Consider the following 61,671-nt stretch of genomic DNA (forward strand, 5'->3'; position numbering starts at 1 on the left):
ATAAACAATTACACAAACTCAAATGACTAAAATACAAAATAAAAAGCATACAATGTATAAACTTACTTGCAGCAAAAAACAAAACAAAAAAAAAACATCGGTGTCATAAATGTCTTATGTACAAATACACAATCTCTCTCGCGAATCACTACACCGATCTGTCATCCTCAGACCCCGTCAGGATTTTACACACGTTGGCGGCCGTTGATTCCGCAGCGCAGTCCAGAGGTTCATCTAGCCGCGTGTAGAACCGGCTCAGAATTTCGGACGGATCTCTGCTCAGGTACTCGGACAGCAGGTTATATTCACCCAATTTTTCCTGCGTCAGCGTGTAAATTCTACGCAAAATGTTTATTAAAAAACCATCATGAGGTTCTTTTAATTCAAAGTGTTGCTTTAGAGACTCTTTGATCTCCAATTCACAAGTGGGTATGAGATTCAGCCACTTTTGCTTTAACTCGTTGTCCAGAAATCTTACAGGACGCCTTCCACGCAACTGTGTTGTTTTTGTGAAGGGTGTTGAATTTGACACCCACCGCAATCTCTCGTGACCCATTCACGCACAGGCAGGACGATCGCTCTTGCCCAAATAACTTCCACAATTTTCGTGGCTTGGTCCTTCAGCCCGGGGTCCGAAGGCTTCTCGCTCTGACCTGGCGCCAGCGTCAAGAGGTTCCTCGCATTGACCTTGTGACCCCGTTCCTGAGAAACGCTGCTCGATGTCAGCCGGTGAAGAAGGTCGGCTTTGTAAGCCGTCCTCATCCACCACGATAAATTCATCGCTGTCCAGATCGGTCACGCCGGACGCTTCATCTTCCTCTTCTTCTACCTTGCTCGCGCTGGTCGAATCTGAAATGTCATTTTCGGCCGCTTTTTTACGTTCCACGAGGTCTAGATCAGAACTCTCTTCATCGTGCTTTGGGTGGTGAGTGGGGGAACTCCCTCAATCTCTCCCGCTGGGCATGTCCTCGCACATGCGCATCGCTGTTTTGTCATCTTGGTATTTAGACATCAGATTTGTCGGGTGTGGAATATGACAGCTGTCGCAACCGCATATTACGCTGGCTGGTGATAGAGAGAGAAAATCGTTAAAAGGTTTAACGGGCTCGTACATGCTTACTCTTCGGCCACACGCTGCAACTTGAAACGGTATAACCCTTTTCACGGCTTATATTCACAAACTACGGTACCTCAAATGGTCAAAATAAATTCTTAAGAAAAAAAGCGTTTTTTCTTACCTGTCAGAACATGTTTGACCGCGTGATAAATATCCAGTAGTTCGCTCTCCCGCAAAGTTATTTCAATCAGCTGGACGTGCTCTTCTTTTTCAGTAGGGGCAAAATAAAAAATCCACTGGTCGTCATCGCTGGAGCACACGTTTTCATGCCTTATCACAGGTGACGTGCACACTTCCAGTCGAACTCTGTAGGTAAACTCAGGGGTCTTGAGCCCTGTGATGGTCAGGGTGATTTGATGCAAATAATGCGCTGATCTGACCTTCAGTGTGATTGTGGCAGACCTGGACAGTTCGGTCTTGTGTTTTGTGTCGTGAACCATACATGACCTGTTTCTGGCCTGTAAGATCATAGCATGCAATTCCCCCACTTCATTCGTTTTCGGGACGGTCTGGTTTAACAGGTACAACTCCTTTTCGGAAATGTATACTTCGGCTGGTTTATTACCGTGACACAGCCTGCTCTGACGGAAAACGATGTAGTGATTGTTCAGCCGGGCTTCTTTCGGCAAAATTGTCAAATACGTCATCGAAAGACATCTCCTCTTTGTGCTCGGTTTAAACAGGTCCGCTCTGAATCTGTCGATTTCCTGCTTTTTCTTCTGTGAAGGTTTAACGTCATTTTCTTCTCGAATCGAACGGGGCCAGCAGTGACTAGGTATGTCATTGCGAGCGAAGGCCTTCCTCGCGCTCAAAATTTGACTGGTCCTCAGGGGGCTGCTCCTTCAGTTTCAGTCGTTTTAGACTGTTCGGCCACACGGAATAAGGTATTCCACGCTTTTGTAAGTTGTCCCGAATGGATGTGCGATAGCGCCATTTGCTCAAGGAATTTAACATCGGAGATCCAGCTTGAGCCTTAGACGGTCTGTCTGGAGAATCCATGATGATGGTTTTGCAGAAAAGTCACTCTCCGCACCGATCTGTCTCTTTTACGGCCAGTTTTTATAGTATTGTGAGGAGAAAAACACCACGACACCTGTTCAATTATTAGTCACGCTTAGCAGAACAGAGGCCCCCCACTTGCTGCTGTCCCTCAAAAACACAAAAACAAGGACATCATGGATCTTTTTCCAAAACACATCCTGGGAATCTTTTTTTCCAAAACACATCCTGGGAATCTTTTTTTTCCAAAACACATCCTGGGAATCTTTTGAAAATTCTTCCCACGTACCATACCGGACAAACCTTGGGAAGTTATCAAAAAGCATTCACACACATACACACACCCACACACACACACACACACACACACTCAAACACACACCCACACACACACACCATACCCTGACCCAACCACCCCACCCACCGACAGTAAGTCCTTGCATTTTTTTTTTTCATCCTTACGCTTTTAACGCCCACCCGTTTTAATTTTTCAGCCCCCTTTAAACTTTTACACAAAATTCACATATTTTTTTTTTCATTAACACTTCTCAAGGGGAAAATTTGCTCACGCTTTCCACTCCAACATGCACCCTGGGGAAAATTGAACATTTTCTCACCGGAAAAAAAATTCTTTACATCCTACAATAGTTGTTCACATTTTTACACACATTACCTCCTGGGAAAATTAGTTGCAATTTTCACATGTGACATCATACAACTGATGTTTACATTTTTAGACACATCAACACTCTGGGAAAATACTTTACATATTTCACACGTGACGTCACGCATAACTCATAAATCATGTTGACTTTTACCGGGGTTAATAACTACTAGCAGAGTCTCCATCAGGTCTGGATCTGACAGAGAAAACTAATTACCAAAGGCTTGACTATACAAGTAAGTTTTTAGCCTAGACTTAAACACTGAGGCTGTGTCTGAGTCCCGAACATTAACAGGAAGACTATTCCAAAGCCGGGGGGCTTTGTATGAGAAGGCTGTCCCCCTGATGTAACTTTATTAATTCTAGGTACTAATAGTAAAGCAGAACCTTGTGATCTAAGTAGGCGTGATGGTTCATAATGGGAGAGAAGTTCACTCAGGTACTGAGAGGCGAGTCCGTTTAGAGCTTTATAGGTCAGTAAGAGAATTTTATAATCAATATGAAATTTAACTGGTAACCAGTGTAGGGTTGATAAAACTGGGCTGATATGGTCAAACTTTCTGGTTCTAATAAGAACTCTGGCTGCAGCGTCCTGGACTAACTGAAGCTTATTAAGGCTTTTGCTCGGACATCCAGACAGCAGGGCATTACAGTAATCTAGCCTTGAAGTAATAAATGCATGAACTAACTTTTCTGCATCCTGTAGAGATAACGCATTTCTCAATTTAGCAATATTGCGGAGATGCAGGAAGGCTGTTCTAGTAATAACAGTTATATGTGTGTCAAAGGACAGGTCAGGGTCTATCATGACACCAAGATTTTTACTAGTGCTGTCTCTGTACTATGATGTGGCCTAAAACCAGACTGAAAATTTTCATGTATACGATTCCTATACAAATAGGAGCTTCATTGTTTTGCTACCGCTTTTTCAAGGATCTTAGATATAAAGGGGAGATTCGAGATTAGCTTTCTTAATCAGCGGTCTAATTACTGCTAGTTATTGGGATGTATCCAAGGCTAAGAGAGGAGTTTATAATTGACAGAGTAGGCTTGTTTATTTCCTTGAGTAAACCTGTAGGAATCCGATCTAACATACAAGTAGAAGATTTTGCGGAAATGTTCCCCTCCACCATGAATAGATTAAAATATTATATTTAAGCAAAATACCTTCTCAAAACTATTGTAAAACAATGTCTAAGGCATCAGGCTGTCCGGCACCAGGATACTGTTTCATGTAATAACTTTCAAACAACTAAACTTAAAATACAGTGTTCGAAAAGATCATTTCATTTACTAATGAATCGAACATCAGCTGGCCCTGTGTGAAAAAGTGATTGCCCCCTTAGTTACTCAATCAGGCAATTACCCAAATGTAGTTGATAACTGGGATCAGTTCAGCCAGACACAACCAGGCTTGATTACTGTCAGTCCTGCTCAATCTGAATATCACTTAAATAGAACTGCTCCAGCAAAGTAGGAAGTAGGCCAGATGTCCTGTAAAATGGATGTACAGTAAGGTTAAGGCACGTGTCAGTAGGCGTAGCTGAGGGACTGACAGAAAAAGAAAGTGTAATTGACATTGATCTGTTTAACAACAGGAAAGAGAGTCGCTCTTTACTGTGATCCAGTGTGAGGGTACCTATTCTAGGTGGACAAAATGGGACAATAGTAAGTGTACAGACTTTTTATTCAAAGTATTTATAGGTTATCCATTATTAAAACAGTTTAATTGCAATTATTACATAATTATAATCAACATAATATATACCTTTACACGTTTAGATAATCAATGCCAATGAAAATGTGAAGATTAATTTCTCTCATTTTTCAACATTCCTGCGTGATTCAGTGGTTGAGATGTAAAGTCATTCAGAGTGGTTTGGTGTGAAATGGTTGATTTTAGAGACTCTAGATTTTAGAGAGATGTCTTTACAGTGGTGGTGATAGGAACCAGGGGTCATCATGACTACATACACAAATATAGACATTTTATTTACCATCCAAAACCACCAGTGAACCTACACGAGTCTTTTGAGTTTTTATATAACATGTTGGTGATGGTAAAACAGTGAAAGATACATTTTCTTTGGGGATTATTTTGCTTTACAGTGCATTTATATAGCGCTTTTTACAGCAGGTGTTGTCACAAGCTTTACAGAAAAACCAGTATTACAGAAATAAAAGAAAAAAGAAAGAAAATCCCAGTCCGAGCCCCCATGAGCGTCGCCAGTGACGACAGTGGCAAGGAAAAACTCCCTAAGAGCAAGAGGAAGAAACCTAGAGTGAAATCAAGACTCAAAAGGGGAAGCCATCCTCCTCTGGTCAACACCAGATAGCAAACATTGTTAGTAGAGGTATTATAGTACAAAGCGGAAAAAACAGGTGGGGCAATGGTTAATTTGATTAGTTTGTGATTATGCAGCGGCAGCAGCAGCATCTGAGGGTGAGGTTTGCACAGTGTTGTACAGTATGAAGCTCAATGGTGGTCAAGCCGCCCCAGAAGGCCGGCGAGCAGTGGACACCCGATCAAGGCAGAACAGGCAAAAACATCAGACGCACAAGATGGGCAGCTGTTCAACTCAGCAAAGAAAGAAAAAACACACGAGAGTCAGTTCTGTAATGGGTGACTGATCACAGATTACAGTGTTAGCAGAGCAGCAGAGTCTCCATTAGGTCTGGATCTGACAGGGAAAACTAATTACCAAAGGCTTGACTATACAAGTAAGTTTTTAGCCTAGACTTAAACACTGAGGCTGTGTCTGAGTCCCGAACATTAACAGGAAGATTATTGCAAAGCTGGGGGGCTTTGTATGAGAAGGCTCTCCCCCCTGACGTAACTTTATTAATTCTAGGTACTAATAGTAAAGCAGCACCTTGTGATCTAAGTAGGCGTGATGGTTCATAGTGGGAGAGAAGTTCACTTAGTTATATGTGCATCAAAGGACAGATCAGGGTCTATAATGACACCAAGATTTTTTACAGATGAGCTTGATGAACAGAGAGATTGTTAAGTGTAAGTGTAAAGTTAGACAGTGTGTTTCTAGCTGATTTTGGACCAAGAAGCAGAACCTCTGTTTTATCCGAGTTTAGTAGAAGAAAGTTACTTGACATCCAGTCTTTTATGCCTTTTACACTGTCCTCAATCTTGCTAAGTTCAATTTTATCATCCGGTTTGCTTGATATATATATATATATATATATATATATATATATATATATGTATATGTATGTATGTGTCTTCGGCATGGCAATGGAAATTTATGCCGTGTTTACTGATAATGGTGCCCAGTGGTAGCATATATAATGTGAATAATATAGGTCCTAAAACAGAGCCTTGTGGAACACCATACTTTACTTGTGCGAGGGCAGATGATTCACCATTTATATTAACAAACTGATAGCGATCATTGAGGTAGGACCTGAACCAGGAAAGAGCTATTCCTGTTACCCCTACAAGGTTTTCTAGTCTATCTAGTAAGATAGCGTGGTCTATTGTGTCAAATGCCGCACTAAGATCGAGGAGGACTAGAAAAGACACATTTCCTTGGTCAGAGAATAATAATAGATCATTTACAATTTTTACTAGTGCTGTCTCTGTACTATGATGTGGCCTAAAACCAGACGGAATTTTTCATGTATATGATTCCTATACAAACAGGAGCTTAATTGTTTTGCTACCACTTTTTCAAGGATCTTAGATATAAAGGGAAGATTCAAGATAGGTCTGTAATTTGATAGTTCGTAGGGATCGAGGTTAGCTTTTTTAATCAGCGGTCTAATTACTGCTAGATTAAGAGTTTTTGGGATGTATCCAAGGCTAAGAGAGGAGTTTATTATTGACAGAGTAGGCTTGTTTGTTTCTGGCAAAATTTCCTTGAGTAAACCTGTAGGAATCGGATCTAACATATAAGTAGAAGATTTTGCGGAAGAAACAACAGTGCCCTGCATGTACCCCTCCACCATGAATAGATTAAAATATTATATTTAAGCAAAATACATTCTCGAAACTATTGTAAAACAATGTCTAAGGCATCAGGCTGTCCGGCACCAGGATACTGTTTCATGTAATAACATTTTATGAAGGGAACTTTCAGATGACCCATAAAATTTCTCTAGAATGGAGCATTTCACTCCCACCACTCTCAACGACTTTCTTTACATTGCAATGACTTAATTATACACACATTTTGAAAAATTGATGGAATTCCCTTTTAAAATACTGCTAATGTATTGCTGACTGTATTTACCAAAAATCCTGGGAGCTTACCTTGTGGGCAGTGGGTGATTTTTTTTTTTTCTTTTGTTTTGTTTTGTTAGGGTGAAACAAGTTAAACCCCATTTAATTAACTGTTGTATTTTTTTCCAGCATTGCTATGTTCTTCAGTCTGTTCAGAGGAACTCAAAAAGATACCAGAACCAGGCAAGTAGTTAATTGTAATACACTGAAGCCCAGACTCTGTGTATGGCTGTATTCTAGCCTTCATTGGAATAGTTTAACTTACACACCTGATACACATCACAGATTATTGAAATGTGACATCAACATCAGCAAGTAATCCAACTGGTCCCACTTTATATTAAGTGTCTCTAATAACTGTGTAGTTACATGTGAACAACATATGCAACAACAATGTAACTACTGATGATTTAGTCACTGTTACAGATGTTACAGAAGTTCACCTTATGTAATCACACATACATGTAAAGTGTATCTTAATAGTTGTAACAGATTGTTCTCATGTAATTACACAAGGCTAATAACAAATGTAATTACATTCATAATCACAGTGGAACAGCATTTTTTTTTAAACCATTCTGTAATGTGACAATACAGCAGACGTCCCTTTATCTTAAAATGTAACTTATGACATTAATTAAATGTGTTGAATTACCCACAAAGCAGTGTCTACATTACTACTCCATTATTACACAGTACCTACATACAACTACACAGAAACTGTCCACTTATTTTAAAGTGTAACTTTAACACTGCACAACAGGGAAGTTCCTGTGTAGTTATGTAGGTACAGTGTAATTACAGAATGGTATTAATTAATATGATGTGATTAGGTCACCTTGTTACAACAGAGTTATTCCACAGAAATTATCTAAAACATAAATGTAATATTATGTAAAACATACTTCCTTTAACTGCTGGAAAAGACTTCTGATCTGTACCATATGAAAAAGATATATTTGTGTAATTACATGAGGCAAAACTGAAGTTGATACACATGTGTTATTACATAGGCTGTACTTCTGTAATCCATCTGTAACATTGACTAAATCATAAGTAGTTAGTGTTGTTACATATGTTATTCATGTGTAACTACACAGTTATGAGACACAATATAAAGTGGCACCATCCAACTCGAAAATGACAAAAATCCTGCTATCCTGATGTGTTTGGTCTGTTTTGATCTTCCCTAACATCACATACTGTGTGTGCTTTGGTCCAGCACTCCCTCCTGATGTCTCTGTAGCGTGTAGTGATCAGAGCAGTGTGATTCTCAGGGCATTTAGAAAAACTAAGAGATCCTCTGTCTACACCTTATTTAGTTTGACTGGAGTTAAAACTGCTGAGGATCAATGGAGAGACTGAAGCCTATGCAAAGCACTTGGTGGTGGTTGTTATGTAGGGGAAGTCATTCTTGCTTTTATTGACATCCTCTGATATTGATATCAGAGGTGTGGACTCAAGTCATATGACTGGGATTCAAGTACAACTCAAGTCATGAATCTGCTGACTTGAGACTCGACTCGGCAAAATCAAGAAAGACTTGCAACTCGACACTGACTTGAACACCAGTGACTCAGACTTTGACTTGGACTTCAGCCATATGACTTGGAGAGACTCAAAACCAAAAGTGAAAGAAACGTGGAGAGACGTCTGACTGCAGATGGAATACTACACAGCAGGCTAGTCTTCATGTAAATGGATTAGTTTCCTGCCATAAATCTAATATACAGCAACACCCTCAAATATTTGTCAATAAGCTTACGCTTGGCGTATTTTATTTCGGTCCAGTGAAGCATTAGAGCTAAATTTTCCCCCATAAGCTAGAAACAAGAGAAGCATCAATAAGCCCTCACTCAGCCCTTAAACTCAATTCTTATTGGAGAAAATACCAGCTGAAATGAGCATTTTCCTCATGGTAGCAAAACAGAAGGAACACAGCTCTCTCTGTTTGACCACTTTTAACAGTGTCTGCAGTTAAATCAAGCCCAGCATTCACCGTGAGGCTTCAATTGACTTTTTATTCACAAGCTTCTTGTTCAAATTTGCTGTTCCAGGAAGTAACTGCTGCCAACCATTTAAGGTGGAATGGGAATATTCAAATAAGAAACAGGCAAAAAAAGTCAATTTCAGCTTCATACATTTACCGTCATTTTGCTTTGTCTTTTCTGTGAACTTTGTTCAGCTCGGTCGTTTTGGTTTCTGTTGTCATCTAAATTGAATTAAAACTAGCAGCTGTTTCTAGTTTGCTGAGCTAGTTTTCATTTTAGTCCTACGCCCAGTTTTTGTTCAGTTTTTACATGTAACATATAACTTTACTTGTAAATCATCATTCACATAATTTTAATGCATAAATTGTACATTTATTTGTAAAATCCATCCAATTGAAATATACTATTAAAAGCTAAAATTACCTGTGACATCACTATGAAAGCCCAGCCAATAGAAATGGGTCATTAGACAGTTTAGTGTCTTAGTAACTTGTGCTAAGGCTGTATGCAGCAATTAAAGGGTTTTCAAATTGTATGGCATCAATTTTGCAATTTTTGATTGAAGACATCAAGAATACTGACAAGTACAAGCATGCTGCTAGATATACTTGTCAAACAAAGAAACTGCTGGTGTTCTCAGAACAACAGACTGAGTCCAGACCTCAACATCACTGAAGGTGTTTGTGATTATTTGAATGATGAGAAGCAGAAAATGCAAAACCAACTTTTAAAACTAAACTTTGGACTTTGGAGGTGTGGAAAAACATCCAAGCATATTTCTTTGAAATGCCAAAAGTGAGTCTCCTGAAAAGAATGGAAGCTGTAAAAAAGGACACATTAAATGTTGATATATTATATATATATATATATATATATATATATATATATATATATATATATATATATATATATATATATATATATATTAGTTGTTGTTTGCTGACAGTGAAAAATGTATAACTTAATTGCTGTTTGAAAAGAAGATTTCATAAATTACTAAGTGTATTTTAAAACATTATATTTTGTCTAAAATGTATAAAAAATAAAGGGAAAGTAAGAAGTTAATGTGTTCTATATAGTAAAGGCTCCTTTCTGGTAGCTTAAATCAAATGTTAACTTTTGTCCATGGGCCACACTTTGGGCAGACACACATTCTGTCCATTCGAACAGCCGAGGCAAAACCTTGAGGAATTACTGTGTGGAAGTTACATACTAAAATGGATTTAAGCTTTGACATTGAAGTTCCAATCTAAGTTGCCTTCACTAAATGAAACAATATTTAAGGGCTTATATGGCTATTTCAAAATTGCCCTTATTGACCACTTTTTTTCTTAGACAACAACAGGAACAACTGGAGAAGTACATCTCTGAGACACTCACCTATATCAACACAGTGAAGGATTTCTGTGATACTCAACCAAAATGGACCCTTCAGAGGGAGTCAGAGATAAAAAGGATGAAAGAGATCAAAAGCAGAGCAAAGGAATTCTTCAGCAGTTTCAAAGGGCATAAGCCGGAGAAGAAGCTGAAGGAAGTTCTGAAGAACACTCTGGAGGGGCTGGAGAAACTTAGTCACTTCCTGGATGCAGTGGAGAAGCTAGCAGTCACCTCGCCGGCTGTGTTCAACACCTCAGACATAAGCTTCATGCCGAAGGGGATGAGCCCTCAGTCAGTACAGTCATATATTCTCACTGCCAGAAGTGTCTCTCCGCTTCTCATCAATTTCAAGAGGGATGATGAAGCTTTCTTCCTGCCTAAACTTCACAACCTGGACGTTCTGGATTTCCAGCTGCACAAATACATCTGCATCACTGAAAGCATCTGTAGTGAAATTAAGTAAGTGATTGACTCACACACAGTCATTACATTGTAGCTGTTTTAAAATTCAGAATTTAACTCTAAAAAAGTGTAATAACTAGTAAACTACATACTAAATTATCAATGTTTGAATTTAGTTAAATATTAAAAATTGTTGATGATGCATAAATCAATACAGTTACAGGAAATAAAGTGGAACAGCAGCCAATTTTGTTGGTACAACCCAAACAAAAACTTTGTACAGTATCATGTTTGCCATCTTCAGATTTCTCCTACTTTTGCATGTTTATTACATTAAATGGTTTGAGATCCTCGTACAAAATGTAGCATAAGACAAGAACATGAAAAACACATGATTATTTCATTTCTTGAAGAAAAAAGTTTTGTAGATTCTATCACTCGTGTGAACAATTAATTGTCTTTTAAACTTCAAAACTGGTTGTGTAACTACAACCAAACACTTTATATAACTGGAAATTAGTCCCATCACTGTGGAGGAATTGTTTACCCATTTTTACCCACCACTGCTTTACTTTGAGCTGCCCATTTAAGGTCATTCCACGGCATCTCAAAGTGAGTGATTATCTGCTCATGAACCTTCATTTTATTTTTTCATTTTTTATTTTAACACTCAGAAGTGGCCTTTTGCTTGAGCTCTTGTGCCTCAAATTGTTGTCTTGCTGCATAACCCACTTGCACTTGAACTTTAGATCAAGGACTGTTGACCTGACATTCCTGCAAGATTTTCTGGTGGAGAGCAGAATTAATAGTTCAGTCATTTTATGACAATTCATTCAGACCAGAGGTCTGCTCTCCTGCGGGACCCATAATTTTCAGTGTTGTTGTGGAAAAAAGCAACCTGTAAGCGGGAGCTGGCCAAAGCACGCGTGAAGAGAAATCCCGCAGATTAATGAATAGCCTAAATAAAGTAGAATCATCACTAAATCATACATAAACAATATAGAAGGAAAACAGTACAACAATTAAAATGAATGAAGCCATTCTAAAGAGTTGTGAAGCAGGTCGATCATGTGAACAACACTCAAATTCTTCCTCCCAGAGAAAACCAGCTCAAAACATTAAGAACAAATGGACATTAACACCACCCAGTAAACAAAGAGCTAACAGTGATGGTGACAACAACAGTATCAGAACAGTCTTCAGAGCAGTATAGTTAAGAGCTTGTCAGCGTTTACCAATAAACATAGCAGCATAACCACTGCCAGCCAAACAAGTGAACTGAGAGGCTGCTGCGCAAAATCCTGCCTCTCCTGGTCCGCTCGGGCTCTCTGATTGGTCAAAAGGAGGCAGTGAGTCACTTCGGTCCACCTATCAGGTGAAAGATAGGTAAAACTGAGCGGAAAAGAAAGAGAGAGAAAAAAGGCACAGCGCTCACACGTAACACTGTGGTTTAATTCCTGCTTTGTGTTTACTGGGAATAAACAGCATTTAGCGAAGTTACTTCACAGTGAGTCTGATGACCACGACTGCCATGTTATTTCAGCAGAGAATAATGTATTTGTGAATGGACCATGTCAAATATTGGATTTCAGTTCGCCTTGACACTGCGCAAGCGGGAGAAAACGTTTCATTGTGGGTGGGTGGGAGTGGGATGAAATCTTGCAGGAGCAGACAAGTGCGGTACTGAAAAAACAATCCTACACAGGCTTCTAATTCAGACCATTAAGCAGCAAAGCATCCACACAACACCACACTATCACCACCATGTTTCACTATTGGTATGAGTTTCCTTATTTTGGATTGCTCTGTTAGCTTTACACCAAATATTCAGGACCCCTGTCTTCCAAAAAGTTCCACTTTCAACTCATTAGTCCACACACCATTATTCCTTGAGGGTCATCAAAATGTTGTTTGGCAAATGTGAGATGAGCCTTTATGTTCCTCTTGGTTAGCAATGGTTTCTTTCTAATGATGGAATCATCAATTCTGATCCCTTCTGGAATTATTCTAATTTTTCTCCATTTGGAGATAACACCTTTCACTGTGACTCACAGGAGTCCTTGAGAAATAGCTTTGTGTCCCATTGCAGACTGACTTAGTTCCATAACTTTTGCATAAGTTCTGGAATTTCTTTTGACTGCAGCACAGTGTACTGCTTGTTGAGACCTTGTAGCCTACTTCACATTGCTGGACCAGTTCTATTTAAGTGATATTTAGATTCCAATGGGGATGAAAGTGATCAAGTCTTGGTGTGTCTAATCGAATTAATTCCCACTATCAACTGAATTTGGTTAATTGGTTCAATGAATAACTAAGGGGGCAAATACCTTTTCACACAGGGCCAGTTGGTGTTGGATAACTTTCTTTCCTTCAATAAATCATTTAAAACTGTTTGAGAACAGTATTTTGTGCTTTATGTTGTTTTCTTTCCCTCTTTTTTTAAATTTTATTTGAAGATCTGAAACAAATGTGACAAATTTGCAAAAATAAAAAAAATCTGGAGGGGGGTAATATTTTTTCATGGCACTGGAAAGGTATGAAATGAAGTGGAATCTTGCATCAACTGCCACATGATTCTTACAAAATGTATGATTTATAGATGTACATTTTGATTTTCAGTCAAAGATCAGTGTGTTTCACTGAAAAAGAAGAATGCCAGAACCTTTTACCAAAAGAATTACTGTAAAAGTGATACTTTTACAAGCTTCAAAAAACACATGGAACGTCTTTTAGAAGCTTCAGATGTCTGTACTTAATCTAGAATGGCCAAAAAAAAAAAATGTTCATATGAATTACCAGTAGCTTGACATAATACTAGAATCCCATAGGGGCCCTAACAGAAATTAGCATTATTGTAGAGGCTTTGAGGTGTATAGCCCAAACTGAAGGCCTTGCTTTAATAGTCACATTTAACACCATTAGATCAACTGGTTTCATGGGAATAAATTCCAGAAATATGGTTATCCAGATCAAATAAAATTAGCCACAGAACAGCCATTAAGTAAAGATCATGCTAGATTTGGTCACATATTTTGGCCAGAAGAGGAATTAATTTCCATTTTACCCAAATCATCAGTACAAAAGTAACGTTCTTTAAAAAAAAAATAACTTATATTGTATTTCTGATTTATTTCATGTGGTATAACAGGAATCCTTCACTGAAGCTCAGTTTGAATATGAAGGGGTCATCACAAAATGTGATTGATCACTTGAGCCAACTGAGCAAAATCAGGTAAGATCATTTTTACATTTAAAGGATCTTTGAAGTGTTGGTTAGTTTTGCTTTATATAACAATAATTCAGAATTTAACCCCTTTCTTTCAGAATGGATGAGTCATTCAGGATGACATTCGTATTTAATGGGAAAGCTCAGCGCTTCATTGACACATACAGGGAACGTCGCTCCAGGATGATCCAGTTCCTGTCAGATCTAGAGAGGCCTGCAGACCTGCTGGATAAAATGAAGAAGAGGTCCAGCATCTCCACTGTGGCGGGCAGTTTAGTGAGTGCTGTAGGAGGTGTCTTGTCCATCATAGGCGTGATTTACTCCCCCATCACTGCAGGAGTATCTCTGGCCCTCACACTCACCGGGACTGGGATGGGGGTCACCAGCGGGGTCATGAGCTTAGTCACAGGCGTCACTGAATTTGTAGTCAACAAACGTGAAGTGGGAAAAGCCAACAAAATCTTTGAGAATTTTATGGAGGATGTGCAGAGGGTTCTTGATTGTCTAGAGCAGGCAGCTAGCAGTAAGCGTCCTGTACCCCATGTGGATGAGGGTAATATGAACGTTGTTGCAAAGAAAATTATGAAAACTATTAAAAATATAGTCAGAAGTGCTGATGTCATCACTGATGTAGTTACAGCTATGAAGACTCTCAAGACTGAGAAAGTAGCAAGGACTGCAGTCAATATGGGTCTTCAGGAAGCTAATGGAGCTCGTAGCATCCCCAGCCTTGCTGCAGACCTGCCTGACATCGGGCAGCTGGCTAAGGGCACTCCTCTGGCAATGTCAAAAACAGCTAGAGTTAGGGTTATCGCAGCAAATGGTCTATTCATTGGTATGGATATTGCATTCATCATCATAGAAGGCTGGAGTCTGGCTAAAGGTAAGAAAAGTGAAGCATCTCAGCTCATTCGCTGCAGATCAGCTCTGTGGTGCTCAGAGATAGATGCATGGGATAAGATCTATGACTGTCTGTGTAAAGGAAAAGAAACATTCCAGACAAAACTGGAAATTCTACAACATATTTAACAGTAGAGTAGTCTGGTTAAAAATGCTAAAGTGGCTGACAGAGTTTGAAAAACAGAATGAGTAATTGGGCAAGAACAGCAGATCTGGATTGGCTGGACTACCAAATTTAAAAAGTTTAAAATGTAAAGCACACTAATAAAATACATAAGACTTGCAATCTGTTTAACAAAATTATTGAAAAAGGTGAAATGCAGTGTTTCCCTTTATAGATTGTTCTCTGGCAGTTTTGCCAAGGTAGATGGACACCCACCCAAATATATCAGTAATTTAAAACAAAATTCACAATTTTATTTACCCATTTCAAATTAACAACACTTTGATGCTGATCACTATGTGAACTCATCAAGGGAGGGGGTTAATAAGAGCAAGCGGGAGTGAAGGAGACAGCAGGAGAGAGAGCAGCAAGGGTCAATGGCACTTGTATAAAGTTAGCGAGCTACTGCACATACTTAGTAATGTTGAATTTGCTTTCTCTTCTCTACGCTACACTATAAAGGTGTTGTTTTAACTTTAAAAAGTTAGTGTTTAGGCTGCCTTAAAATTGTAACTAAATGTTGAATAGTAAGTTACAGTGTAGCTGCACAGGGGAGAAAATACATCATTCAAAAAAATAAATCATACTGTAAAGCAGTGGTCAGAGACCCTGGTCCTGGAGATCTACCTTCCCGTACACTCTAGTTCTAATCACAATCTGCCCCACCTGCTCTAGATGAGTCCATGGCTGCAGCCAAAACAGCATCTTATAATACTAAATAGTATGTAAAAAATAAATAGCACATTACTGGTAGCGTAGTTTAATGTAGTAGAATGCACTTTTGAACATAGCCCTTGTTTGGCTGTATCAGATGCATTAGTGTTAGGTGAGGGAACATTTGAGGTTTGGTGACCGCTGCTCTAAAGACATAAATGAAGCCTGGGAATGAAGTCTTAGTGTGATTAATATTTGTATGTAATTGATTTACATCATCTTAAATGAAAAACTGTGCATTTGTAAAGCCGAGAGCAATTAGTTAAAAAGTTATTATGATGAAATATTATTTTGATGTCTTTTTATGTGCCACCACAGCACAAAAGCACATTTCTAAATCTGTGGGAACACTGTAATGTAACAGAGTACATATATCTATGTTATATATTTCTTCACAAACCTTGCTAATATCAAATTTACTTACTTTTTTCTCTTATCATTATACTCATTATACCTTGAGTTGAGCATTTTGGAGAATAACTTATATTTACTTTTATAGCTCTCAATTAGCAGATAAAATGAGAATTCTGAAAACCAGTATAGAGTAACTATACTTAAACACTGTGCCTATACACTTAGACCTTTACCTGCAGACAGGCTAAGGTCACCCTGACTTAATTTTTAGGTCATGTATTTTATTTTACTCCTTGTACTTTGATTTGATTTGATCAGCATTTTGGAGGATGACTTTCCATCAACAGATCTTTAACTTACAGAAAAAAAAAAAGAATTTCTTTTGCATTGGGAATCTTAGCAGTATAATAGTATACAGTATAATAACAGTACAAGTAATACTTTGGATTTTGTCAAATATAAGTACTACTGAAATTGAATACTTGTCCTATATATCTTTTAATATTCACTGTGTTACTCATCTATTCTTTCTTGGTTACACTTATCTATTGATTTGCTGTGATCACTGTTACTACTTAAGTTTAGATTGTTTTAGTAATTGCATGTGACTTGTAGACTAGCATGTACCGTATATGATGACAGGAATGTGTTATGCATGTTAAAACCAGATTTCTACCTCCACCTGGTGTATTTATTATTTGTTTGTTTAAATCCTATTTGAATCCAACATGGCAGCTCATTGATCCAGGATTCCTCTCTCTGTCTGTGACCCAATGGCAGTCTCGGTCATAAATATCAGGTCACGCTGTGTCCAGAAGGTAATCAGTTGTACTGAAGAACAGTTGTCTGAATATTATCAGGCATATTAACAAATCTGTCCAGTTTATGCACTCAGGCTTAAATAAACACTTCAAGGTGATTGGGCAAAAGCTCTTGAATGATCTAAAGGAGACAAACTTAAAAAGGATTAATCAGAGCGTTTAGTCAGTTAAACCAGTCTGCTTTTTCGAGAGTGGCTGGAGTCGCTGTGAGGTCAAACAGTAGCAGACTGTTATCTGTGTAATGAGAACAGAGAGAGACGGCCGAATGCTGGAGAGAGCCATGTTTCAGTCTTTGATTTATTTTACATTCATGTATTCCTTACTTTTAAATATTCAATCAATGATGTTTTGCATGATCATTTTTTCAGCATCATAAAACTTGTGTTTGTCTGACGAATTCTTTGAATAAATCTGGCAAAGACACTGCTGACTCTGTTGTGACTTCATTATTGACTTACTTTAAACTCCTTACATTTTCATTTAGACCCTCAAAGCACTCGTTACAGGTATCAAAGGTCAGGAGTTCCCACATTTTCTTTTTTTCTCTCAAAACATTAATTCAAATCCATATCAATGTAAATAATGACATTCACAATTTTCTGAATTTGTCTTTGCGCAAGAAACATTTCTGCCTATTTAGTCACCACAGACACTGCTGAGCCACATGTGGAGCAGGAGTGCAGTGAGTGTTTACACACTTATATACACATGTATGATTGGAATCAGTCACAATCAGAATCAGGAGATTTTTCAGACATGCTATCAGCAATAAGGACATTTATTATTTAGATTTTGGTCAATCAGTGCAGATTTATGAGATAAATAAAGTGAAGCACTGGATTTGAAAAGCTGCTGCTACACTAGAACCACAATGTTGTAGCATCACTGTACATGACTGTTAAATATCCAGTCACCTCTTACTTTACATTTAGCTCTTTTTTTGATTCATGTTATTGAAGTAGGAAACTGACGTATTAATTAAGAATATAAAATGCCAGCTTAGCCTGTTGAAGAGCAAATAATGGTGTCTATATTGTAACATTAGCTAACGGAAAGTATTGGAAATACGCTAGTGTGTTTCCTGTGATCATTTAGACCACAAAAAAATAAGACTACACCAGCCTAGTTTCACTGGATTAATGTACTGCATGGCATTAGTCACGTAAGTGTCTATGATACAGGATATGAAATAGGACACATAACTGAATATATTTTGTTGTGTCAATCACTAATTTTACAATTATCACCTTGTTAAATTACATTTATAATTACATTTATTAGCTAGCTTGACTTCAGCATTACATCACTGTATATGATAACAGCAATAATAATAGCATGTACATTGTTCAGTAATTGAGTAAGTCTCAAAAAGTTACCATATTTAAAATGAACAATAATATGATTAATAATATTAGTACAATATTATGATAGCAGTGGTGGCCGAAGCACTCGTCTATGCACGTTACTATCATAGTAACACATCTGTTAGACTCAAAGATGATTTCTACTCACACATACACTCAGTGTCTACAGTTATTCACAGTCATGTGTAAAAAAAATAATGTAGAATGTAAAAATAAGAGCAAAAAAACTCCACTGTAGCTGCGAGGGTGCATTCTAATAGCTTTAGCATTCAACATGACTGCCTCAGAGCTAGCTGATGCTGACTTGAACTGTTTACAGAGTGATAATTCACACAAATGCCAAGTTACAGTTACTCAATCATTTATAGAGGTAAGCAAGGTGTATATTTTCTCTTGAGTGTAAAATTAGACCAGTAACAACTCATTATCAAGCTGCTAGCATACACGTTAATAGCGTTAACATTCAATCCCTGATAGCAAGAGGATACTGGACCCCTGTTGGCCTACTGATGGCAAAGCTGGTGGTCCACTGGCGTTTTGCTCAGTGTTCTCTGGGCGGCCCACCGGTGTTTAAGCAGAGAATTGGACAAAATTCCACTCATCATCGCTCATCATCGTATGTTTTGATGGTGGCAACAATTGTACTGCTCTGTAATCTCTAACTGTGGAACTTTGTATTTTAGACCAAAACAATCCCAAAAAAAGAAGAACAGAGCTGCACAATCTTCAGTTCCTATGCTGATAAATGCTAGATGTACTAAGAAGTTCCACTGCAGTACTGAATACTTACGTAGATATTCGGCCCGTATCTTTTGTATTGCTCCTTAAGTTGTTCTGGGGAAGGTACTTGTTCTTGTGTAATGATTTTATGCAAGTATCAACACTTTAGCACTGATTTAGGCTCCTCTCCCCACCTCTGAATCTGATCATGAACTGCTTCAGTAAGTGCAGCCTCAGACAGCAGCATTGATTTTGTGATATTTAATATTTTCCTTTGGTTTGGACTGTGCACTGCAAGGGCTGAAGTGGACTAAATTACACACATGGGTTTTTGTTTATTGATCAGACGTTTTGCAGAGATGGAAGCGCTCTGTTACTCTCATATTCACCACTATTAAAACCATAAAACAGAAAATGGAGACGCTTACCAAATTAAGTTGTGCTCCACAATCCATAATCAAAAGCATGTCATTTTATTGCTTATTTACAGCAGCCCGCAGTGCTGGAACGAGCGCTTTGCATCCCTGCAAAACATCTGATCAATAAACAGTCACGCGTGTGAGCGTCTGTAAAGGGTAGTGGCGCCTCTACATTAGGGGCCGGAGGGGCCTGGCCCCACCAGATGTCGCTGTGGAGCAGTGAAAGACATGATCAATAATTCAGTATAACAACTACTATATGTACATATTTTTGTAATTAAAATTGTGGCACATTTCTTACATATGACAGTGGTCAGGCTGTCCGACACATTCCAAATATCTTCCTGTACCTGTTGTGTAAATGCCAGTTGCCGACCTACTCCTCCTAGCAGTTTTCGTTTGGTGAGCGTGGGGCCCGTCAGTGCTTGTCTAATCAAGTGAGCAGTTAAAAAACACACTGCGCATGTTCAACACGCTTTCAATAACCAGCTGTGGGGTACGTTCACGTTGGCCCCATGCTGAGAGCAGCCAATAAAAATAATTATTTTGCATACATCCAGACGTTTAGTAAGCGTGTGGTTTACGGTGTGGCTGTTGCGACACAGCTAGCCACTGTTCCTCATCAGTTGTGGTAGCCGCTACTAGTAGCAAAACAATATAATGACTCAAGTCGAAAATTGAATAAAAATTAAATTTGGCACCCTGCCATTACAGTAGAAATTAGAGATTAAACGTTTGGGACCCACCAGCCAGAGGATTTCAACATCATTCAGTTTGGAAATGTTACAATGGCAACACAGATCAAACGCTCACAGATAAAAGGACAAGGTTGAAGTTTGAGGTTTTCGTAATGGTACAGAGGGCGTAGTCAGAACAGGCTAGGGTCAGAACCAGAGACTGAGAGAACCAAAACAAACGGGACATCCAGAGAGTAGCCAAAAACGTCCAAGTTCAAAAACGAAAGTCTCAGACAGTATGCAGCAAACAAACCAAAGGGGCAGGTCAGAAACATGGAAAACAGGTCATACACAAAAGAACTTACACAAACAAAGACCACTCAGTGCACAACGGAAGGTGTTGGCAATACTTCACAAATTACTAAGCTGAAGCCCAGCTTTGTATACTAACTGACCCTTGGGGTGTAATGACAAACAGGTGTGATGGCTTAGAATTCTGGTGAGGAGAAATGCTGAAATGAATGTTCATTGGTTGATGGCGATGGGATGAGAGTTCTGTGATCTCCCACTGATTCATGGGAGTTGGAGTCCTCTAGACCGTTCATGGACTTAAGTGATCTTGTGAGGAAAAAGGAACAGGTGGAGGAGGCGTCCTCGGCCGGAGGCGTGACAGGAAAGGACAAACTGCTCCTTCAATCAAGAGAGGTTCAACAGAAAAACATGGCTAACTGTGAGTGTAGCTAAAAACACTCTTCTGCTTCCTTGCCTGCTTTTTCTATGCTATCAGATGAATTCTTTCATGGATTGGTTGACTTTGAGAGAAAAGTTTGACAGATGAAAGATCATCATGCATCTTTTCCTTTTGAGCAGTGAACATCACTGGTGAGTCATTCTGCATTATTACAAAGCATGTTATTCCTAAAGCCCGGAAAGCGATGTGTTTCCCTGCTCTGATAATTGATTTGGATCCAATCAAGGCGGGTCTGAAAGCGCCTCCAGCTGAAATGGAGATTCCTAAAAAACATTGTGTAAACTCTCTCTCTCCTACCATTTATCCACTTTTTACCATTTAGATAAACTAAATGGAGCCCTTAAAGTATCAAGGTAGAAAAACATCATTTAGAGGTTTAAAAAGTTCCTACAATTAATAAACTGTTCCCTCAGTTTATAACGATTAAGTCCTAAATATTGTACACCTGCCACACAGACACACATACCTGGTTATCCATGTTGTGACCGCAATCAAGGATAATTCTCATTTGAATACTTCTCTAATGATTAGGCTTATTTAGTTTTTTTTAACACTACTGTATGTTTCATTAGTTATTTCTATATTCACTGTTCTAATAACTCTTTGCTTTTGTTTTATTGTTCTGCTATTCAGTGTCGACCAGAGGAGCATGTGTTCCCCTTTTGAGCGATGATTCCTGTCAAGGTTTCTTCCTCTTGCTCTTAGGGAGTTTCTCCTTGCCGCTGTTGCTCTTGGTTTGCTTACTAGGGGCTTGGACCTACTGAAACTGAAACTGAACTGAAAGTTTAACAATCCATTCCCTTAATTAAATAAATCTTCCCTCAATTTAATAAATCGACCACTTTACATCATCCAACAGAGCCACTTTTCTTTTCTGCTATTGAAGAAAAGAGACCCCTAGTGGCCAATAGTTATAGAAATTGTCCTCTTTGCTTTTAAAACTAGCTACTACATTGTCAATAAATCTGTATAATCACACCCAAAGTGGTTGATATAATTTAAGTATAAGTCAAATTCGGCACATTTTAAGATGTCCGGTAGGTAGTCCGTGCAGCACACATCACTTCTGAGTCAATCATACCAGGTTTTTAAGTAATTAAAGTGAAATTCCTCACAGTAGCTGATAAATATTGATCGTAAGTCTAATTCAACACGTTATAAATATACATATCCCAATTAGCAGCCCATGCAGCCAACAGATATCAGTTCTGAAGAAAGATATGAAATGACTTTACTGTAAGTAATTGGTAGTCAAAGTTCTCATACTGGTCAATAAAAAAGTCAAGTTTAAGACACTGAATATTGGGATTTCCAATGGGTAGCCCCCCAAAAGAGATAGAGAACTATTCTTAGCCTATCATACTAAACACATCACTAACTAAAGGACTATAAAAATTACTGTAGCATTTTCAAGTATTAGACACAGCACTGAGACAATTAGATAGATGATTAGCTAGCATTTAGTGCACATTTTATATGGTCGGGAACACTTTAGTGACATTGAGGGAACGATTTATTAAATTGACTATTTTTCCACTTTGATTCTTTAGGGGCTCGGTATAAACTGAAGAATTCATTAGTTCATTTAAATGTTAAGTAGCTAGGTTAGGTAGCTAGCTAGCTAGATAACAGCACATAGTGCAGTACCAGAGTCGGTTAATGAGGGGCCTGGCCTCTTCCTATTTCCCTTGTTATTTCAAATGGCTAAAACAAAAAAGTTTAAATAGTTTCTAGAACTTTCCTTTACTTTTACAGAGTAGAAGCATATTTCATTTAACTACACCTATTTCCTTTTTTCTATCACGAACGGGTTTTGGGCAGCAGAACACTGGCATTACTGCTACTGAGTGCTGATTGGTTGGCGAGCAGAGCGGCTCATTGGCTGGTCGCACTCACAGACGTCATGGACGTACATGAGGCAGCGTTTCAAACTCCTACAACTCAAGTTCAGATGCGCTCAACAATATAGCAGCGGTGTTGCAATGCTTTATGCTATTCTATGTTTAGTGAATGAATGAATTCTTTTACATAAAAAATCTTTAAGCATTTATAAACTATGATTTTGCTCAAATGCTCCATCTTAACCCATTCATTTTGGAAGTGCCCCTCTAGTGTTAGAGAAACCTGGAAGACATTGCAGAGTGGTAGTTCTCTTCTCTACAAGTTCTCTGGCAGTACTTTTCATGGGGACCATGTTGTGGCTGGGTATGTGTTTGTGTCTGCTAAATTTATATTTACACATTATCACACTTACATCATCATGGTAGACAAGATAGCTAATTGACATAGGTTAAGCAAATCTTTTAGCTATCTAATCTTTGCCTTGTAACTTATATGCTATTGCTAGCCAGCTAACTTAGCTAACTGGCATATTTCAGCAAGCTAGCTAGCTAAAACAAAGCTGAAGTCAGATTTTCGAATTTTCCCATTCCACCTTAAATGGTGCAGCGCGTTATCAGGCGCCAGAATGTAACTGCTGTACCATTTAAGGCGGAACAGGTAAATTCGAACAAGAAGCTGGTGAATAAGAAGTCAACTTCAGCCTCGTCTACTTTAGCTGAAAATGGGCACTCAAACATGATTAATTGGTCACATCTGTTAAGTAATCAATGAAAGGTAGGACAGCCTACCTTACTTGTATGATGGCGTTTTAGCGCCACTGTTAATAAAAATAGTAGACTTCGAGAATAAAGTCGTAATACTTCGAGAAAAAAGTTGTACAGTATGATCGAGAATAAAGTTGTACTATTTCGAGAAAAATAGTTGTTAATTAATGTCAATTATGACATTAAAGTGGCAGTAATACCAGGAAAGGTCGCAATATTGTGGCCAAAGGCTTTGCAAAGCGAAGGCAACACCTCCTCGTGTTAAAATGAAGGGTGGTGAGTTGGTGGAGTTACACTTTCATATCGATTCACCCATAAAGAAACACTCAGTCTCCCTGTCTCTCCTGCACATCAGCACCAGCCTGTTATTAGTATAAGAACCGGCTGAAACGGCTGAGCAGGAAACTGTGTTTATCTAGAATAAAGAGCCAGACGGACTCGGAGGAAACTGTCTGTCTGTGTCGTTGAAGGAGAATCTCAGGCAGGGTCGTCTACACAGCTATCGGGGCTTCATCTCCACACCGTTCAAAGAGGGCATGAAGTTTCACAGACAGTGAGAATGATAATCAAAATGATCCACAGAGAGACAGGAGAGAGTGGAGCTCCGGCGCCAGTACAGCAACCGAGACCCCAACGCGTTATGGCAGCCCCCTACAGTCAGCCCACTTTATCCTCCAAATATTACCACTTTTTTCCTCTAAACATTAAGACTTTATTCTCTAAACAGTACAACTTTTTTCTTGAAGTCTACTGTTTTTATTTTTTATTAACAGTAGCCCAAAAATGCATCATACTTGTGATCCCTTTAGTTTGAAATGCAAAATAAAAGCGTAACACTTGAGTAGGTTCTGTTTTCCAGTTCACAAGAAATCACCTTCTGAACAGCCTGCATAAACTTTTTGGCGCTCTTAAATTTGCCATTTTGGAGAGGTAATCTTCACTAATTCCCTTGTAGATTGTTTCTTTAAGATGGTCAGACTAGCCAGTGCTTGTGGTTTGCCAATCCTACAGTACCCACTCAGAAAAGATGGTTCTTTGTAGAACCATTTTAATTTCTGTCTTCTATTTATATCGTTGTCTCTGGGTAGATTGTTTGAGGATGAAGCCCTAGCCAATTGCAGCGCAGCTTGACAATGTGGACGGAAAGAGGTGGAGAGGTGACGTAACAGGAAAGCGAAACTTGATGAGATTAATACTTTACAGCTGTTGACTAAAGTGAAGCAGTCTGCTGCAGAGATATTCATTCTGGTTAGCCTGAGGAGCAACGTTGGACTGATCAGCCAGTAAGTGTGCAATCTTTTATTTTAAACGTAGTTTTCTATTTTACTGCTAGTAAAACCTCTGGCATCTGTAGCAGATGTTACACTGCTTTAATGACCATCTATGAAAAATTCTATAGACTTTGAAAGAAGTTATTGAAGTGAATTGCAGTTAAACTGCATTGAAGTCATGGTCAGTCAAGACCAACTGAAAGTGATGTGGCCACTTTATTACCCTCAGTTCCACGTGAGAAACTGTGTTTGGTCTGAAGAACCTCTTTTCTGCTCCAGAGAGAAGTACGCTTGTCTACATCTCAAGACAAACATCTGAAGAAGAACTGAACTAAGAACTTACCAGAGTGTCCTACAGCTTTGAATGCCCATCCAGTGGATTCCACAACCAGGTTAGTAGTTAAAAAGCTGGTTCTTCAACAGTTCTTTAGCAAAGAGAATTGTAGGTTCTATTTAGCTTGACATTGCAACAACCCAGGCAGTGAGCATATATCGGTCCGGTGGCTTGATAAGGTCGGCACCCCACTGACTGTTTGCCACTTCTCTGCTCTACCTAGTTTTTAATCTCTTCAAACAGATTTTAAATGCACAGAGAATTTTATTTCAGAAAATACATTAAGACAAATATTACAAACAACTACGAGAAAAAAAAATGACTAGTACTAGTGTAAAGTGATTTTATAGAAAATGTTGCTGACGCTGAGCTGGATTAAAATGATTTACTAAACTAATTTACAAAGCATAATTAAAGAAAAGAAGGAATCAAAAATAAAGAAATTTGACTGAGTGAAAAAACGAGCGATGATAAGTGGAATTTTGTCTAATACTCTGCTTAAACACCAGTGGGCCACCCAGAAAACGCTGAGCAAACACCAGTGGACCGCCAGTTTTGCCAACAGTGGCCCACTGTCCTCTTGCTATCAGGAAATAGCAGAACCCTTTCTGGTGCCATAGAGAACCATGTATAACATTCATATCAATCTGTAGTACCATTTCATCATGCAAAGAAACATTTAAGCATGAAACAGTTCTTCAGATTGATGGAGAATGTGTTGTATATGGTTGTAAGCCTCAGAACTATTTTTGGTGCCAGAAAGAACCATTTTTAATAAGGTTCTATGTAGAAATCATACACAACACATTCTCCACCAATCTGAAGAACCATTTTCACCATACAAAAAATATTTAAGCATGAAATGGTTCTGTGTAGAACTCACGCTTCTGAATAGCACCATTCCCTTTACTAAAGAACCCTTGAGGAACCATCTTTTTAGGAGTGTAGGATTGTATAATAAACCCAGATTAGATTGTATCTAACCAGGATTAAGAGTCTCCATGACTGTGTACTCATGGTATCAAATAGATGCCAAAAACAGGTACTTTGACTACAGGTGGTTTATAGAACAGCACTTAGATTTATTTCTGTTTGTTTCCTTCCAGCCAAACAACTTACTTAAAACAAGTAAGAATGTACAGAAACAGGTGGAATAATCTTATAATATTCTTACAACAGTCTCATAATGAGAAATATTAGATTTATTAATACATTTAAGAAGTTTTCACATGTTAAGACATTATTTTTTTGTAGTGTAAATGTGCAATAGACTTACATGAGCTAATAAAACCTGACTCCGAGACTAGGGGTGGTGAACACTGGAGGCCTTTGCGAAATATTATCAGAAAACTGAGCCAAGATATGATTCTCTTGCAGTTTTAGACACTTGTGAAAGTGTTGCGACGTGGCGTATTATGAAATGCACTTCTCAGCTTATTATTTTTGACTGCCTCCAAATAAAATGTTTAGTCTAATAAAGTAAACACTTTCATTTTGGTCTTCTTGAAGGAAAGTGAAATTGTAAAGTAAACAAAGCAGCTTTCAGACAATGTTGTGGACATCAGTGCTTGAGTGTCAAGTTTTTTCATCCAAAATGTCTTAGCACTATGTTGTGCCAATTGTTTCTCCCATATGTTTGATGAACATGGGCTGGGAATTCCCATTGGTGTACTTTTAAACTGTTATTTGAAAGAAGCTCTGTGTATAAAATACAGATCACAAGATCTGCTCTTATTTTCTGTTATCACCATGGACACATCCTGTTTGTGGAGAACAGGATTAGGTGGAGCTTTGTGCATTAGAGATTTGTAGTTTCGGCAAAATAAAGCTGTTATTTTAGGACTGATAATAAAACTGTTATTAGTTTCTCTGATGTAAATAAAACAGCACTTTATTAACACAAATCAGTGCATAAATGACTACGGCCTCAGTAATATATCAGCAGTCATACATTGTAAGACTTTTTTTGTGACTTGCCTCAAGCATAACACATCCAGTGTTGCTAATGCTGCAGTATACTTACATGATAGTAATACTGGCTGGAACTTAAGAATGAATTTTACAGAGGTATTGATAGAAGATCAAAGATAACAATAATCCTGTGTCTGCTTCAGAATTAAGGACCGTCTGCAAGTTCCTGGAAGAAAAAATTGCAGTTATTAATCTCTGCAAGTACATCTGCTGATGCTTCACTGATGATGTGTCCAGATGAACATAGACAAATTACTACTACTACTACTACTACTACTACTACTACTACTACTACTACTACTACCACCACCACCACCAACAGAAACTGTTTGTCTTCCAGTGAATTTAAGATGGCCCCTAAATCTGAAGCCAAAACAGTGAATGAGTGTGAGTTGAAGCTTAATCTTTGTCAAATAAAAGAACATAAACATACAGTTCAGTAAAGTGGTGGCTGTAGTATACTGCAGCTGCAAACGTGTAATTTTGAATGTCACATGAACTTTCCCACCGAGTAACGTGGTCTCTGTAGCCGCTTAGCTTAGTCTGATTGTACAAGAGCTGAGACATGAGTGTTTTCACAAAAGGTTCTTTAAAACCTGACTTAAAACACTTTTTACCGTCACCAGGCACAGACCTTTGAGCCACATTGGCATGTGACCCTTGAAAACTATGAAACTATCACACCCATATAAACTTCCCATTTCACTCATGGTAAAACAGACAGACACACTCTCACCCACACTACTGAGCCATGTTGAAATAGCTGCAGCTTGAAATTGGCTTGGGGCTGCACATCAGTCAGATTTTACCTGCCCAGTGTGGCTGAGACACCTCTATTACTTTAAATCACCTGAGATATTAACTTCCAGTCAACACAACCATAAAATACAACTTTTTCATTATACTAACTAATTAAAAGCTACAGAGAAAATGGGACTCCTAACAACGGCCTACAAGACCTGGTAGACCACCAAAACTGTCCCCATCAGATAAACAAAACTAATCTTTGAGAGAGAGAAGAAAATCTAGCTCTATATCAGATCTGATGCAAAAGTGGAGCTTGATTTTTTTTTTCCTCTCTCTCAAAGATAAAAAGCTTTAAGCACTGTTTATCTGTGGTCTGACCCAGATAACAGCACACTCTAAATGGGATGATTTGGAGAAAGAGCCGGGGGCAGTTCTAAAGAACACTCCAGAGGGGCTGGAGAAACTTCAGCATTTCCTGAATGCAGAGGAAAGACTAGCAGTCACCTCACTGTTTGTGTTCATGGGTAAGAGCTCCCTGCCAAAAGGGGGCATCTCATCCAGCATACATACACATCCATCTCAAAGCCACTGCACCAAAAACTGAAGCAGAACATCCAAGATCTAAGTCTCTGTGTTCTGGGATATACACTTCTATGACTGGTCTGAGTGTCAATGTTCAGTCTCTGTTCCTTTAAATGCTAGTCCACATGATTATCAACGCAAATACTGACTTTGGTCCAGGTCTGTTTTCAAAGAAGTTATTTATTGGATTACTTACTTCTGTGTCTCCTGACTTACTACAACAGAGATAATCATTAACATCTGCACTGTATAAACCCTCTTGTCAGAATTGTTATTTAGGCAAGGCTGGGCTTCAGTGCACTACAATAACACCATGTTCCAGTCTCCTGTGCCCTCCTGATTCTCTCCTTTTAGAAAAGATAAAGATTTACAGCAGTTTGGCGTAGTCGGCAGGAAGATGGGTTTCCCTCTCTGACTGCAATGACCTCCAGAAAAATAACTTAAGTGCCAAAAAGGAAGTCCATTTTTGTTTGTTTATCTCGTGTCTGTGTAGGATTTTCCTTAGAATGTAGTCTAGGATGTGGGCGAATGGTCTTTTCCGACCCAAGCAGGGTGAGGCAACATCCTTGGCTTTTCGGGATTTTGGTCCCAATGGTCCCCCGATGGATTCAAAGGACACAGAGGGGTTCCTGTCAGATATAAAATCTACAGATGTGTCCGTCATATGCTCACAGACATATATTTAAGGGAGATTTAAAGTTGATGTTAGATAAATTTGTTATGGGACGGGAGGGAGGCGGACCCAAGTGCAGAGAGGAAAACCTGTGAGAAAGGGTCTTAAATTAATTTATCACAGAGATTGAGTGATTGTGCACATTGGGGTTGAGGTGGCTCAGAGTCAGCCTCGAACTGCCAATGTACCAATTGGCGGTCTGCTAGGCCTGGACATGGAGTTACTGCTGCACCACCGGGAAGCACAGGTGAACAAGGGAAAAAACACCTCAACAAATGGGAAATTAGAAACAGCAGATAAATGGCAAACAAAGGGGATGCTGAAAGCAGCTCAAACAAAGGCTGAGACAGAAAAAGTGAAATAAAAGATCATCAGAAAACAAAAAACACTGGCTCTGTGATTATGAGAGGAAGGTCAGCTTTGTGGAGCAAACACTTTTGTATAGCTTGGAACCGTATCTTATTCTTCTATCCTTCTTTTTGGGGCAATTTCTCTCTTTTGTTTTTCCAGCCCTCTTATCTTTTTTCCCTTTCCTTTTCTTTTTGTTTAAATACCCACCTGGGCTACGTACCATACCAGTCACCCCTTTACAAAGGTGTGACAAAGGGCTGCTGTTTGCCCCAGCCTTAAGTAGAGGAGTCCTCAGGTGTGCCAGGTTGGGCCTAATCAGTCCGAGGACTTCTGGGAATTGGAGTTCCCTGAACTTGTGGCACCTCGCCGTCGCCCTCTGCTGGCGACCGGCAGCGCAGGCTGGGCCCTTACAAAATTGTGTTCAAAATACAAAGTATGCTCAAAAGAAAAGTTATTGTGTAAGAAGTATGGGATTCTAGAGGAGTCCGAATGGAGTCAAGAGCATTTTTTTTGGTTCTGAGCAAATGTTTATAGAAAAAAGACCTTGAGGGGTGTGTTCAGGTGTTTGGACAGTGGCACTCTTTTGTAATGATAGAAAAACAGCAGACCATAGGCCGATTAATGGAGCAATGACCAAACTACAGATGTGCTGCAGAACATGTGAATGCACTCAACACTGTATCAATATCCTCCAAGCTAAAGTTGAATTGTTTGAGAAGGAGAGAAATTAGTTGCTGAACCATCCATTGGTTCAGCCTCCATTCCAGAGTTCAAGAGTGGAACAGAGGAGTCAAGTCAAAGTTCATTTATATAATGCTTTTTACAACAGGCATTGTAACAAAGCAGCTTTACAGAAAAATCCAGGTCCGAACCCCCCATGAGCAACCTAATGGTGACAGTGGCAAGGAAAACTCTGGTGCACTATTCCAAAAGGACTGCGCTCATCTGCATACTGCTGCTGTCTCAAGAGCTGCCTTGAAGACATAGATACTGTGCCATGGCCAGCCGCATCGCCAGACCATCCCTGATTAAAAAATGGTGGGATCCTATTGGACACCCTATAAAACACTCCACCCAACACTCCACCTCTACTGCAAAATCTGCAGGAACTGTGTAAGAATATTCAAGCTGCATGGGATGGATTATCACAGGACACCATTAGGAACCTCCACCAATCATCTGGCATGTTGCATTAACATTAACATCTTGAAAAGGCCCTTTTATGCATTCAGTTACAGTGCAGGCATATTCATGTTTCCTGTGTGGTTTTCCAGTGTTGATTACAATCATATCTTGTCAGCACTACTTCAGCAGAGGTTGCAAAACAACGTAACAGAGAGGAATAAAAATAGACTTATTTGGCAACTCAGCCAGTGTTTTGTATTCTGCAGTCAGGATTCATTTTCATTAGCCTCAGTACTCTTCAGCAACACTGGACTCTAGTTAGTGCACATCTTATCATTACAATCTCATCATTTCAATATGTTGTGTTATTGTACTTCCTATCTTTTCACAAGTGAAAACATAAGAAGAAAATTCCTGGCATTTTTCAGATACATATTTGTGACTGTGTCTGTTGTTATTATCTGTTATTAAAAGTGCTTGAAAGCATTAAAAGTATAAGGAATTGAAACAGAATTGAATAAATATCATCAGGAATCTACTTGGTTGTCCCCAAGAGTTATGCAGCCATTTTAATTCCACTATTAGCAATTGTTCCTCAGTCTGTGGAAACTTCTTTTCTGCTCCAGAGAGAAGCTCAGCACCTCAAGATATACACCTGACGAAGTGAGAAGAACTTCCCAGGGTGTCCTACAGTGGAAGGTCCATCCAATGGATACAACAACCAGGTTGGTAGTTTAACCCACAGGGTTACAGAGCATGAGGGTGTGTTGGGTTATAGAAGGTGATTTGCTTGTCCACATCATCATCATCATCATCATCATCATCATCATCATCAGGGCAGTTTGCTCTTTACTCTCTTTACAGTGGTTTCTTTACCTAAATTGACATGATTCAGATGTGCACATTGGCACAACATGAAGCATATTTTTGGCCAAGCATCAGCGACCTGATCAGTTAAATTTAAATTGGTATCCACAAAGATGGTAAGTCTCTATTTTCTGTTTCTCTGTTTTCTCGGCGGTGAATATGAGAATTACAGAGCACTTGCATCCCTGCAAAACTTCTGATCAATAAATAAACACCCACGTATGTAATTTGGTTTACGTTAGCCTTTGCAGTCCACAATCCGAACCAAATGAAAGAGATATCAAAAAGCAAACAAACAAACAAACAAACAGGGGTGGGTCTTTAGTAAATGAAATGGGGTTTGAAAGCAGCCTGATGTTCTTTAGAGATGTTAGCTAACGAATATTACTGAGGCTGTACCAACTGAAGCAGCATCAAAACAAACACTGACACTGTTCTTGATCAACACTCAGCTAAAAGTTTCGATACTTGCATAAAATCATTACACAAGTAAAAGTACCTTCCTCAAAACAACTTGAGTAGAAATACAAAAGAAGCAGGTCGAAAATCTACTTAAGTCCTGAGTACTGCAGTGGAACTTCTTAGCATCCAGCATTTATCAGGACAGGATGATTGTGTGGCTCTGTGCTTCTCTTTTTGGGATTTTTTTGTCAGAGATGTAACCAAACACAAAGTAGTACAAATATTAACACTATCAAAATTTATTGAAATTATACACACAAAAAAAATTGAATTAGTAACTAAGTATGAAAGACTAAAACATAAAAAGATTATTTTACTCACTTAGAAGTAGAAGTAATATCATTTGAAAATACTCAGGACAGTAAATCCATCAATATTCTACTGAAGTAGTAAATGTAACTAGTTACTACCCACCTCAGAATAGGTATGTAAAGACATGTCATTAGCATGACATGAAAGGCAGTTTTAGTCAGTGGAGTGAATTTCATCACTCAGCCAGACACTGGAAACAGTATGTTTTGCCCAACCACTTTTGTAAGTATCACCCCTGGATCCAAGATCCAAGATTCACTAGAATTCTTCGAAAGAATAAAAGTTTTTGCCTCCAACCAGCTCAGCCACAATCTGGGCACAAGAGACACAAAATAACAGATAACGTTGGTGCCCTAAATCTCTGCCCTAAAAGGAGGAACGGTGATGCGCTGGATGAGTCTTCCAAAACTGAGCAGCAAAATTGTACTTCTCAATTATATCCTTTTTTCAGTCGGATTCTGAGAGCCATGCAGAGAGAGCTGTAAAGTAGATTTAAGCATTGAATGCCTGCTTAATGCGCTCATTAGCTAGAGTACTAGCTTCCTTAACTCATGATCACAGCTACTTTCCAACTGAATGTAGCCAAATGAGCCACTGACATGAGGCATTACATTTCAAAACGTCCAAACACTTTCATAATAATAATAACATTTATTTATATAGCACCTTTCATACATTAAAAATGCAGCTCAAAGTGCTTCACAGTACAAAGTAAAAACAACAGAGGAAGAAAAGAAAATCAAGAATAAAAACGAAATATAAGAAACAAACAATAAATAGCAGAAAATGGATATATTAATGAATGCAATTAAAAAGCACAGGATAAAAGTGTAAATAAAAAAAAGAAAGACAATAAAAAAATGCAACAAGAACATAAAAGTAATAGTAATATTCCAGTAAAAACAAAGGAAACAATAAAAAACTAGTTAAATGCTAAAGTAAAGAAATAAGTTTTTAACTGTTTTTTTTTTTTTTAATTTACAGAAGGAACCTGACGGATGTTTATCTCTTACACCATTAAGAGATTCAAAAACTAGTAGTAAAATTTTATAGTCGATTCTAAAAAAGAGACCGCCAGTGCAGTGATGCTAAAACTGGTCTAATATGATCCTGTTTTCTAGCCCGCATTAATATTCTTGCTGCTGCATTTTGCACAGGTTGTAATTTGTTGGATGTACTTGCAGGAAGTCCTATGACCAAAGCATTACACAAAAAATGTACAAAAAAGACATATTTTATACGAAGTTTTCTATATGAAGCCAAATGGCTGGTGCATGTTCATGATTATATACAAAAAATATAAACAGTCGATGAACGTACTGGAACATCCCATACTTTTTTCTAAAACAGGTTATGTGAGGTTGTGGATAGAGGTCATAACCACAAGCAAAAAAGCACCATGAGTGCAGAAAAAAAGAAAGAAATTTCAGGCATTTGTCATTTGGAAGTGAGTAGCCATAATTTACCCCTCTTTGAACCCTGAACCTGATTTGTGAACTTTATTATATAAAATGAAATTTCACAGTTAATGAATATGCAGTAGAAGATAGAATGTGATTCCAAAAAGTTGGTTAATGTAGTGTAAAATGAAATTTTATCATCCAAACCATTTTCATCTATAACTCGATAATGATGCAAAGAAAAACAGAATTACCACAAAAAGTAGTAAAATGACAGTGTTTACATCAGAAATGTTCTGCAGCCCTACTGGTCATACATACGTACTGGTTTATAACTACTGGTCTGAGATTTTGCATTTAGGCATTTTTGTATATATTTTTTTTTAAAGTTAAAGTCCATTTTACATATCCAGTGTTGTCAAGGTTGTAGTTTGATCCATGTAAATGGTCAATGTACCCTCAGAGAGTATGTTTAACCTGATGGCTAAAAACCTCCAGCAACATGTTATCACAGTATTTGTTTTCTCTGTTTTTGTCAAAAAACGTGACTATAACACATACCTGGACACATCAGAGCTGACACTCCGAAGCACACCACTACTGGTACTTGGGTCATTCTACAGATACATCCATTTTTGTGTCCCTAGCGTTTACAGATATATTACACTTAAAAAAAAAAAAAACATGTTAGGGTTACAAATTTTTATATTTTAAAATAAAACAACAAGTTATTTTAACAATTATATCTTCTTGAGCCTCAATTTAGCAATATTTGTTTATAAATCAATCATATAGAATTCCAAGCACCACAGAAGAGCTCGTCCTCACAGTCATGTGTGAATGTTTTTCTGCAGTTTTAACTACAGTATTTTATCCATGACTGTGAAATATATGATTTCAATGACATAAAGACAACAAATGGCAAATAAATATTATAAAATATATAATGAAAGTTGTTGTCCCCAGGAGTCGTGTCACTGGTGTTACTGCATAACAAAATTTTATTTTGAAATAAAAGTCACACTGATGACATCACTTGACCTCCTTTTACTTATTTTCTGAGGATCTATGAAGAAAAGCACATGGCGAGTCCACTGAGTCTTTCAGTTATCAGAGATTTTCTCATTTAGCTCATGATTTCATATGAAGCTTTTAGCTGAAGTCACTGGTGTGACCGACTTTATTCTGAGGTAATTGTGAAAAAATAGAAAACAAATGGATTAAATTACATATTTTGGTGGATATTCCATGATTGACAACATGTGGTTTGATGCTCTGTAGCAGACATTTAGTAAAATGCATTGTTCATTAAAAATATCACTGATGTTACCTTTATTATGTGTAACACCAATGAGGATCAGTAACACCAGTGACTCCTAGGAGAGATAGAAAAGTGGACATTTCTGTAGAATGACCCACTTCTGCATCTGCTTACTCATCTGTAGGCTCTCTTGTTGTCCACTTCATGTGGTCTTAGGCTGATGTAATATGCACAGCAGTGTTTCCCGCTGGCAGGTTTGGGAGGCCATGCACTGGAAATGTTTGTGTTTTCCATGTTTCAGTCATTTTTAGGGATAATATAACTAAAGATACAACCACAAAGGGTTGCAGAAAAGCTTGGCTAAGCATTTTAAATGAGTTGTATATGAATTATTTTTTTAAAAAGCACATGCACACCTTTACGCTTTAAGCTAAGTTTCCACCCTCAGTGAGTAGATATTTGAAGATCTCAGGATGGTCAGTTTATAGCAGTGCTCCCCTCACTAACCACTCTTTTTGGCACAGAGAGGAACGACAGAAACATCTGTACATCTTGGACACACTCACCTACATCAAAACAGTGAAGGACTTTTGTGACAGAGAACCAAAATGGACCCGTCGAGGAAATCGGAGATCGAGAAGATGAGAAACGTTAAAAGACGCACAGGGAAAATCTTAACAAAATATCTTGGATTTGGAAGACAGAAATTGAAGAAGGAGCTGGGGGCAGTTTTGAAGAAGACTCTGGAGGGGCTGGAGAAACTTCATCACTTCCTGGATGCAGTGGAGAAGCTAGCGGTCACCTCGCTGTTTGTGTTCACAGATGAGATCTTCCTGCCGAGGGGGGTGAGCCCTGCAACTGCACGATCGGTGATCTTAACAGCCAGAACCGTGTGCCCGCTCCTCATTCACTTCAAGAGAGATGATGGAGCTTTCTTTTTACCCAGCCTCCACAACGTGGATGTCCTGGCCTTCCAGCTGGACAAATACATCCGCATCACACAACAGCTCTGCGAAAGCATGAAGTGAGTGATTATCACACAGTTATATCATACACAGTTAATATTTTGTTGCTATTTTGCAAAGTCATAGTATGATTGTACAATTATAAAGTATTAGTGGATCATACTTTGTGGGACGACTTCCCTCCTTTTACCCTAATCTTTGATATAAATGACACTTTATTAGAAAAAGGTGATTCTCTTATTCCCTAAAATATGCGTAAGCTAAGCTTTCTGATTTATTACATGTGGGAAAACAGAAATCCTTCACTGAGGTTCAGCTGGAATATGAGTGGGTCCATGGAAAATATGACTGACCATTTCAACCAACTGAGCAAAATCAGGTAAGATTCATCTGTTTAACAACTGTTGTTATTTGAAAGATGTGTGAAGTCTCTGTCCTGTTGGATGGTTTTGCATTTACACTCTGTCCTACTCAACAGTTCAGGCAGTGCAGATCTTAGTCTTTTGAGGGTGCTAAGTAGGATTTGTCTGGGCTCCCCCCCCATCTTGTAAACTGAACTACTGTGAAAAGGTCAGATTATAACAGTGACTATCGATAGCTGTCTAGCTGTTAGAACTGGCTAGTTGTGTATTGCTGATGACTGGATGATGAGCTGGGGTTCTAGTAAGTTTGACTGACTGATAACCTTCACAGTAGGACTAACAGAGAAAGTTGTTTACCGCTGTTGTAAATGAATGAACTATGGCTGTGTTTCTTGGGATTTCTGAAGCTGAAACATTGTAAGAAAGTATGTCTAAGGCTACGTTCACATTACCAGGTTAAAGTGGCACAAATCTGATATTTTTCCCTAATGTGACTCAGATCTGATGTTTTCAGAGCTGTGTGGACACACAAATCTGATCTTTTCAAATCTGACCTGAGCTACTTTCATATGTGGTCCTAGATCGGATACGTATCCGATTCGTGGCCATGAGACCTTAATGTGACGCTCAGATCGGAATTCATGTGCTTTTTTCCACTGCGCGTGACCATCATTAAGCGTTACCATGGCAGCAGCGCCGAACAGAAGTTAAAGCCTGTAAACAGTGGAAAAGCAGCTCATCTCACCTTTTTCACCTTCGTCTCGCTCTAATAATGAAGCTGAGAGCTGATCAGAGTTAATTATCTTCTCAGCGAAGCTCGTTCTGCTCGTTAGTTTGTGCTGATGATGCACGTGATTCATTCACGTGACGTTACTGAGTAGGATGTGTTCATGCGGGTCATTTCAGGACGCCGGTTCGTTCACATTAATGACAGATTTGAATCACTGACCTAAACGAGCGTGAACCATCAAGTCAGAGAGATCGGATTTGAGCAACAAATCGGATTTGAGAAATGAGGCTTGTAATGTGAATGTAGCTTAAGTTGAACCTGCTTTGTTAGACAGACCTCTCATCCACTTTTTCTTGTTGTCCAAATACAAGCCAAAACAAATCATAGAATGTTATCACCATAAAAAACATACCTTTATCATTTTGCTTTTTCTCCTCGTCTTTTCTTTTTTTTAGCTCCAGATATGTATTTTTTTTGATACATTAATAAACGTGTTTCTTCCCTTCATTTGAGCCAACTAACTAATATAATACAGTAATTGACTATAAGTTAGGTGGTCCTCTGGTGGCCCTAAGCAGCTGCATATATCATTTATTAGATTGAAACCAGCACTGAGTTCAGTACTTATTTCCTTTCTTTCAGAATGGATGAGTCATTCAGGCTGACATACTTATTTGGTGAGAATACAGAGCACTTCTTTGAGACATACAGTGGATGTCGCTCCAGCATGTTCCAGTTCCTGTCAGATCTAGAGGGGACTGCAGTAGAGCTGGATAAAATGAAGAAGGGCTCCAGCATCTCCACTGTGGCGGGCAGTTCAGTGAGTGCTGTAGGAGGTGTCTTGTCCATCGTAGGCCTGGCTCTTGCCCCTGTCACTGCAGGGGTGTCCTTGGGCCTCACAATCAGTGGGATTGGGTTGGGGGTCACCAGCGGAGCCAACAGTTTAGTGACAGGTTTTACTGAATTGGGAGTCAACTCATATCACAGGAATAAAGCCAACAACATCTTTAAAAAAATGATGGAGGATGTGCAGAAGGTTCTAGATTGTCTAGAGAATGCAGCTAGTAGTGAGCATCCTAGAACACATCTGGGTCTGGATTACATTAATATACAGCTTGAAAATATGAAAATACTATGCCGTACTAGAAGTCTAGTTGAAAAAATTTGTAATGCCATTGATGGAGCCTCAGCTGTGAAAACTCTCAGAAGTGAGAAAGTGATTAGGAGGGTAGTTGGTGTGGGTCTTCAGGAAGCCAGTGAAACTCGCAGCATCCCCAGCCTTGCTGCAGACCTGCCTGACATTGGTCAGCTGGCTAAGGGCACTCCTCTGGCAATGTCAAAAGCAGCCAGGGCCGGGTTTATCACTCTAAATGTCTTCTTCATTGGTATGGATATTGGGTTCATTTACAAAGAAAGCAAGAGTCTGGCAAACAAAGAAACAAGCGAAGACTCTCAGTTCATCCGTACCAGATCAGCTCTGTTGCGCTCAGAGATAGAGGCATGGGACAAGATCTATGACACTCTGAAAAAAGGGAAAATTACATTCCAAGAGAAGCTGGAAATTCTAAAGCAACCCTTTCCAATAATGTAATATTTGGCCCATCCAAAAAAAGGTAAAGTGGTTAAAGCGGCTGACAAAGTATGAAAGGTATTAGATCATCTAGAGCCGGTATAAAAACTAGGGACCACCAATTATATATATATATATATATATATATATATATATATATATATATATATATATTTCCTGCTACTTCCTGCTGAAAGTCTTTACATGTTTTCTATATATTGTAAATTAGGAGTGTAACGATATGTTTCACTATTTGATACATATTGTCATTTTTCAGAGATGGACATTAAAATTAGAAAAGAAATGCTAACGACATAATTTGGTAACACTTTCTATGAATGTCATGTTTGTAAGCATCTATAAATACATTTCTAACATGTTATAATGCATTAATAAGGCATTATAAACATGGTTAAAAATATTTATAAAAATGAACTACACTGAATTACACTTAACAGCCATGTTTATTATACATTATGAATTCTTAATATAATGCATTACAAGTAGTGTTAGTAACATGTTATACTGTCAGTGCCAAAGAAGTCCCAGCTTGGAGAGTTTAAAGACAAACACAAAGTTTATTTACACCCTGGGATTTCCAGTATTTTGTTTCTCACTGCAGGTGCTGTTAAGGCTGCATCTTCGGGGCTTCAGTCCTGAATATTCAGATGCTCCAAACAGGCTGTCCAGCCTAGAATTACTTCTATAATGTGCTTTTCTTAACCAGCATCTCACTGTAAATGTTACATTACATCACAGCAAACCATGTACAAAAACATTACTGATGGCAGCACTAGTTTAAACTCTGACATTTGAAGTCTGTAACATCTGTACAGTACGCTTCACTTTACTTACAGCGGACAATTACAACTTATGAGCTCTTATAATTTGTTATGAACAGTACTTATAATGCATTATGTTAACAATTCATAATGCATAATAAGCATGGCTATAACGTGTAATGCATTTTTATAAATATTTATAGCCATGTTTATAATGCCTTATGAATGCATTATAACATGTTATGAATGTGTTTATAGATGCTTACAGATGTGACATTCATAGAAAGTGTTACCCATAATTCATGCCATTTCACATGAGTGTCACTTTTATGCCTCTCTGTCGGTGCATCTCTATCTATGTATCTACTGTTTACTTATCTGTACTCTAATAATTGCCATGGAAATGAAGTTACATTGAGTGATTTTGATTTTCTGCACACAGGTTACTAATCATGTAATAATTTGATGCTATTGGTGATTAAAATTGCTTATAAAAGCCAAAACACAACATGTATGTTTACTTTCTTTTAAGTGAAATGATTCATGGCTAACTGCATACCAAAACATGTTGGGAGGCATCGAGTTAAGTTAGCAAAACAGAAGTAACTAGGAAACAATACAACATTTATCCAATATTCTGAGAGTCTTTGCTCTATACAGTGTTTGATTGGTCAGTGGTAGGCAAATGCTACTTACACAATAATGATAGTCAAGCTAATGCAGAAGAAATTGAGAGTAATATTCTCAATTCAATATTTACTTAATTGTAACATGTAACTTCCTCATTAGCAAAATAACTCATTACATTCATAAAATCTTTGAAATCTTTATAAATAAATTGGCAAATTTTGGGTAAAAATAACTTTCCCAAGAACTTAATTCACATAAGCCAAGTAAACACTAAATTTGTTGGTATAAATTGTGTATGTGAGTAAATACCAACTGTCCCAAAATTGGGCAGGTGCGCACGCCTCTCAACAAATAGCACATCATCATCATATTCTATGCCCTTGAGTTACAAATAATCACCAAATAACGAAGCCATTACACTCAGCAGCAGATCTGGTAAACCTTCAAAATATATGCACAAATGAAGTTATACAATGTATATTATTCTTGATGATGGTGACACTGACATGCTGCCCCTGCACCTGGACAAATCCCCCAAATAATCAGACGGTAAGTGCTTTAAGTAAACTGTGCTGGTTAACATAATTAATCAATATATGCTAATAAAGTGGGACAAGGCTTTTTGGTGATTTCATGCCTCCCCTGAAGCCAAAGCAGAGGTTAAGCTGCACTAGAAGAAATGAGACACTTAACAGTGTCAGGAATAAGTTTAGCACAACGGTTCTTTCTGTTTTTCTGCAATTTCTGAAGAGTTAATAATATAAAAAGTTTGGATAACTCTTGCTGTTGTTCAAAGCCATCTCAGTTGAGTAAACAAAACATTTCGGGGTACATTTGCTTTCACTGGGCTGGTATTCTCAGGGGTATGTATACAGTACCTTTAGTTATGGAATGTAATTGTACATTATTCAATTGAAGTTATTTTTCTCTTTTAAAAGTTTAACTCATGAAAGTGACTGTACCTTTAAAATATACCAAGAAAGTACCTTTTTTCTGACAATGTAGGGGCATGACTGAAGTCTCCAAGTATCAGGGTGAATGCATATAATTATAATCTCCTGTAATCAAATTTGCATCCTTTTAATACGGAATGTTTATCAGGGCTTGTTTGTGTCCACCTCTGATTTATCCTACCAGACATGGCAATGTGATTTGTGGTAAAGGAACTAGGTTTTTCCATCACTATAGAACTGCTGAAAGTTGACTCCCTGGAGATTATTGGAGAACTTTCAAGGCTTCGGGGTGACATAACTGACATGGCCAAATCTACCACATAGATGACCTGTGTTACTGCCCAGGGACACGCAATAGCTAAAGGCACAACAATGTCTGTTTGACATTAATGATCTTAGAGATTGAGATGTCTTTTCTTTGGCATGATTTTGCGAGGCCCTAGCTGAGGGTATTTGAGAAGAAAGTGCAGGACATGTCTCCAATAAAACTGTTCAGAGGTGTGGTGACAAACAGCATTTTTGAAAAAGAAAAAAAAAAACAGATAAAGTCTGATTGGCTGAGCCCAATTTAAAGCCATTATAGAATATTTGACATGTTAGCTGCCAGGCTAATTCAAGTGACACATTAGCCTTTGTTATTCTGTCATGATGTTTGACTACAGAGCAAAATCTAACAAACAAGAAACAAGAATTATCAGCACATTTATGAAAATGCACTAAGGTATTTCCTTTAATCTCTGTAATAAACACAACCACAAAGTCACAGCGGTTACATTTAGTGATATTAAACCAGAATTTCAATGAAGCTGAACTGAAGACCTGCCATTTTGGCAATAATGGGTATCAGTACTGAGCCTATATCAGCAGAGAGTGTTGGATGGTATATGAGAGGAAGTAAAACAATGAATCTGACTGTAACAAATCTACCCTGAAATAGCACTCACTCACACTGTGTGATGTCATGTTGTTAGCTGACCAACTCAAGTAAAGTGATTAAATTAAAAAGAGCACATTTTAAGGCTTGCTATTGAAGAAAGAATTTGGATAAATATTTGTTAATACTTGAGGTTTCAATATCAGCATCAGAAAAGAAAAAGTGGTATTGTGCCATCTCTTGTCAACAGTAAGTGTGTCATACAATGCTAAACCTTGCATGTTTGATGATAAAGTAAACGAAATGATGTACTTTACAAATAGCTTCTTAACATAAAAACACAATGCTCAATGTTCACTTAAAGAAAAACAAATTTTTAATTCTTTAGCACCCAATAGCAGACTGTCTTATCTGCAATAAAGTGGTTTACCCAAACCATTCAAATAAAATTTCAAACTTGTAAACCTCACAGCAATTTAAATGCTTCCGTCCAACATTAAAATTAGGAAAGTATTAGCTGCCATGAGTGCATTTACTTATCTTAACAGATTGTCTGCTTAAACTTTAGCACAAGGAACTAACCAGCTGAGTCAAGTACAGGTCGAAATTAACTTTTCAAACATGTGAATTCACAGGAATATCATAGCTCTTCTTTAGTCCATCATTTCCAAAAAAGTTGGGACGCTGTGCAAAAAATAAAAAAAAAACATGCAATGATGCGCAAATCATTTAAACCTTATATTTCAATTGCAAATAGTACAAAGACAACATATCAAATGTTGAAACTGCGAAATTGTATTGTTTTTTGAAAAAATATGCCCATTTTGAATTTGATGCCAACAAGTTCCAAAAAAAGTTGGGACGGGGGCAACAAAAGTTGGTAAAGCTGGTAAAGTTGTGTAATGCTAAAAAAACACCTGGTGGTTGATTAACAACAGGTCAGTAACATGATTGGGTATAAAAAAAGCATCTCAGAGAGGCGGAGTCTTTCAGAAGTAAAGATGAGGAGGGGTTCACCACTCTGTGAAAGACTGCATGATCAAATAGTGCAACAATTCAAGAATAACGTTTCTCAACATAAAACAAAAAGAACTTTTGTTTATCATCATCTACGGTACTTAATATCATTAAAAGATTCAGAGAATCTGGAGAAATCTCTGTATGAAAGGGACAAGGCCAAAAACCAGTATTTGCTGGCTGTGATCTTTGGGCCCTCAGACAGCACTGCATTAAAAACAGACATGATTCTGTAGTGTGTATCCTGCCTTCCGCCCAATGACAGCTGGGATAGGCTCCAGCACCCCACCGCGACCCAGAAGGATAAGCGGTTTAGATGATGTATGTATGTATGTATGATTCTGTAGTGGAAATCACTGCATTTCAGAAACACTTCTGAAAAACACTCTCTATGAAAACAGTACATCATCCACAAATGCAAGTCAAAATTCAAAAATGCTAAGAAGAAACTATATATAAACAGGATCCAGAAATGCTGCCACCTTCTCTGGGCCTGAGCTCATTTAAAATGGACTGAGGGATTTAGCTGTGTGATGCATACCCAAATACGGGTGGAGTTTGATGGGTCTGCACCGAACAAGGTAGGAGAAACACCCTGAGGAACCTCTCCATCTTCCATCTTGGGCTCACTGTGTATGTACGCATATATATATATATATATATATATATATATATATATATATATATATATATATATTAGGATTTGTGAAGTTTTGGTCCTGTTGGATAGTTGAAATTCTACAGCAACCATTTACCCTCAGTGGAGAGAACAGGTCAAAAATGCAAAAGAAGCTGAAGTGTATGAAAAGGAACACAAATGAGTTACAAATCATTTTAACTGATCCAATGCCAGCTCTACCTAATAATCACCAACATAAGCAGCTGCTAGAGGGTCCTCTTACAACCTCTGGATATTTTTGTACCATTATGCTGTCTAAGATACTGTGGTTTGGCCATGTTATGTTTATATCTGTACAAGCTGCTACGCTACATGACTGACTTCTTGAGTTATACAGGTATGAAGCACACAGAATATAGAATAACATACACCGTAGCTCTGATGATATAAATGTGAGATGTTATGAGGGCACTTAACAGATAATGCTTGTAAAATGCAAAAAGCATAATTCATTTTTTATTTGGAGCACTCATGACATTGCTAGCTAAGTCCCCATGTTGCTGTATGAGTAGCCTACTTTCCCACATGCTTTCTCATGAATCAGTGAGGGCCAAGAAACAATAGAGAAATAAAGACAAGCGGAGAGAAAGACAGAGAGAGAGAGGTAAGTGAAATAAAATCAGTGTAAAACTATCAACTGATTTAGTGGACATTTTAACATGTACTATCAACTGAATATAAATGGGTATATAAATAATTAAATCATTAACTAAATAAAACTCAACACTATAACTGGAGTCAAATCAACTGTAAAATATGTTGTTCCAAAATTTTAATGTACCCCTCAGCATTAACAGTGCCTTCACAGATGTGCTTCCCCATGCCACTGACATTAACACACCCCTGTACCATGACAAACACTTGTGAGCTGTATGCTGGTAGCAATCTGGATGGTCCTTTTCCTCTTTGGCCCTGAGAATGCAATGTCCATTATTTCCATAAACAATTTGAAAGGTGGACTATCAAACGATTTCACTTCAGTTGAGCTTGAGCCCAGAGAAGTTGGCAGTGTTTCTGAACATTGTCCATAAATGGCTTCCGCTTTGTGCTGTAGAGTCTTAGCTTGAATTTGTAGATGCGGCGACGGATTTGCTGACAATAGTTTTCTGAAGTATTCCCAAGCCCATATGGTTAATTCATTACAGAAGCATGATGATTTTTAATGCAGTGCCGTCTGAGGGATCAAAGGTCACAGGCATTCATTATTGGTTTTGGCCTTGTCCTTTACATACGGAGATTTTCTAAATTCCTTGCAATTGTGCATTGAAAAATGCTGTTCTTAAACTGTTGGACTACTTGCTCACACAGTGTTTCGCAAAGTGCAAACCTCGACCCATCCTTGCCCGTAAACAACTTTTGGAATACTCCTTTTATAATTCAATCATGGTAGGATCTTCACAAACCTGTTCACCCGTTCCAAAAAACAGATGGTTTTGAACATTTCACAAACTTCCCAGTCTTACCATAGCGCCTGTCCTAACTTTTTTGGAATGTGTTGCAGACATCAAATTTTGAATTAATGTATATTTTAAAAAATCAATAAAGTTGATAAGGTAAAATATTACATACCTCTTCTTTGTTTTGTTTTTAAATGAAAAGCATGTAAAGGATAACAGAGTCTATATGTCACTGTTTTCTGTTTTTATTTACATTCTTTCTACTGTCCCTCATTTATATTTCTTGATATATACATCACTATATGGCACTTCCTGATTTTATCTAATATTATGTCATGATTTTATTCCTTTTGTATTATTATGAAATGTGAACACCATTAAAATTTACGAAAAACTTCTGTGAGTGAACTTTCAAAAGTGTGAATATAGCGCCCTCTTGTGGGGAAAGGAGCAAGAGACACTGGAGCACAGTCACAGTATATAGTGTGTGTGTGTGTGTATATATATATATATATATATATATATATATAGAGAGAGAGAGAGAGAGAGAGAGAGAGAGAGAGAGAGAGAGAAAGAGAGAGAGAGATATTGCAGCTGTTGGAACAAAATCTTCTCATCTTCATCACATACCATTTATGTTGTTTTTCATTTTTTACCTAATTTGAAAACACCTGTTGCCCTTTACATTGTGTGTGAATTTTGTGAGGAATGGACCAAGAGAAACAGCCCAAAATGACTTGGAAAAAAGTCTGGTTTCATTGATTTACATTAAAAGTAAAGTATGTTTTTTCCTTCTCCTGTAAAGTTCTCATTTTCTGAGCTGTCCATTTTTTTCAGGGATTCCAGAAAAGATGCGATTGTCCCACATGTTTCTTGTCTGTCAAGAATGGTTTCTTTCATTTCTTTATTTTCTTTTTTGATGAGCTCGACTTGCGAGGTAAGTAACGCCAGAGTTTTGGAGTTCCTTGTTATTTCGTTTGAGGTCGTTTATCTGTTCTCGAGAAAATTCTAAACTGGTTCGTAGATCTTTCACGTCCTGATGCAGTATTCCTAGTGTCTCTTATTTTTATTGATAGATGCCAGTACACTGACCTGTATTTGGATGGTGTTTAAATAATCCGTGTCCAGGGAAGAATCAGTTTTCCTCCGCTTAGCTGGCTTGTGTACCTCTTCCATCAGCTCCATCTCCACTTCCATCATGTGGTAAAAATAACAATAACAAGTTCCCAAGACCTTCTATGGTAGCAGTGTATGCAAGATGACCCAGAACCAAAGTTAAATATCCACGGAATCTGAGAAAGTCTGTCTAGCTGCCTAGCTGGACACCGCCAAGTTGAATTCACCTCTGCGTTCTCTGGATTCAGACCTCGCACATTCTCCCTCCTTCCTCTGAACGCAGGAAGTAAAAAAGTAAATTTGTCTCGAATTTCTTTTTAGGCTGTGTAACAGTTTGTCTTTTTGAAGTTAGCAAGACAGTTTATTGACATATCTTTGATTTTTTTAAACATTTTATTCCATTTTGAGAAGCATTGTAAGGGAATGATCTCATTTTAACACTGCTACACTGTTGATTTAAGACTTCTTCAAAAACATTTTTTGTTTATTTGAAATCAAAGCAATTGCTGAAATTATTGAAATTGAAAAGTGGAAATCTATTAAAGCATTTGAAGAAACTTCTGCACCAGATAAGAAAATGCTTAAAACAAGATTAATATGCTAGGCAAATTTTAGATTGTTATCACGATATCAGAACAAATTACTTAAATCTAGCCACAATTCCTTAAACTAAATCTTTATAGATTTTAAGATATTAAGATTTAATTTTCTTCATTTTTGCAGTCAATAAGTACAAACCAACTATCATGAGAAAGTGAACATAATTCAGTTTGTGTAAACAGGGTTATTAAGGAATACCAAGGTAATTTTATAATTCTTGAGCACAAATGGATATGATGTCTTGAATTGCCAAGGTTATTTATTTGTTTATTTATTTATTTTTGCACAGTATTTTTCACACATTTTCAGGCAAGTATTTCATACACACACATTTTCTAAACCGCTTATCCTTCTGGGTTGCAGGGGGTGCTGGAGCCTATCCCAGCAGTCAATAGGTGGAAGGTAGAAGGCAACAGTCCCTCACAGGGCAGACACACAGACATATACATTCACACTTAGGGGCAATTTAGGGTGTCCAATCGGTCTGACTCCATGGACTGTGGGAGGAAACCGGAGCACCCTGGAGGAAACCCACGCAGACCCGGGGGGAACATGCAAACTCCGGCAAGTACTTCATTAACGTTAAATTTCTGCTCTAGAATTCTCAGTTTTTCCTTGAATAAAATTTGCTCTTTACACAAAGAATTCCAGATCTTTTCCCATGACTCTATCTCGGAGCGCCACAGAGCTGATCTGGAGCGGATGAATTGAGACGCTTCACTTTTTTCCCCTTTGGCCAGACTCACACTTTCTTTGCAGATGAGTGCAATATCAATACCAATGAATAAAACATTTGTTGTGATACTCGCAACCCTGGCTGCTTTTGAAATTGCCAGAGGAGTGCTGATGCCACGAGCTGCATTCCTAGCGAGTCCCTCACTCTTTAAAGTTACATTGGTAACTCCATCCATGAGGTTTTTAATATTCTTCTCTACCTTCCCAACATGAGTTTTCTTTCCATGTGCCCTATCACAGTCATCCAGGTGCGTTACAGGACGCTGACTACTAGCTGCCTGCTCTAGAGAGTCTAGAACCTTCTGCACATCCTCCATAAAATTATGAAGGATGTTGTTGGCTTTTTTCCGTTGCTGTTTGTTGACTTTGTGTTCAGTGATGCCTGTGACTAAGCCATTGACTCCGCTGGTGACCCCCAACCCAACCCCGGTAATTGTGAGGCCCAAGGACACTCCTGCAGTGACGGGAGCAAGAGCCAGGCCTACGATGGACAAGACACTTCCTACAGCACCCACTGAACTGCCTGCCACAGTAGAGATGCTGGAGTCCCTTCTTCATTTTGTCCAGCTGGACTGCAGTCCCCTCTAGATCTGACAGGAACTGGAACATTCTTGGATGACATTCACTGTATGTCTCAATGAATTCCTGAGCATCTTCATCAAATAAGTATGTCAGCCGAAATGACTCGTCCATTCTGAAAGAAAGGAAATAAACTAAACTGTTGTTGAGTAGTACAGAGTATAAAATCAAAACCATCCAAAAGGACCAATACTTTGCACTTTTCGTTTTGTATTGTGTGGCTTTTTTGAACATTTTGTGAGTCACTCTGGACAGAACTCTCTGCTAAATGAATGAATGTTACTGGTACAAAGAGATGGAATGCTCTTACCTGATTTTGCTTAGTTGGTCCAAATGGACTGTCAGATTGATCAGGGATTCTCTCATATCCACACTGAACTTCAAAGAAGGTTTCCTGATTTTTCCACATGGAATAAAATCAGAAGGATTAATTTTCCAGACTACTGGTTTCCTAGACTTTGAAATATTCATAAAAAAAAGAATAACTTTTTTATCCAAAATGACACATATATATTGATGATACTTACTGCTGAACGCTTATCATCTGAAACGTGATCTTGGATCTGCAGGAAATAAAAGCACATTTTATTACATAAATATTTATTTTAATCCAAACACAAAGGCAAAATTTTGGGCAGCCCTGGCCAAATATTATATTTGATGTTGGTTTTTAAAGTAAAAAGAAATGAACACAACTTCTGTAGCAACCTATTTTAAAAATAACATGTTTCACAAATTTACTTCATATTTAATTAACACAAAAAAATAATAAAAAATAAAACAAAATAATAGTGATTGTGGCATGTGCAAAGGTTTGGACACCCTATCACAATTTTCACCCACTCTTCTTTGAAGAATGTTTATAGTTCACAACATCTTGTCCTATTGTAGAAGCCAGCCTCTTTTCAGCTTCAGTTTCTTGACTGACTGTCATATTTGCTTTAAGAATTGGCTGAAAATTAGTGGAATCCTTTCTTCCATCTACCCATGTTATGTTTCCTGTGGTTTCCTCAGGTTTAACAGTTGGCAAGGTGTTCCTTTCATCAAATGCTACTTTTTTCTCCAAACATACTTTTAGGGATTGTGGCCAGTAGCTCCATTTTTCAGTCCACAGAACTTATTTTTACAATGCTTCTGGCTTATCTACATGTGGTTCTGTTGTTGCGGGATTTGCTTTGTCTTTCAGGCCAGCATACAAGCAGTTCTACCTGCGAGTTTTCTTGGTTTTACAGATCTTGTATAACTGCCATTTCTTAATGATGTATTGGACAGTGGAAAATAGCGAGCTGGAAGCACTTTGATATTTTTTAATAGCTTTCCCTGCTTTATAGGCATCAGTTAGCTTAATTGTCAGATTCCCAATCAGCTGATTAGAGTAGCCCCTGGTTGTTGAGTGTTAGCACAAGGTTTGAAGAGTCAGAGAATTTACTACATTCTGGAATTGTCATGAACCGACACTTCCTAATGATAATTCTTGACCTGCTTATCTAGTCCTATAGAGTCAATTAAGGCCTAAAGAGTTAATTAAGCTCTGAGCTTAGCTCGAATGATGGCAGTTTACTTTTTTTGCTTCAAAAATAAATGTAAATATGTAATTTGTCCAGGGTTGCCCAAACTTTCGCATACAACGTACATTTGTTTTTTCTCACTTACATACAGTATGTAGTGTGTGGTAAAAAATGAATCACTCACAATTTCTTGCATAGCCATTGTGTGGTGCGCATGTATTTGTGCAGCTGGAAGACCAGAATATCCAAGTTGGCAAAACTAGGCAAGAAGAAATCTCCATCATCTCTCTTGAAGTGGATGAGGAGCGGGGACACGGTTCTGGCTGTCGAGATCACCAATCGTACAGCCTCAGCGCTCACACCCCTCGGCAGGAAGATCCCATCCCCGAACATGAACAGTGAGGTGACTGCTAGCTTCTCCACTGCATCCAGGAAGTGCTGAAGGTTCTGCAGCCCCTCCAGAGTGTTCCTCAGAACTTCCCCCAGCTCCTGCGCCAACTTCTGCTTTCTGGAACTGCCTGAGCCTTTGTCTGCACGACTTTTGATTTCTTTCATCTTTTTTATCTCCAGCTCCCTCCAAAGGGTCCATTCTGGTTCTCTGTTGCAAAAGTCCTTCACTGTTTTGATGTAGGTAAGTGTGTCCGTAGTGTACGTTTCCAGTTGTATCTGTAGTTGTCTAAGCAAACAAGAGGACAATCAATGGGAAAAATACCTTAAATAAGCCTATAAACTCAAAGACCTGAGATGTTCAAATTTGTTCCCATTGAGTGATGAACTCGAGTTACAGTAATGGTTGGTATCTGCTTTTCCAAACAATAATTTCTTTGAACTGCTTTGCTAAATTTTCGCTGCAGTTTTTTTTTGGTATCTGCTTGTTTACTTAGTGGTAACGTTAATGAGGATAAGTGAGCAGGTAAAACACCAATATTTTCAGTGCTTGCTGGACCAGATATGATCTTGTAGTGAGACCATCTGGGGACTGTAAGAAATTTAGGGTGTGGATGTGGGTGGAAACATACACTGATGAAGGCAAGGCAAGTTTATTTATATAGCATCTTTCATATTCATGCACTCATCAAAATTTCTGACGGACAAAAAAGCCTGTTGTTAGCCCCCCCCCCCAAAAAATCTACTTTTTATACTTGTAGTTTGGTTCCCTTGGTTCGGATCACAGCAGAAAATTATACATTGTTGCATTTATGTTTTGGTTCACTTAATGTTCACTCTGACATATTTAACACTGAACTCAAAGATGTGATCAAAAGTCATACAGGTAAAAGGTAACAAGTGATTGGGCAGATTTTATGATGTACAATAACTGTGAAAATGTCCACAAACTTTCTAAATCACACTGTTGTCTGTTCTATCTGGGCTTTTTGCTTTCATTTATGTCTTTTTTTATCTGTTTTGTGATACTAGAGCAATAAGAAATGAGATTCCCTGCGTTTCCGTGGTTCTGCACGATGCGAAGCTGGGTGAAATCCCTGTAAAAGCCTTGCATCGTTTACTGTTTTTACAAAACTGAGAAACTGAGAAACTTTGCCACCTTAATATATAGTATAGTTAATGTGCACAGTCAAGTATTTTATAATGGCTTCAAAGTGTTTAAAATGTATCATGTATTTATCATATCAATGAGCAGGGTGTCATGGTGTAACTACTGTAAGATCTATGGCAGTTACTCTCTCTTCCGCCAGTGATCTGTATTCCTCATATGTGCTCCAAGTGTTTATGATCAACACTCTTTAAACTGGGTTGGACAGCTCTATTAAAAGGGGTATAAAATGAAAAGAGTTTGGACTTACTCAGAAACCGAGTTAGTGAAAGAGTCTTGAGACCATTCTTCTGAAAGAGGAACCTGCCACGACACTGACCTAAGGAAACAGAAAGAGAGATGCTGATGAAGGTTTTAATATAAAAGATTTAAAAGATTTGCTAAATTTTAGTATTTGGGTCATTCTACACATACATCCACTGTTCTATCTCTCCATAAGGGTCAGTGGTGTTACTGATCCTCATTGGTGTTACACATAATAAAGGTAACACCAGAGACATTTTAATGAAAAATGCATTTTACAAAACGGCTGCTACAGAGCATCAAACCACATGTTGTCAATCATGGAACATCCACTAAAATATGGAATTTAATCCATTTGTTTTCTATTTTTTCCCAATTACCTCAGAATAAAGTCGGTCACACCAGTGACTTCAGCTAAAAGCCTCATATGAAATCATGAGGTAAATGAGAAAATCTCTGATAACTGAAAGACACAGTGGACTCACCATGTGCTTTTCTTCATAGATCCTCAGTAAATAGGTAATGACAGCAATGTGAATGGCCTCAGACTTAGTGTTGATTCACAAAATCCTTGTATCCTATGCTATGTTAATCAATGTTACCTCTGCGATTACGTGCTACAGGTGTAAAAATATGCTTTGTGCCTATTTTTACAAATTGCTGCACAATGCATGTCAACTGTGTCTGCTAGAAAGAGTACACAATTCAGTATTTTTGCTATATTGTGCAATCTACGTCCATAATCAAAACAGCAGACAACTTATAGTAAGTAGCAGCAACATCACCCCGGTTCAAACTCTGAGAAAGTTCTAGAGTCTGATGGACTGATGAAGGAGATAATTGAAGAATCAGCTAATCAAAACCATTAATAGCTAATAGCCATACTCAAAAAAATAAATCTGTATATTAGGTTAACTTATACATTACTGAATAATCATCAGTGCAACAGCTAGCGTCGCAGAGCTGTTTAGATTTGCCACACATGCCACGTTGTGTAAGATCGGCTTTATGTGATCTTAGTGCATCTTTCACTGGTGTAGTTTTAAAATGGTTGGAATCATATTCAGTGGGTAACTACAGTGACTTTAAAGCAAAATAGTTGAGCTATTCTTACGTTATAGAAGTGTGTAATAAAACTTCTGGCCTGTCAGCAGGCCCTGGCCATGTAAGGGATTCATTATAATTGTTATATTTATTGTGGAGTACAACAGGGCTCAGTTTTAGGGCCTTTGATTTTCTCTTTGTATGTTACATCTAGGTAATGTTATTCAGAGATGTTCATAACTATGCAAATGCTATGCAGTTTATGGTACTTTGTGAGAGCATTGTGCTTTCTATGTAAGTTGCAGTTTGCTATTTAAATTTTGAAAATATTAATAAATGAATATGTAATAGTATAAAATAATGTACTGCTTTTCCATCCCAAAGTGATGCAGAAAAACCTGTCCATGTAGTCCTTACGAGCAGAATTATTTAATACTGTAATGCTCTTTTTAGTGGAGTCCCCGAGAAAACAACACATCCTGTACAACAAACTGCAGCAGCACAGATCCTAACAAAACAAACACATTTTAAAAGAACTGCAATGCCTACTTGTACTAGATTTCAAAGTTCTTTTACTAGTTTTTAAAGCTCTAAAACACCTGCATACCTCACTGAGTGTTCATCTATTTATGTTCCAACATGTAATCTTAAATCTGCAGATTCTGGCCTTCTGCGGATACCTTCGTAAAATACATGAGACTCTTACTGTTATTCTGCTTCTAAACTGTGGAACTCAATTCAACTATTTAAGCCTGGTGCTCACATTTTTAATTTAGATTTTAATTGCATTTTTCATTTATGTTTTTCATTGAATCTGTGATTGTCTCTGCTTATTTTAAATGAAAGTTTATCTTAGAATTTATTTATTTGTTTAGTACTATTACTAAACACTGTCTGTAAAGTCCTTTGAGCTGCTACCTGCATAAAAAGTGCTCTATAAATACAATCAGGTGTTGTGGTGATATAACTAGATCTGTAGCAGTTACTCTCTTCTGGGGGTGAACTGCCTCTCTGTATTCCTCATATGTCCGAAATGAGAGACTGGGACCTCTCAAAGAGTTTGGACTTACTTGGAAGCCCGTTGTGTAGGGGAGTCACGTTGCAGCGTACTGGAGTATTCCTGAGACCGCTGTTCCATGAGACGGGTGTGCCGTCTCACCGACCTGAGGAAACAGAAAGACAGAGTTTTATTCAAGATTTACAATTTACTGTGTTTCCAAAACACATCATATTACACACTTTGGTGTAGTGTTTCCCAACCCTGGTCCTGTAGGGCCACTGCCCTGCATATTTTAGGGCTTTAACCATCCACTCCAACTCAGTAGGGAGTTGCTAATGCTCTCATTAGTTGGATCAGGTGTGTTTATCAGAAGAACACCAAAATGTGCAGAGCATTGGGCCTCCAGGACAAGGGTTGGGAAAAACTATTCTAGAGAATCAAAGACAACTTGTTAACTGGATAATATTTAGCCTATGTTAATATGTCATCTATTAAATTATCCTCTCTCTCGTCTCTCTGAACTGGCTTTGATTAACATCATGCAGTTTTTGCTATTGTATTTAAAACCTACAAATGTCCACTAGACTGGAAACAAGCTAGTAATATTAACTTTTAAAAACCAAAAACTTTAAAAAGCCAAAAGGATCATTCTTGTTAACTCTCATAAACAAAATTGGATTACTAATACTAGGTAGGGCCTCTCTTTGCTCTCAAAACATCCTCGATTCTTCATGGCATGAATTCCACAAGATACTGGAAACATTTATTTGAGATTGGTCCAAGTTGACATGACTGCATCATGAAGTTCCTGCAGATTTTTCAGTTGCACTTTCATGCTGTGAATATCTTGTTCTACCACATCCCAAATGTGTTCTGTTGGATTTAGATCTGGTGACTTTGAAGGCTGCTAAAGAACACTGATCTCATTGCCATGTTTATGAAACCAGTTTGAGAGGACTTTGGCACATGGTGCATTATCATGCTCGACATAGCTTTAGAATGTGGTAAATTGTGGCCATGAAGGGATACACATTGTGAGCAACAACACTCAAATAAGCTGTGGCATTGAAGCAAACCTGAGGCTGCACCGTACTCTTTATTGCACCATACTGAGAAAACCCTAACGACAGTTGTGCATGAAAATCCCAGGAGATTGAAGAGCTATTTGGGGCCTAGTGAGACATTTCTCAAAACAATAAGGTGATCAGGAAAGCATCTGCCCAGGAAATAAGGCAATCATTCTTCTGTAGCAGGTACAGGTAAAAGGTAACAAGTGATTGGGCAGATTTTATGATGTACAATAACTGTGAAAATGTCCACAAACTTTCTAAATCATGCTGTTCTCTGTTCTATTTGGGCTTTTTGGTTTCATTTATGTCTTTGTTTTGTGATACTAGAGCAATACGAAATGAGATTCTGTGTGTTTCCATGGTTTTGCATGACACAAAGCAGGGTGAAATCTCTGTAAAAGCCTTGCATCATTTACTGCTTTTACAAAACTGAGAAAAACTGCCACCTTAATACAAAATATAGTTAATGTGCACAGTCAAGTATTTTATAATGGCTTCAAAAGTGTTTAAAATGTATCATATATTTATCATATCAATGAGCAGGTGTCATGGTGTAACTACTGTAAGATCTATGGCAGTTACTCTCTCTTCCGCCAGTGATCTGTATTCCTCATATGTGCTCCAAGTGTTTATAATTAACACTCTTTAAACAGGGTTGGACAGCTCTATTAAAAGGGGTATAAAATGAAAAGAGTTTGGACTTACTCAGAAACCGAGTTAGTGAAAGAGTCTTGAGACCATTCTCCTGAAAGAGGAACCTGCCACGACACTGACCTAAGGAAACAGAAAGAGAGATGCTGATGAAGGTTTTAATGTAAAAGATTGAAAAGATTTGCTAAATTTTATTATTTGGGTTATTCTACAGAAACGTCCACTGTTCTATCTCTCCATAAGGGTCAGTGGTGTTACTGATCCTCATTGGTGTTACACATAATAAAGGAACACCAGAGACATTTTAATGAAAAATGCATTTTACAAAACGGCTGCTACGGAGCATCAAACCACCTGTTGTCAGTCATGGAATATCCACTAAAATATGTAATTTAATTCCATTTGTATTCTATTTTTTTCACAATTACCTCAGAATAAAGTCGGTCACACCAGTGACTCCAGCTAAAAGCTTCATATGAAATCATGAGCTAAATGAGAAAATCTCTGATAACCGAAAGACACAGTGGACTCACCATGTGTTTTTCTTCATAGATCCTCAGAAAATAGTAATGACAGCAATGTGAATGGCCTGATTCACAAAATCCTGGTATCCTAGTCTTAAGCCCACTTTATCCTAAGCACAGTAACCAAAGCGCAACATGCTATGTTAATCAATGTTACCTCTGCGATTACGTGCTACAGGTGTAAAAATATGCTTTGTGCCTATTTTTACAATTTGCTGCACAATGCATGTCAACTGTGTCTGCTAGAAAGAGTACACAATTCAGTATTTTTGCTATATTGTGCAATCTACGTCCATAATCAAAACAGCAGACAACTTATAGTAAGTAGCAGCAACATCACCCCGGTTCAAACTCTGAGAAAGTTCTAATGGGTAACTACAGTGACTTTAAAGCAAAATAGTTGAGCTATTCTTACGTTATAGAAGTGTGTAATAAAACTTCTGGCCTGTCAGCAGGCCCTGGCCATGTAAGGGATTCATTATAATTGTTATATTTCTTGTGGAGTACAACAGGGCTCAGTTTTAGGGCCTTTGATTTCCTCTTTGTATGTTACATCTAGGTAATGTTATTCAGAGATGTTCATAACTATGCAAATGCTATGCAGTTTATGGTACTTTGTGAGAGCATTGTGCTTTCTATGTAAGTTGCAGTTTGCTATTTAAATTTTGAAAATATTAATAAATGAATATGTAATAGTATAAAATAATGTACTGCTTTTCCATCCCAAAGTGACGCAGAAAAACCTGTCCATGTAGTCCTTACGAGCAGAATTATTTAATACTGTAATGCTCTTTTTAGTGGAGTCCCCAAGAAAACAACACATCCTGTACAACAAACTGCAGCAGCACAGATCCTAACAAAACAAACACATTTTAAAAGAACTGCAATGCCTACTTGTACTAGATTTCAAAGTTCTTTTACTAGTTTTTAAAGCTCTAAAACACCTGCATACCTCACTGAGTGTTCATCTATTTATGTTCCAACATGTAATCTTAAATCTGCAGATTCTGGCCTTCTGCAGATACCTTTGTAAAATACATGAGACTCTTACTGTTATTCTGCTTCTAAACTGTGGAACTCAATTCAACTATTTAAGCCTGGTGCTCACATTTTTAATTTAGATTTTAATTGCATTTTTCATTTATATTTTTCATTGAATCTGTGATTGTCTCTGCTTATTTTAAATGAAAGTTTATCTTAGAATTTATTTATTTGTTTAGTACTATTACTAAACACTGTCTGTAAAGTCCTTTGAGCTGCTACCTGCATAAAAAGTGCTCTATAAATACAATCAGGTGTTGTGGTGATATAACTAGATCTGTAGCAGTTACTCTCTTCTGGGGGTGAACTGCCTCTCTGTATTCCTCATATGTCCGAAATGAGAGACTGGGACCTCTCAAAGAGTTTGGACTTACTTGGAAGCCCGTTGTGTAGGGGAGTCACGTTGCAGCGTACTGGAGTATTCCTGAGACCGCTGTTCCATGAGACGGGTGTGCCGTCTCACCGACCTGAGGAAACAGAAAGACAGAGTTTTATTCAAGATTTACAATTTACTGTGTTTCCAAAACACATCATATTACACACTTTGGTGTAGTGTTTCCCAACCCTGGTCCTGTAGGGCCACTGCCCTGCATATTTTAGGGCTTTAACCATCCACTCCAACTCAGTAGGGAGTTGCTAATGCTCTCATTAGTTGGATCAGGTGTGTTTATCAGAAGAACACCAAAATGTGCAGAGCATTGGGCCTCCAGGACAAGGGTTGGGAAAAACTATTCTAGAGAATCAAAGACAACTTGTTAACTGGATAATATTTAGCCTATGTTAATATGTCGTTTATTAAATTATCCTCTCTCTCGTCTCTCTGAACTGGCTTTGATTAACATCATGCAGTTTTTGCTATTGTATTTAAAACCTACAAATGTCCACTAGACTGGAAACAAGCTAGTAATATTAACTTTTAAAAACCAAAAACTTTAAAAAGCCAAAAGGATCATTCTTGTTAACTCTCATAAACAAAATTGGATTACTAATACTAGGTAGGGCCTCTCTTTGCTCTCAAAACATCCTCGATTCTTCATGGCATGAATTCCACAAGATACTGGAAACATTTATTTGAGATTGGTCCAAGTTGACATGACTGCATCATGAAGTTCCTGCAGATTTTTCAGTTGCACTTTCATGCTGTGAATATCTTGTTCTACCACATCCCAAATGTGTTCTGTTGGATTTAGATCTGGTGACTTTGAAGGCTGCTAAAGAACACTGATCTCATTGCCATGTTTATGAAACCAGTTTGAGAGGACTTTGGCACATGGTGCATTATCATGCTCGACATAGCTTTAGAATGTGGTAAATTGTGGCCATGAAGGGATACACATTGTGAGCAACAACACTCAAATAAGCTGTGGCATTGAAGCAAACCTGAGGCTGCACCGTACTCTTTATTGCACCATACTGAGAAAACCCTAACGACAGTTGTGCATGAAAATCCCAGGAGATTGAAGAGCTATTTGGGGCCTAGTGAGACATTTCTCAAAACAATAAGGTGATCAGGAAAGCATCTGCCCAGGAAATAAGGCAATCATTCTTCTGTAGCAGGTACAGGTAAAAGGTAACAAGTGATTGGGCAGATTTTATGATGTACAATAACTGTGAAAATGTCCACAAACTTTCTAAATCACGCTGTTCTCTGTTCTATTTGGGCTTTTTGGTTTCATTTATGTCTTTGTTTTGTGATACTAGAGCAATACGAAATGAGATTCTGTGTGTTTCCATGGTTTTGCATGACACAAAGCAGGGTGAAATCTCTGTAAAAGCCTTGCATCATTTACTGCTTTTACAAAACTGAGAAAAATTGCCACCTTAATACAAAATATAGTTAATGTGCACAGTCAAGTATTTTATAATGGCTTCAAAAGTGTTTAAAATGTATCATATATTTATCATATCAATGAGCAGGTGTCATGGTGTAACTACTGTAAGATCTATGGCAGTTACTCTCTCTTCCGCCAGTGATCTGTATTCCTCATATGTGCTCCAAGTGTTTATAATTAACAATCTTTAAACAGGGTTGGACAGCTCTATTAAAAGGGGTATAAAATGAAAAGAGTTTGGACTTACTCAGAAACCGAGTTAGTGAAAGAGTCTTGAGACCATTCTCCTGAAAGAGGAACCTGCCACGACACTGACCTAAGGAAACAGAAAGAGAGATGCTGATGAAGGTTTTAATGTAAAAGATTTAAAAGATTTGCTAAATTTTAGTATTTGGGTCATTCTACAGAAACGTCCACTGTTCTATCTCTCCATAAGGGTCAGTGGTGTTACTGATCCTCATTGGTGTTACACATAATAAAGGAACACCAGAGACATTTTAATGAAAAATGCATTTTACAAAACGGCTGCTACAGAGCATCAAACCACATGTTGTCAGTCATGGAATATCCACTAAAATATGGAATTTAATTCCATTTGTATTCTATTTTTTCACAATTACCTCAGAATAAAGTCGGTCACACCAGTGACTCCAGCTAAAAGCTTCATATGAAATCATGAGCTAAATGAGAAAATCTCTGATAACCGAAAGACACAGTGGACTCACCATGTGTTTTTCTTCATAGATCCTCAGAAAATAGTAATGACAGCAATGTGAATGGCCTGATTCACAAAATCCTGGTATCCTAGTCTTAAGCCCACTTTATCCCAAGCACAGTAACCAAAGCGCAACATGCTATGTTAATCAATGTTACCTCTGCGATTACGTGCTACAGGTGTAAAAATATGCTTTGTGCCTATTTTTACAATTTGCTGCACAATGCATGTCAACTGTGTCTGCTAGAAAGAGTACACAATTCAGTATTTTTGCTATATTGTGCAATCTACGTCCATAATCAAAACAGCAGACAACTTATAGTAAGTAGCAGCAACATCACCCCGGTTCAAACTCTGAGAAAGTTCTAATGGGTAACTACAGTGACTTTAAAGCAAAATAGTTGAGCTATTCTTAGGTTATAGAAGTGTGTAATAAAACTTTTGGCCTGCCAGCAGGCCCTGGCCATGTAAGGGGTTAATTATAATTGTTATATTTATTGTGGAGTACAACAGGGCTCAGTTTTAGGGCCTTTGATTTTCTCTTTGTATGTTACATCTAGGTAATGTTATTCAGAGATGTTCATAACTATGCAAATGCTATGCAGTTTATGGTACTTTGTGAGAAACTAGACCATTGTGCTTTCTATGTAAGTTGCAGTTTGCTATTTAAATTTTGAAAATATTAATAAATGAATATGTAATAGTATAAAATAATGTACTGCTTTTCCATCCCAAAGTGACGCAGAAAAACCTGTCCATGTAGTCCTTACGAGCAGAATTATTTAATACTGTAATGCTCTTTTTAGTGGAGTCCCCAAGAAAACAACACATCCTGTACAACAAACTGCAGCAGCACAGATCCTAACAAAACAAACACATTTTAAAAGAACTGCAATGCCTACTTGTACTAGATTTCAAAGTTCTTTTACTAGTTTTTAAAGCTCTAAAACACCTGCATACCTCACTGAGTGTTCATCTATTTATGTTCCAACATGTAATCTTAAATCTGCAGATTCTGGCCTTCTGCGGATACCTTTGTAAAATACATGAGACTCTTACTGTTATTCTGCTTCTAAACTGTGGAACTCAATTCAACTATTTAAGCCTGGTGCTCACATTTTTAATTTAGATTTTAATTGCATTTTTCATTTATATTTTTCATTGAATCTGTGATTGTCTCTGCTTATTTTAAATGAAAGTTTATCTTAGAATTTATTTATTTGTTTAGTACTATTACTAAACACTGTCTGTAAAGTCCTTTGAGCTGCTACCTGCATAAAAAGTGCTCTATAAATACAATCAGGTGTTGTGGTGATATAACTAGATCTGTAGCAGTTACTCTCTTCTGGGGGTGAACTGCCTCTCTGTATTCCTCATATGTCCGAAATGAGAGACTGGGACCTCTCAAAGAGTTTGGACTTACTTGGAAGCCCGTTGTGTAGGGGAGTCACGTTGCAGCGTACTGGAGTATTCCTGAGACCGCTGTTCCATGAGACGGGTGTGCCGTCTCACCGACCTGAGGAAACAGAAAGACAGAGTTTTATTCAAGATTTACAATTTACTGTGTTTCCAAAACACATCATATTACACACTTTGGTGTAGTGTTTCCCAACCCTGGTCCTGTAGGGCCACTGCCCTGCATATTTTAGGGCTTTAACCATCCACTCCAACTCAGTAGGGAGTTGCTAATGCTCTCATTAGTTGGATCAGGTGTGTTTATCAGAAGAACACCAAAATGTGCAGAGCATTGGGCCTCCAGGACAAGGGTTGGGAAAAACTATTCTAGAGAATCAAAGACAACTTGTTAACTGGATAATATTTAGCCTATGTTAATATGTCATCTATTAAATTATCCTCTCTCTCGTCTCTCTGAACTGGCTTTGATTAACATCATGCAGTTTTTGCTATTGTATTTAAAACCTACAAATGTCCACTAGACTGGAAACAAGCTAGTAATATTAACTTTTTAAAACCAACTAGCCCAGTTTTAGTTGATTTTAACCCAACAGCCTCATCAACACCTGCACCACATGTCCCAGTCACTGTTTGAAGCCAAAAGGATCATACTTGTTAACTCTCATAAATAAAATTGGATTATACTAATACTAGGTAGGGCCTCCCTTTTCTCTCAAAACATCCTCAATTCTTCATGGTATGAATTCCACAAGATACTGGAAACATTTATTTGAGATTGGTCCAAGTTGACATGACTGCATCATGAAGTTCCTGCAGATTTTTCAGTTGCACTTTCATGCTGTGAATATCTTGTTCTACCACATCCCAAATGTGTTCTGTTGGATTTAGATCTGGTGACTTTAAAGGCTGCTAAAGAACACTGATCTCATTGCCATGTTTATGAAACCAGTTTGAGAGGACTTTGGCACATGGTGCATTATCATGCTCGACATAGCTTTAGAATGTGGTAAATTGTGGCCATGAAGGGATACACATTGTGAGCAACAACACTCAAATAAGCTGTGGCATTGAAGCAAACCTGAGGCTGCACCGTACTCTTTATTGCACCATACTGAGAAAAACCCTAACGACAGTTGTGCATGAAAATCCCAGGAGATTGAAGAGCTATTTGGGGCCTAGTGAGACATTTCTCAAAACAATAAGGTGATCAGGAAAGCATCTGCCC

The 61,671-nt window shown here is 38.0% G+C and overlaps 2 protein-coding genes, 1 long non-coding RNA gene and 1 pseudogene across 3 annotated transcripts; 3 read left to right on the forward strand and 1 right to left on the reverse strand.

The window, feature by feature from the left end:
- Nucleotides 1–10,299: 10,299 nt before the first annotated feature.
- On the forward strand, nt 10,300–15,042 carry LOC118802881. The gene is made up of 3 exons (XM_036563300.1): nt 10,300–10,844; nt 13,936–14,019; nt 14,112–15,042. The coding sequence occupies exons 1-3, from the start codon at nt 10,300–10,302 to the stop codon at nt 15,040–15,042; spliced, it is 1,560 nt and encodes a 519-aa protein (XP_036419193.1).
- Nucleotides 15,043–24,712: 9,670 nt separating this feature from the next.
- Nucleotides 24,713–31,220, forward strand: LOC118802884. Its single transcript, XR_005006792.1, has 3 exons — nt 24,713–24,785; nt 25,003–25,165; nt 31,183–31,220. It is a non-coding gene; the product is annotated as an uncharacterized LOC118802884 (long non-coding RNA).
- A 4,177-nt stretch (nt 31,221–35,397) lies between these two features.
- Nucleotides 35,398–38,614, forward strand: LOC118802883 (apolipoprotein L3-like). Its single transcript, XM_036563301.1, has 3 exons — nt 35,398–35,882; nt 36,119–36,202; nt 37,558–38,614. The coding sequence occupies exons 1-3, from the start codon at nt 35,467–35,469 to the stop codon at nt 38,504–38,506; spliced, it is 1,449 nt and encodes a 482-aa protein (XP_036419194.1). The 5' UTR covers nt 35,398–35,466; the 3' UTR covers nt 38,507–38,614.
- A 7,517-nt stretch (nt 38,615–46,131) lies between these two features.
- On the reverse strand, nt 46,132–60,546 carry LOC118802882 (annotated as a pseudogene).
- Nucleotides 60,547–61,671: the final 1,125 nt, after the last annotated feature.

This window comes from Colossoma macropomum, unplaced genomic scaffold, assembly GCF_904425465.1.
Source record: "Colossoma macropomum unplaced genomic scaffold, Colossoma_macropomum, whole genome shotgun sequence".
NCBI classification, from domain to species: Eukaryota; Metazoa; Chordata; class Actinopteri; order Characiformes; family Serrasalmidae; genus Colossoma; species Colossoma macropomum.

Excerpts from the sequence above, each read along its gene's own strand:
- LOC118802883 (XM_036563301.1), top strand. The coding sequence starts at position 35,467 with ATGGACCCGTCGAGGAAATCGGAGATCGAGAAGATGAGAAACGTTAAA. Across the intron at positions 35,883-36,118 it reads CAGCTCTGCGAAAGCATGAA|AAATCCTTCACTGAGGTTCA; the intron begins GTGAGTGATTAT and ends GTGGGAAAACAG. Across the intron at positions 36,203-37,557 it reads AACCAACTGAGCAAAATCAG|AATGGATGAGTCATTCAGGC; the intron begins GTAAGATTCATC and ends CCTTTCTTTCAG.
- LOC118802881 (XM_036563300.1), top strand. The coding sequence starts at position 10,300 with ATGGCTATTTCAAAATTGCCCTTATTGACCACTTTTTTTCTTAGACAA. Across the intron at positions 10,845-13,935 it reads AGCATCTGTAGTGAAATTAA|GAATCCTTCACTGAAGCTCA; the intron begins GTAAGTGATTGA and ends GTGGTATAACAG. Across the intron at positions 14,020-14,111 it reads AGCCAACTGAGCAAAATCAG|AATGGATGAGTCATTCAGGA; the intron begins GTAAGATCATTT and ends CCTTTCTTTCAG.